Source organism: Pongo abelii, chromosome 7 (genome assembly GCF_028885655.2).
Source record: "Pongo abelii isolate AG06213 chromosome 7, NHGRI_mPonAbe1-v2.0_pri, whole genome shotgun sequence".
In the NCBI taxonomy this organism is placed as follows: Eukaryota; Metazoa; Chordata; class Mammalia; order Primates; family Hominidae; genus Pongo; species Pongo abelii.
In genome coordinates this window covers 137,642,843-137,714,931 of record NC_071992.2, presented here as the reverse complement: position 1 = coordinate 137,714,931, position 72,089 = coordinate 137,642,843, and the positions used below count along the sequence as shown (strand labels likewise).

At 37.5% G+C, this 72,089-nt stretch overlaps 1 pseudogene; it reads left to right on the top strand.

Annotated features, from left to right (window-relative positions):
- Nucleotides 1-37,244: 37,244 nt before the first annotated feature.
- LOC112134622 (large ribosomal subunit protein eL33-like) lies at nucleotides 37,245-65,329 on the top strand (annotated as a pseudogene).
- The last annotated feature ends 6,760 nt before the right edge of the window (nucleotides 65,330-72,089 follow it).

The window sequence follows — 72,089 nt, the reverse complement described above, 5'->3', positions numbered from 1 at the left end:
ACTAGTTATCTGCAAATATGCTTATCAACCCTATCCAAATGGGAATAGACATTTACAGCTATTCAAAACTAAGAGACTTATTGGCTCTGACTCTAGATATATAGAATAAACAAATCCTGCTCAAACCAGTTCCAACTCAATCTCAGCCCTGAGATTAAAGCCTAAACTACTGATGTATCCCTCTGTCTGAGTCACTAACAACTTATGTCAAAGTGTATGCAGATTTAAATTGTTAGGTGGAGGCAGGGAACCTGGAGGCTAAGGTTCTTTATACACTTCCAAGTATACTTTGCTTTCAAAGGGTATTTTATATACTTTCACATTAGACCAGCATCATTTGGCCCAATTGCAGACGGGTCTCTTTGTTGGTATAAATAGGCTGGTTTCTATATAGGAGGCTTTATTTAATACTATATGCACAAAATATTTAATAAAAAGAATGCAATTCTTCATTTATTTTGTATATTGTATATAAATTTAATTTAAAAATTTTAAGTAAGGTAATATTGATATTAATAGAACTTCATTTTATTTGCATCATTTACAAAAATTTAACTTCCAGTTCAACCAACTGTGAAAATTTATGTAATTTAAAGTCAGTAGATCAAGTGATATGCAAAGAAAATGGCCATTTTTAAATCAGGATTTGTTCTGCATTTTTTTCAGTTTGGGATATCACAATGTTTTCAGAAATATATCCCATTAATAGTAAGTGATGACTCTGAGTTTTGTATATTTGTTATTTTATTGTTTTATTTTGTTTTTCCAAAGAGACTTTGCCTACTACTTAGAAGCAAAATGAATATATTTCACAGTGCCTACTGAGCTCTCCACTGGATATTGAAATGTAAATGATTAAAGTTCTATACATTCAGCCCAACATTTTAATAGAAATTGCTTTTTATTCCATAGTAATCATCAGCATATATATATTTTAATAAAAATATGCGTAGTTTCTAAAACTTGATGGGTAGCAACATCTAAACATTTCCCTAGTTATAAAAAATTATAGGTAAAAACACATGGCTCTGCCCTGGTAAAAAGCATAGCACTTATCTTAACAGTGCTGCCAGGAAATTTTCATGAACCTCCGTGTGTTGGAAATAGAAAGATCAGTGGAAGGCTAAAGACACTGGGAAACTCAAGCATTTTTCGTCTCTCCTATAGCAGTTAGCCTGAAAAGCATTTAAAAGGACAAGTGGCTCGTGAGAAGGCAGATGTAATTTCACTCTTCACCTTGAATGTTTTACCTGTGTATGGATGGCTGCATTTGTCGTAGTGTATAAACTGCTACATCTCACATGCAATTAAACAAGGAAATTGGCCTCTGCTGTATTTAAAAAGAGATTTGTGGTTGCCTAACCCTGACTCATTGGCAGAATCTCCAAGGTGTCTACTCCCTGTTTATCCTATATGGGAATGAACTTGAAGCTCTATATATTGAAAACTGTATCTTAGATGTGAAGATTAAAAATTAGCAAGGCTAGTATTCTTTGAATTAAAAAAAATTTAATTGACAAATAATAATTTTATCTATGGGATACAATGTGGTATTTTTATATATGAATACAGTGTGAAATGATTAAATCAAGCTAATTAACATATCCATTACCTCACTTACCATGTTTATTAGTTATTTGAAATTTGCTCTCTTAGCAATTTTGAAATGCACAATATATTAACTATAGTCACCACGCTGTGTAATATAGATAGATATAAAAAACTTATTCCTTCTATCTAAAACTTTAGACTATTTGGCCTATAAGGCAGTATGAAGCAGCAATTAAGTGCATGGACTTTGGTATTACATATGTTTTGTGTTTAGTCCTGACCTTGTAACTTGTAGCTGTGTGACAATGTAAATTACTAACTTCTCTATGCTTCAGTTTTCTCAGCTATAAAATGAGGATAATAGTATTACTACCTCAAAGACATCTTGTTAGTGTTAAGTGTACAGGGCCTGGCAAATAGTAAACCTATAGGAAAAGGTAACTATGGTTATTAATGTTATTTGCTCTTTTTCTTTTCCTTTTTATCTGATAATTCAGTGAGTGCAAGGTGTCTCTCAAAAGAAATAGGAAAGTCACTGTAGTTGCCTGTTTATTGTTCTTATGCTACTTCTCAATCACTCACAGTAATCTTTACATATGATATAGTTTGGCTGTGTCTTCACCCAAATCTCATCTTGAATTGTAGTTCCTATATTCCCCACCTATCGTGGGAGGGATCAGGTGGAGATAATTGAATCATGGGGGTGGTTTCCCTCATCCGGTTCTCAGGATAGTGAGTTAGTTCCCATGGGAGCTGATGGTTTTATAAGGGGCTTTCCCATTCGCTGGGCACCCATTCTTTTCCTTCCTGCTGCCATGTGAAGGACGTATTTGCTTCCCCTTCCACAATGGTTGTAAGTTTCCTGAGGCCTCCCTAGCCCTGTGGAACAGTGAGCAATTAAACCTTTTTTCTTTATAAATTACCTAGTCTTGGGTAGTTCTTTATAGCAGCATGAGAATGGACTAATACAAGGTATACATCTAGACAAGTTCCCCTTTTTTTCTTCTAAATACTTTATCCAATTGGTGAATTATTCTAATTTTCAACATGTACAAGAGACAATGAATATTTTACAGAGAATAGGAATAGTAGCACTTCAGAATCATGTTTCTAACTGTAGGTCCCAAAGTGTAAACCACAGTTTTTGTTATGATTGGCTCCAAGATGGGAGCTGGAGAATTGGATAATAAAGGCTGGCTTTAGGATCACAATGTTTTATGTCCAGAGATGAGTAACCACTTCTAGAATTACTATCTCCAGAGCTATGCTATGTCTACTGCATTGCACAAGCAAAATGGGTGTCTTGCATCCTACTGCCTCTTTCCACACTAAATTCCACTTGGAATTCAATTCTATTGCCAATCACTGCTCTCAATTAGCAGAAAGAACTTAAGTCACATCTGGAACCCAGCTTTGTAGCCTCTGAGCCCAGAAGACACACCCAAAGGAGAATGGAAAGATATCAAGCAAGCCAATCTAAAGTTCGTGCAACTGCTTTAATAGAATCATTTCTCCTTTGCTTCAGCATTTTTTCACTGTTCATAGGAAGTATTACTTCATGTAAAATAATGTAGATGCTTATGAAATAAAAAGGAAAAATCCATAAGTTACTGAAATAAGATGTTTTATTTCCTGTTTATTTTCCTTTCAAGTTTCAGTGGCAGATAACAGATGAGGAGTTTTCAGTTTTGCAGAAGGGGGCCCCAGCAGCTGTGGTAGGCATAGAATAATAATAGATTTTTTTGCAGAGCTATCTTGACAGATTGATAACTTCTGTGTGTAGGGATTCTGCAAATAAGATAAACAAAGATGAAAGTGAGAGAAAGTTGGATGGTTTAAAGAGTAAACATTACTAACTCTCTTCAATGGTGTATCTGTCATATGAAAAGCAAGGGTGGTTTCTGCTCTAAATCCACAGTTCTCAAAACGTAGTGTGCATTACCTTATTCCAAGAAGCTTGTAACAATGCAAATCATTTGGCCCCATTGCAGATTTAGTAAATTGAAATATCCAAGAATTAGGGCCTAAGAATCTGCACTATAAAAGCACCTCAGATCTTTAATATAAAGTACCTGGGCACCAATTCAGATACTCCTCAGCTAGAGGTGATCGTTTACATTTTCAGAGAAGGAAATAATTGCTGCTGGTAGTGGGAAGAAGAATAGTATGCTAACACACTTTTTAATTTTTATTTTTCTCCAAAGAGGTGTGGGAGTAAATACAGCAAATGAAAACAGAATGTGAACAAATGGGAAGTGAGTTTATCTAGTGATTAGATGTTATTTAGGTTTTGTAACTTTAATCAAAAGTGGCACTCTCAAAGCTTTTCAGCTCAGTTTTTCTCCTCATTAACAGGATAAGGTCATTTCCTACATAGGGAGGGAAAAACAACATTTTCTAGACTCCCTTCTCTGTACGAGATCCTTTCAACATGCCATTTTTATTTGACTTAATTCTCACCCTCAAGGAGCCATGTGTTTGATTCTAAGACCTGAATGGCAGAAACTTCTTAGGCATCCCTTCTGGAAAAACTGAAGCATTCTTCCTGATTCTAATTGCAAACTCCCCTACACCAGATGCCTTAGAGACCTAAAATCCCAAGGAACAGGCAACTGAAATTGTGAGTCTAGAAAAAAGCAAGAGAGAAGACACAGAGATGGAAGTGGTTGCCCCAGAAAATGCAAAACTGACCAGGTCTCTCAATGGCGCTCAGCGCCTGGCTCATTACTGAGCTCTGGAGGTAGGACTGGCTGGCCCAAAACCAGTTTCCATCTCTCACCTACATGCCTCCTACAGGTAGCATGCTGCCCATGAAGAAATTGTCACTTTGACTTGGGCACCACTCCTGAATCTTCATGAACATCTCTTCTTAGTATCCCAAAGGCATCCAAGCTTAATATGTCCCAAACTTAATCGATGGCTTTTAAATACTCTTGAGCTTGTCCCTTATTCCGTCTCTGTATCTACCAAGAGTCCACTATAGAGCTAGTTGCATAAATCAGAAGCGTAAGAATCTTTTGACATCTCCCTGTCACTTTTCTGACATCAGCAGTCAGTCCATGCCAAGTCACTGGATTTTACATCTATATTTGCCTTTCCGCCTCTATGTCAAACAACAAAAAACTATTTTGAGCTACGATTTTCTTTCCCATAAGCTTCAGCAGCGGAATCTCAACTGGTTTCACTGCATCCTCTACTTGACCCTCTCCAACATTTTTTCTTAACCCAACAACAGCCAGAGTGACTTATTCAAGCATAAATCTGATTAACCCTATCCCTTGTCTTAAAGCTATGTTTAGTGTCTTCCCATTGCTCTCAGGATAATGGGAAGGATTTGTGTCTGGCTGAAACTGAAACAGCCATATATAGTTTGGTCAGTCACTACCTGCTTCTTGAGACTCACTGTCACCACTTTTCCAGTCGAAGAGCCTCTCTGGGCATAAAGACCTTCTTCAGTTTTACAGACTCCTCGTTCTCAGCCGTATCACAGGGTCTTAATGTATGCTGTTCTACCTGCCTGGAATCTTCTTCACTCCCACCTGACTCATTGCCTTTTACCTTCCTCAGATGTCAATTCCATTTCCTCAGAGAAGCCATGGCTGATTCACATTTTTACTAGGTGCATTCATAGCACCATGGTTCTCTCTGTGAAAGAACTTATCATAGCTGCAATTTTATATTTGTTTATGTTATAGTTTGACTAATAGCTGTGAAACCACTAGCAGATTCTCTCTCTCTCTTTTTTTTTTTTTTTTTTTGAGACGGAGTCTCGCTCTGTCGCCCAGTCTGGAGTGCAGTGGCTCCACCTCGGCTCACTGCAAGCTCCGCCTCCTGGGTTCACGCCATTCTCCTGCCTCAGCCTCCCGAGTAGCTGGGACTACAGGCGCCTGCCACCACGCCCGGCTAATTTTTTGTATTTTTAGTAGAGACGGGGTTTCACCGTGTTAGCCAGGATGGTCTCGAACTCCTGACCTCGTGATCCGCCTGATTCAGCCTCCGAAAGTGCTGGGATTACAGGTGTGAGCCACTGCGCCTGGCCATAGATTCTCTTTTTAAAGGCAAAGATTATGCTTTCCTTAGGGCTGGCAGTATCTTGGGCAGATGGCAGAATTAAATGAATTGTTTTGAATTAATAAATGTTAAAATGGGGTTCTGGAAATGTGGAAGGTTAAATTTTATATTTCTCCTGTCTCCCCAACTGTGCCTATTGAACAAGTAGTGCTGATCTAAAATGTGCTACGGAAAAGGAAGTAGATTCAAGTTTTTTCTTTTTTGGAGACAGAGTCTCACTCTGTCACCCAGGCTGGAGTGCAATGGCACGATCTCAGCTCACTGCAACCTCTGCTTCCTGGGTTCAAGCGATACTCCTGCCTCAGCCTCCCGAATAGCTGGGAATACAGGCACCCACCACCATGCCTGGCTAATTGTTTTCTTAAATTTTTAGTAGAGATGGGGTTTCATCATGTTGGCTAGACTAGCCTCAAACTTCTGACCTCAGGTAATCCGCGCACCTCAGCCTACCAACGTGTTGGGATTACAGGCTTGAGGCACCACGCCAGGCTGATTGAAGTACTTTTTATTATCAGTGGCCCCCTGTTCCAAGAGAATTAGAGGTATGGGATGACTGATCACAAAGCATATGCTATGATACAAGCAAATACTCCAACAGGTCTTTGGTTATGTCTCCAGTGCCAAATGTCTGCATAAAACATTAAAAATTAATTGTCCATATGGTTACACATTTTACAGTTGGCCATTATGGTGATATTTATGCCTGGGTCTTTGTAAATTACATGAGCCCAATATTTTCCAATTATCTTGAAAGTTTCTCTTGTCAAAAATTATTAATGACCCTGTAGCTACTGACTTTTCATTTGTCCAGTAATTCTGAGACTATAGATATACAACAATTTTTACATGCCAGATATTCATGTCAAATCTAATTCTCAAACAACAGCCCCAGCAAAATACTGTCCCTACTTTGCAAATGAAGAAACTGAGGTTCAGGATAATATAGGTTCATTGCAAGAGCAATGACTAGTATTACATTTAACTATATTTGATTCTAAGATTTATGTCAGTTTCTTCTCTTTAATACCACATATCACCTCTAACTTATTTTTTAAGGAAGAGAAAATTAGAGAAAACTAATAATTTAAGAGAATTATGTTTTCTTTCTCTCCCACCCTCTCTTCCTGCCTCCCTTATTCCCTCTCCCTCTCTCTGTTTAATTCAATTTTCCAGCTTATAGGATTCATGCAACATGTAAGTTCCATGAAGACAGGGAATCATCATTATCTTGAGCAAAAGGAGCCCTCACCAACACCAAGCATATCAGGGTATTTGCTTTGGAGTTAGTTGTGGATATATCTCAGAGCCTTCTCATTTGTTTTTAGAATTTCTCCTTCAAATTATTGGTATACAAGAAACAAATCTGTGAGAATCTTAGAAGTTTAGTGTACTCAGTTTCTTTTCTGAGTAGGATTAACTGAGGATTCCATTATTTTCCATGGGAAAGCATTCAATGGTCAAGTCAGGAAACTCAAGTTCTAATCACAGTATTGCAAAGCAGATTTGCTGAGAGGTCCTCAAATACTGTCTCTTCTAACTCTTTTAAATTACAAATGAGGAAAGTGAGAGGCAGAAAGGGAGGAGCCATTCTCAAGCTCACACAGCAAGTCCTACCATTCTCACCACCTGAGTCCTTTTTAGCACCAAAATATTCTTTTCAGAGAACAATTAGCAGGAAAAAAAAAATCCCTCGCTTTCTATTTAGTCACTACCATTCCTCAAGAAGCAGATTGCTGCAGTCCACACGATGCACTTCCTTTATTTTCAAATCCAAAGGTCTTTTTTCACGAAGCACTGAATTTATGATGGAGTATGAACTAATACAAGGCTTTGGGGCCATTAAAAAAAATAACAAGTGTTCAACAGGATGTGTCTATGTAACAGAGTCAATTCAACGAGGTCCAAGTTGACCCACTGGCAATTTTTATGACAAATGTCTCATTTTTCACCTCCCTCCAGACCTCAGAAAACATGTTTTAATAACATTTGCAAGTTCTGTCACACCAGGGGCCAAGAGAAGCTGCAGTTCTGGCTTGTTTGGCAGAGATCTCCCACCGAGATCTAGAGACCTACTTTCAGCTCCCTGAAGGGCCTTCTTTTTCCTGACTTTAATGTATTGGCCCCGTGTATACAACAGCTTGAAAGTATTACAGAGGCACGAAGCCAGGAAGGTGTCCCAAAGGTATTCTCTAGCTTTAGAAGACAGTCACTAAAGACCCTGAATGCCCCATGGAGACAATCACCTGCAAAATTCAACTTTTTTTTTTGAGACGGAGTTTTGCTCTTGTTGCCCAGGCTAGAGTGCAATGGCACCACCTCGGCTCACTGCAACCTGCACCTTCTGGGTTCAAGCGATTCTCCTGCCTCAACCTCCCGAGTAGCTGGGATTGCAAGCATGCGTCACCATGCCTGCCTAATTTTGTATTTTTAGTAGAGATGGGGTGTCTCCATGTTGGTCAGACTGGTCTCAAACTCCCGACCTCAGGTGATCTGCCCACCTCGGCCTCCCAAAGTGCTGGGCGTGAGCCACCGTGCCTGGCCAAAATTCTACTTTTTAAGTGGGAATACAAAGTTCAGGCTCTCCTGCATTATAGGAGTGGGGGGATTACAAAATTATGACTTCACAAGATCCCAGAATAGATAGGATTGTATTAGCTGTTTGTTGTGGTATAGTGCTGTGAACTCAGGTACATAGAGGTCAAAACTCTGTCTACATCTGCGGTGGTAGTTCTGTCTACCATAGTGGTTCTCAGCAGGGGTGATTTTACCCCCTTGAAAACATCCGGCAATGACCACAAATAGTTTCGGTTGTCACAGCTGGGAGTGAAGGTGCTACTGGCATTTCTTGGGAAGAGGCCAAGGATGCTGTTGATACGGAAGTGCTGGGAAGGGAAGAGCGTGGTCCCTTTAAATGATACGGAAGTGGGGAAGGAAGTGCTGGGTAAAGGAGGCCGTGGTTCCTGGCTAGGGCTCTACCCTCACGGACCTAGGTCAGGACAGGCACTTCTGCCTTCGTGCCCAAATGTTGCATTTTCCAAGACCACCCTGGCCCACCGTGCCCCCATCCTGGGCCTATTAAAAACCTGAGGCCCTAGCAAGGCAGGGACAGAAGCTGCTGGATGGTGAGAAGAGCACATCAGCCAAAGAAGACACAAGCAGCTGGACGGCGAGAGGACACGGAGGGAACACGCCGGTGGAAGAGCACAGACAGACAGACAGACACTGGCGCCCCGGCAGGCCATCAGCTGGCGGGACAAGGCGCAGTTTGGCGGGGCAGTCGGAGGAGAGCTGGGGCCACTGAGCAGCCCAACTCTAGGGGAAGACCATCACCCTTATGGCTCCTCGATCTGCTGAGAGCTACTTCCCCTCAATAAAACTTTAAACTCATTTTCCAAGCTCACGTGTGATCAGATTCTTCTGGTACACCAAGGCACGAACCCGGGATACCGAAAGCCTTCTGTCCTTGCGACAAGGTAGAGGGTCTAATTGAGCTGGTTAACACGAGCCGCCTATAGACGGCAAACTAAAAGAGCACCCTGTAACACACGCCCACTGGGGCTTCAGGAGCTGTAAACATTCACCCCTGGACACTGCCATGGGGTCAGAGCCCCACAGCCTGCCCGTCTGTGTGCTCCCCTAGAGGTTTGAGCAGTGGGGCATGGAAGAAGCAAGCCACACCCCCATCGCATCCCCTGCGAAGGGGACAAGGGAACCTTTCCCGTTTTACTGCCAAACATCCTACCAGGCACGGGACAGCCCCCACACGACAAAGAATTATCTGGTTCAAAATGTCAATACTGACAGTGTTGAGAAACCCTTATAGGGTTAACCAGATAGGCAATAGATTGAAAAGATAATTCAATAAATTTAATTCCAGACAGAAGGCCCATGTTAAAATCCCTGTTTGAGATGTATAAATGTGGATACTTTTGATTTTAACCTTTCTTCCTCATTTTCCTCATCTATTAATAGGAATAATAGTACACATAACATTCATAGCAAACAAAATGTTCTGTATAATAATGTTAGCAATCATAATTAGACCAGTACAAAATATTTGATCCCAACTCCTCGCTCCTGCTCTACTTTTATAGTCTCCTGGGCAATGAAAATAATTTATAATTTGATACCTTGATATATGCTAAGTTTTAGATGCATTGTCTCTTTATTACATAACAATTCTTTGAGTTAGATCTTATTATCTCCATTACATAGGAAAGGAAACTGAAGTACAAAGATAATAAATGACTTACCCAAATTTACAGTTAGTGAGTTGCATAGCCAGGGTTTGAATGTATTTATACATTAAAGCCATTATTCTGTCCACTCTGTGGTGTGGATAGACTCCACATTTCTTTGGTTTACTTCTACCAGAGACACTTTGCACTTGTTTGTATTTGCCTCTATCACTGGTCTGTGAGATGCTCGGGGCAGGGACAATGTCTCAGTCACATGCACGTTCTTGTGCTCTGTGTATCACACCTTGAGGTTTTGAGCCATCCTGGGACATGGTGGCCACACTTGGCAGCCAATGAAGGGCCTATCTTTTTTCTATCAGAGACAGAAAAAACAATCACATGATTAGATTTACTTATTTGAAAGTGTACTCTGCTAGCAATGAAGGGTTAATTGTGTTAAAAGGCAGAAAAGTCAGGCTGGAGCCCGTTAAAATTAATTATAGGACTGTCAAGCAGAAGAGGTACCTATGCCTTCAAAGGCCATTAAGCAAGGTGCCACTAAACCCTTATGACAATCACATGTGGATTAACATCACATGTTTTAGAAACACAGTTGTCATTTTACTTTATATTGTAAACAACTAAATTCGCTGCACTCCATTGTCCTGTTTTCTTAAAGGATTAGTTTCAACTCTTCTTTCCAAATTTTAGGAAAAGGTAAAGAAATGCCACAGACCAGAAGAAAAAATATTCGCAAATCACATATCTGATAAAGGATTATACCCAGTATATTTGAAGAGCTCCCCGAACTCAAAATTGAGAACAAATAATCCAATAAAAAATAGGTAAAACATTTGTACAGAAAGCTCACCCAAGATGTACTAATGGCAGTAAGCACCTTAAAGATGCTCAACATCATTGGTTATCAAAGAACTGGAAAGTTAAACCACAATGTGCTACCACTACACACCTACTAGAATAACTAAAATAAAAAGACTGACCATACTAAGTGTTGATGAGGATGTGCAAAACTTGAACACTTATACACTGTTTGTGGGAATGTAAAATGGTAGAGCCACTTTGGAAAGCAATTTGACAGTTTCTTAAAAACTCAAATAAACACCTCGCATATGATCCAGCCATTCCATTCCTAGGTATTTACTAAAATAAAAGTATTTGTTCATACAAAGACATTTGCATGAATATACCTAACAGTTTATTTTGTCATAGCCAGAAACTGGAAATGATTCAAATGTCCATCAACAGGTGAGTGGATAGCCAAATTGTACATATATGGAATGAATACTACTCAACAATAAAAAGAATGAACTCTTTACACATGTAACAACACGGGTATATCTCAATATGCTAGGAAAGAAACCAGGCCAAAAAAAGTCCATACTGTATAAAATTCTAGAAAATTTTGTATAAAATTCTAGAAAAATGCCGACTAATCTACAGTGACAGAAAGCAGATCAGTGGTTCCTGGGGAGGAGAAGGGCGAGGGACTATAAAGGATGACAAAGAAATTTTGGGGGTGATGGATATACTTATAATCTTGATTGTGGTGATGGAACACATGGGTATATGCATATGTCACAATTTTAAAAGTTGTACACTTCACATATGTGCACTTTAATGCATGCCACTTATACCTCAATAAAGCAGTTAAAACAAATCTGTACTTGCTAACTATTAAATTATAGCTTTTATATACACATATATGTATTTAGGGTAATACGTATCAACATATAGATTGTCTTTCTCTGATGTGTGGGAAGGTCTTTCTCTTTCCTTGAGTTCTTTAAAGGAAGAAACTTCTTTAAGACAATATTTTCATAGGAGGAACCTCTGTATCTTTTGCAATACTATTAGTAAAGATTGTTTTTCCACATTTGTTGGAGCTGATTTGGAATCTTGCTGAAATCTGTTGAAATCTGAGGGCGAATACAAAACTCTGATATTTGAAAATATCAGCTACCAAAACCCTAGAGGGCATGTCATGACATAGCTTCATGATCTGTTATCAGAAGTAGAAAGCAACAACATGAAACATCTGTGTGCCCCCATGGGTCAGTCGCTAGTATCCTCGCAGTGTCTCGATAGAATCACATGTATGCTAAGGTAAAAGATTCATTCTTTAAGAAAATGTTATCAGACAATCTTATTGCCATAATTATTGACATAATTATTGTCATATATTAATAATCAGATGGGATAAAAATTCTGGATTTGCAAAACCTAAAAATGTAACTAAGAAAAAAATACGTAAAATATACATAAATATACATAAAACTTCTCCAATTTTACTAGTATCAGCAATATAAACATTTAGTGGTATTTATTACTAATACATAAATATTAGTACATATATTACTACAAATATTTATAACACTAATATATTACTAATGCAAATTAGTAATATATATTACTAATTGGTAATATGTTAGCAATGTATATATAGTAATATATATTGCCATTAACTAAATATATATTAACTAAATGCTAATTAGTAATATATTAGTAACACCAATAATGGGTTATTATGTGTATATAACAATATAATTATATGATAAACAATTTATATCATTAATATATTAGTTATTTTATATATTGGCTACTAATATTACTGTTAAATACTACTAATATTGATAAGAGCAATAATAAGAAAAATAATAATAGCTACCATTTGATTATTACTATTTACAGAGTGTTATTATTCCTTTTGTTTTATAAATGAGTGGGAAAGTACGTCCAAAGAGGTTACACAACTGTCTCAAAAACACACAGCTAGTAAGTAGTGGATTTGGGATGCAAATTCAAGAAGTCTGATTCCAGATCCCAAGGTTTTAGCCTCATATTTGTCTGATGTGTCACTTGGGTCAATCAATCTGAATTTCTGGACAGTGAGAAAAACTAAATACAAAGTCAAACTTAAAAGCAACAAGGCATCCCAAATACCAAGTACTACGTTTTTACCTTGGTCAGAAGGAAAAAGTGAGTTTTGTTTTAGTCATATGAGGTCACACTAACTGTTGAACACACACTCTCATGCCTCAATACAATTATGCCTAATTTTTTCACTTACTTTTTGGACCAGAGCATGTTGGAGCCAGGGCAGCTGCCCCAGGCAGTCACTTAGAGGTACAAGCTCCTTGCACTGAGTAATTCCCTTATCTCCTATGTTCTCAGATTATCTTCTGCACGGTATACATCTGGCTGATAAATGAGAAAAGGTTGAGGGCATAGAGGATTGCTTGAGTCTTCTTATGGGCCTGGCCTGCGTGTGACATTGATCACTCCTGTCCAGAAATCAGTTCCATAGTTCAACTGATTTTAAGGCCAGAGGCAAATGTGGTCTGTGTTTCTAGAGGGAAAATAAAATAGGACTTGGTGACTACACAGTAATTCTCTGCCATAAGTTTCTGTAGTATTTTCACATAGAATTGGATAGAGGACAAGCAGCTGACATCTGGAAGGACAAGAGCAGTTGAGTTCCTAAATGTTCTATGAGAACTGCTGAATTAGAACCCCTGAGTGAGGGAAGGTAATGTGCCCTTTTAAACTAGCATGCTGTGTGATTCTGTACACACACTGAAGATTGGGAACTACTGGCCTAGAAGTTATCAGGGCCCAAGCCAACTAAGTGTAACTAGTTGAAGATGAAAATGTTCATGCTAATTCTGAACCTTTAGGCCCCCATGACTTATACCCAACCTGATCTATAGTCATAAAAGCAAGGTAGTACCTCTGCCTCTGCTGAGGGATACTACTTCAGAATCCAGGGTAGGATGAGGTGAATTAGGCAGCCAGGGTTGAAAATCTAAGGAGGGTTCCTCTTAAGTTCATTCAAGAGCAGACTTGGTATATGAAACATTACAAGAACCTTGCAGGAACTGAGAGTGAGTGTCTCCTTAAATTTTTTGTTCTAGGTAACACTTGCCTGTCTTCATATCCAATCCAGTCCTCCTGACTTTGCTCCCGAGAGTTATCTTCAGCTCATGATATCATTCATTCAAACATGAATTTATTAAACAGATTATCTACTTATTTATCTATCTATTTCCAAAAAAAATCAATAGCTAGTGTGATCTAGTAATAGAACACAAGTTTAAAGCTGTATCTGTGTGTTTCCTTTACACATTTCTATGGCTATATTTATAATACCATTTGATGGGAATGTATGAATATGTATTGAGAACTTTCTAGTTGCCATTAAATATCTATATTGTGCTGAAGAAGTCAGACAAAAGTGCAAGTAAATATATATTAATTAAATGATTATAAGTAGTGCCAAGTGATTGATGCTGGGAGAGAAAGTTGGGTATAGGGATTTACTTAGGTAGACTGGCCCTGTAAGACTTTCCTGAGAAAGGGACATTTAAGCAGAGATCTGAAGCATGAGAATGTTTAATAGATATCTTTTAATACTGATTGTCAATATTATATGATATAGGATCATGTGAACACATTGCTAGGGTCACTTACAGTGCCCTAGAGCACATCTGCCTCTGGGTAGGGGAGGGGACATTTGCTTCTTTTCTGCATAGAGGAGATGATTTTTCTAGCCCTGGAAGATTTAATGGAGCAAAATATCATTTTGGAATCTCAGGATGACACATCTTTGGGAGCACTGGGAAACTGTATTCTTGATATGGTAACCAGGCTTTCTCAGAAGTCACAAGCAACAAACAGTGTGACCTACCACCTTAAAGTGGTAACTGCATTGGCAGGGCATCTAGTGGAAGACGAGGGGCGTTTACCATGAAAGTGCATGAGTCATGAGAAGATTATAACAGAGATGAGGCACCCCCTTCCTCCAGGCTTTCCCAGAAATTACTGGGGGACAGGTCTTTGTCCTCAACTATGAAATATATTATTTCTGTTAATATCACTAAATTAATGCCTATGGGAAATTTGGGTAATGCTACTTTATTTTCAAATCCAAGAACCAATCTGCAGCTTGTACCAAATGAATATAGACAGTGACAAATGCCAGGAAGTTTCATTCACAACCCCATGTCAAACAGATGTTGTGCTCTGGATCCAATCATCTCCCAAAAGGCAGCCAGGCACCTGTCCAATGTTGGCCTTGGCCAAATATCGAACAAAGACCCAAACAAAGAATACGTAGTTGTGGCCTTATATATGACCAAGTTCTCATTCCTAAGTTCCTCAGCTACATGAAATGCTGCCTAAATTAGCAAAGTTTGCAGATATAGTACCCAAGAAGCAACTGTGAGGCCAAATGCATCCCATCTGAATCTCCTGGAAAAATAGTACGTATGTCTGGCCTTCATTCAGAAAGACCTGTCTTTCCTATCCTATTACTCACCAATAAAACGTGGTTCTGTTCTACTCTCTTTTCCTAAAAGGCAACACAAAATTTCTACTTTTATATACACAGAGGCATCCCTAGAAATACTAAGAGGATAAAGAGGCAAGTGAGGGTGAAGAAAAGCAAAATTGTAGCGAGAGATTTCTTTTTTCCTTCAGACAGAATTTTGATCTCATATTTTCCTTTCCACCAAATAGTCTAAGTTTTTCATCATCACAGTGCACCTACATTATCATTTGGTTAGCATCTACTGTAGGCCAGTCGTGTCACTTATATCATACCATTTGGTTTTCAGGACCATCTTGCTAAATAAATATAATTATTATAACCATTTCAGGAGGCCAAGGCGGACTGATCACTTGAGGTCAGCAGTTCGTGACCAGCCTGGCCAACATGATGAAACCACATCTCTACTAAAATACAAAAATTAGCTGGGCGTGGTGGCAGGCACCTGTAATCTCAGCTACTCAGGGGGCTGAGGCAGGAGAATTGCTTGAACCCTGAAGATGGAGGTTGCAGTGAGCTGTGATGGCACCACTGTACTCCAGCCGAGCCTGGGCGACAGAGTGAGACTCCATTTCAAAAATAAATAAATAAACAAATAAATAAATAAACAAAAAGGCATAAAGTAAGGCTCAGTGATTTTAAAAATTAAAAAAAAAACAACCTAGTAGGTTAGTAATGGTGGAGCTCCAGGGCTCTATACATACTGCAGCCTCTGGATTTTAATTCAGATAACAGCACTATCCAATGTTAGAATTGTTTGCTTTTTAATATTGGCCAAGGGCAGGAAAAACATTTTAAATAAATTTTAACAGAAAAGCAAGTATATAAATAAATAAGTTTCCTGCCTCATTCTGAGCCATATGCTGCCAGCACTAAGCTTCATTCTTTTTTATATTTCTTTAAAAAGGTCTTTCAAAAGCAGAAGAGGCATGTGCAATAATAGACGTTCTGTAAAAATATACAATTTTAAGCTACCATTTATTTCTAGAGGACTTACTGAGTAATCTGAGCAATTTAAATATACTTCCTTCTCACAATAGCCCTATGAAATAAATATGACCCATTGTATAGAAGAAGGAATTGAGGTTTAAAAAGATTAAGTATTTTGTGCAAAGTAGCAAGAAGAAGATTGAGAGAGTGAACTAATATTCGGGCCTGTCTGACCTGAAAATTTATTCACTGAAATATTACACTGAACTTCTTGCATTCATAAAATGACAGTCAGGTGTATCTTTCAAAGTTACTCTTTTTATGCTGGTTTAGAAGTTAAAACATTTCTCTCCTTTACTCACCTCCCAAGCACTACCTAGTGCAGTATAGTCTGAGTATGGTGTTTGGAGCCAGGATGTGTGAATTTAATTCCCAGCTACAGCATTTACTAAATGCGTGAACTCAAACAACTGAATTAACCCCTCTGTCTCGGTTTTCTCATCTGCAAAAGGGACATAGAACTAGTGTCTATGTCATAAGTTACTGTCAGGTTTTAATGACCTAGTATGTGGAAAGCACTAAGAAGAATGTATGACACATAGTAAGTACTATGTTAGTGTTTGTAGAGAAGAATTTATGATGCATATTATGTTAGTGTGTATATATAGAAAAATACATGATGCGGCTGGGCGCAGTGGCTCACATCTGTAATCCCAGCACTTTGGGAGGCCGAGGCAGGCGAATCACCTGAGGTTGGGAGTTCGAGACCAGCCTGACCAACATGGGGAAACCCTGTCTCTGCTAAAAATACAAAAATTAGCTGGGCATGGTGGCACATGCCTGTAATCCCAGCTACTTTGGGGGCTGAGGCAGGAGGATCGCTTGAACCTGGGAGGCGGAGGTTGTGGTGAGCAGAGATCATACCACTGCACTCCAGCATGGGTGACAGAGTGAGACTCCGTCTCAAAAAAAAAAAAAAAGTAGATGATGTATTTCTTTAGAAAAGGAACAATAATGTAAAAAACTCACTGAGGGCAAACACTAAAATAAAAAAAAAGAAAGAAAAATATATGTTGCATAATAACTACTATATTAGCGTTGTAAAGAATCTATCATACGTAGTAAGGTCTGACTTCTTTTGCTTCCCCTCATCTCTCTTGGCATGCCCTACTCCATCTGTTACCTCAGTATCAGGTTGGTTTAGGCGTAGTCTGACAGTACCCACCTCAGCTATGACATACATCTCTCACTTTCTGCCCTGGACATTCTCTGACATTGTGGGGTGGTTCCTCTACTGGTACCTACCAGGAATTGTATCTGGAAGTGTGAGTGAATTATCTCCCCACGTGGCAACACCTGGCCAATGAGAAATGGGAGCAGGTGAATAAATGCCTCCCCTCTTCATCTCTCAAGAGAGACTCATTTCACATTGGTCCTTGGGAGTTGAGGGGCATGGCAGTGGATAGAGCTCTTAGGATAATCAGTCCAAGCCTCTGGAACTTCATAAAGCGATATGCATTCCCATGCTTGCCCTGTGACGGTACTTTATTATTGATGCCAACATGCTTCTCATTCCATTTTGTGTATTATATGGAGCTAAGTAGAACAGAAAGGCACAGAAACTAACCCCATTGTATCACATATTATACGGATGGAATCTTGTTTGCTTTGGCCTAATAGGACCTAAGTAATTTGCCTTCAGTAAGAAGTCAGCTCAATTCAACAAATAAAATATGATGCATGAGAACTCAGCTGATGTGGGCTGTATTTCACATCTATGTTTAATTAGTTCTGAGACCCCAGGAAAGATACTAAATCACTTTAAGTCCCAAATATCTTATTACAAAAAAATTGGTAGATGTTTGTTGATTTTTAGATTCTTCTTAGATTAAAATTCTAACTATCAGTGCCTTTTCACAGCACTTCCTACACTGTACAAATGATTTGGAGCATATATAAAGAAAATAAATTCAAGATTATTAAAAATCTTATAGTCAATCTTATTTGAAATGGATTTGATAACACTTTTATTCATGTATTTGCAATTTTTTAAAAATTTAAAATAAATTTAACATAATTACAATATAAAAATAATCTAACCATTATCCATATGGTATACAGGCTATAGTTTGAAAATGCTTCTTATAACAGCATTCCTATAATTTGATTCTTATACACCTCATAGTATTAATACTATTCATAGTTCCTATTTGGGGAAAAAGAAACTAAATTCAAAGTGACCCTATGATTTTCTTGCAGCTACATGTTTAGTAACTAGTGGACACAGAGCTCTTTTCACTGAGAAACTTGTCTTTATAAAAACTGGTTTTCTACTAGAACCATAAAAAATAAACAAAAACAAACACTGAAAGCTAGGAATTTTAAATGTTTAACTAGACAGATAAAGATAAGATAAATATCAATATGGGAACCACTCTTATTTGTAGAAATATGCACGCTTCTTGCTTGTCTATTAAAATCTTTGAGGTCAGAAATAAGTGTCATATTTAATGTTTTGTGTTCTCACTTCTGACCTGCACACAGTAAGTGCTAAATAATTAACAACAAGATATATGAATAATTAAGAGATAAATTGAGAATATGAGAATGAGAATTAAGTGTGTTACCTTCAGGATTCCTTCTCTAACTCCCAAGCCCCAGTCAGGGCAAGGTGCTTCTCTGCTCTGACAATGCCGAGATCATGATGACGTTTATTGTGGGATACTGGAATGCTCTCTTCTATGGCCGTGTCTTGATAGTTTGAGAACTACATGAATGGAAGTATTGAGACTTAATTATCTATTTGTCCTGTGCCCCAAGCATGTGGTAAATACAAGAAATACGTGGCGAATCAACAAAGAAATGGACAAGAATAATTTGGAAGAGAGAGAACAATTTTGTAATTTGGGATTTATTAATATGTGATGTTATTTGAAGCTGGGGAGAGGAGTGGGATTAAAAACACAGGAACTAGACCTCAGGGAATGTTCAAAGTTAGTAGGAGAATGGAGAGGAGTCACTGTAGATAAATTGGGAGAACCACAAAACGTGGGATTATGCAAATATAGAAAAAGGTGGTAAACCATTCTCGTGGTCTTTCCATTATGATGCACTTCTTTTACCTTGGAAAAATTTATATTTGGCATGGATACTTAGAGTACCGCCTAAAGTTGTGATTTCATTTCATTTTGAGCTTGTATAGTCATAGCTGCCACCTCAGGGACGCTAAAGCAAGTGAGGCTCTGAAAATATGTAACTTTGAATCTGAAATTTCTAATCTTTGCTGTGTGGGCTGGAGCAAATGCTTAGCCTGAATATGCTTCAGTTTTGTTTGAGTAGTGAAAACATCACCATTTTCCCTCATTGGGCTGTTGTGTGCAGTCACTAATAAAACACTGTGATAAAGCCCTTTGCAAATATGAAGTGCTATTGAAATGTAGAGTAATACACTGGACATCTTTGTTTTCCATGAGACACATCCCACGAGACGCTTCCTTCCTTCCAGAACATGTACACTCAATGAAGTGTCCATCTGGCAAGTAAGACTCTGCCAAAAGTGGAAAGGCAAATTATTGTAAGGTAAACAGCTGAGTGCTAGTGTGCAAAGGTGGTAAAAGACTTGTAGTCCTGCCTGTATAACGGTTAGGATAGGGATTAGGATGCACCAGAATGTACAATATACTCAGTATTTTCCCCAGGGAGAATGAAGGCAGGGAAAATTTCTGGCTACCTGGGCCCCTTTGCCTTCCCTCTAAAAACATTACACTTGGCTAATGGAGCTGTAACTTTGTTTTGATTTCCTGAGTGGTCTTGAGTTACCTAATATCTGGCCTGCTTCCCTAGATGCATGCCTCTTAGATCTCTACAGTAAAATCATACTTAAACCATTTTCATTAGGAACGGAATACTACACGATCATAAAGTACCCCATGGAATGCCTTGATTAGTAGAGATCAAAGGCCGAGCTTCATTAGTTTTGCTTTCTTTCCCCTCCTACTTTGCCTCTGTGTTAAACTGCATTAACCTGACTAAGCCAAGCTCTCCCAAGTTTGTACAATCTGGAAAAGATAACTTCTCCTGAGAAGTCTGGCTTTTCTTTGGAGCACATGGCTTGCAGGTTTTGTGTGGCTCAGGGTACAGTCAACAAGCTGTCTATTTGATGGAGGGAACCAGCCCCTACTCCAAAAGTCGGATGGCTGTGGTTTCTTCTGTAATACCTTCTCTGGTTCAAAAAGACTAGGATTAACACTATGGCCAAAGGTTAGGAGTCTATGAACCTGGCTTTCCTCACCAAATTGAGTCATTTCAAATGCAATCAAGGGCCAAATCCCTTAACAAAACTGTTCACCACACTGTGGCGGTAAAGGGTGCTCTCTTTGCTAAGGCAGACTTGAGTTTAAATTCTGGCTCCTTCACTTATCTCAGCTTCAGGTTTCTCATATGTAAATTGGGATATCAGTGCTGACTTCACAGGATTGTTGTAAAGACTAAGGGAGATAATGATTACAAAACACGGAGCACAGTGCCTAGCATACGAAAAGCACTCAAGAAATGGTGACTGTATATACCCACCAAGTCAATGCACCCTTACAGTTCTAGAGAGAAGAGCTGATGCAAACACTGTGACACACTATTTTTTGGAAAGTGTTTCCAATTGCTCAGCTCCAGCAGCCTCCAAATTTCTTTTGGATAAATATCCAAAAGTGAGGAATGGAAGACGTTTCCTTGGATTAGCTATTTGGAGCCAGGCAAACCTCAAACTTTCCCACAAGCACATGGAAAAGGATGTGTACTCTTGGTCTAAGTGCAAGAGACACAGTGGAAAATCTGGCTTTCTGCACTGTGGGGCTGAGACACACAGCATAGAGGCATGGTAAGCTTTTTCTTTTTACTCCATTTTTTAAATTGACAAATAAAAATTGCATATGTTTGTTGTGTACAACATGGTATTTTGAAATATGTATAAGGATAAGGTTTTTTTTCTACATAAATCTAAAGTAGAATTTGGCCATTTCACAATGGAAAAGTGGAACCTCTTCCTGACATGTTGGTTGAAGTCTCATTTAACAGTATCAGTTCTTTCCCCTATCTCTGTAGTAGTCATAAATTTTCTATATTATGATAATAGTACAATAAAATAAAAGCAGCTGCTCTTATTATATTACCCAAATTTACTCTCATGCACTTTGTTTACTCTCTGGAGTACTTACTGCCCTGTACTATTGAAGTGGGCATTTTCATTTTATTATTTGAAAAGATGAACTAAATGTGTCTACTACCTTCACTTCCCATTCCTACTGCCCTAGATACTTGTGGAGAAACTGAAGTGAAATCTTATCCTTATGCCTCCAATTCTCCCTCTCCCAGGAGGTAATTAACAACATATCCAGTGGGACATCATTGAAGAGACACACCTGTGGGATACACTCTACGGGAGACTACAACAGAGGGAACCAAAGCTCCCAGAAGTTAACTAGTGCTTTTGTCCCTGGACTTCAAGACTTCACCTATAAAAATATAGCACAAGTTTGGCTTCCATTTATAAAGTGTAAGACCCTCATATTTTAAGCATATAAAACACTTAAGGTTTCAATTATTAAGGATGATAGACTGCTTTCTGAGAATTTTTTTATATTATATTATAGATAACAGTTGTTTATCCATCAGTGCCCCAATAGACTTTGAACTTTTGAGGACCAGATGATATTTATCTTTGAATATTCAGCTTGCTATAGTGCCTAGCATATGAAAGGCAGTAAAATGTGTCCTGATTTACTGGCTGAATGAATACATGAATGAATGTAATCAGTGTATAACTCAGCTACCTAAAGGTTTACTGTGAGGGTGAATTTTATGTGTCAACTTGACTGACCAACTGAGTGCCCAGATAATTTGGTTTAAACATTACCTCTGGATGTGTCTGTGAGGCCGTTTCTAAATGAGATTAACACTGGAGTCAATAGGCTGAGTAAAGTAGATTGCTCTCTCCAAATGAGTGGTCTCCATCCAAGGCACTGAAGGCTTGAATAGAAGAAAAGACTGAGTTTAAACAAAGTCCTTCTTTGTACTGACTGTCTTTGACCTGGGACATAGGTCATCTCTTGCCTCAGACTCAGACTTGAACTTTGACTGAAACTTATACTGTCGGCTCTCCTGGTTCACAGGTCTTCAAACCAGGGCTACAAATATACCATTAGTTCTTTTGGGTCTGGGCTTTGTAGCTTCAATAACTATGTGAGCCATTTTTTAATAATATCTAGTAGAAGAGATTATAATATTATATAAAAAATTAATAACATATATAAATAACATAATGTTATCATATTAATAATATATAATATGTTATGATAATGTATTATATATCACATATAATTATTATATATGATATAATATATAATTCTATAATATATAATTCTATATAATACATTATTTTAGATTAATATTACTGACTATATATTACTCTATTTATAGGACTATATATTACTACTATATATAGTCCTATATAGAGAGTATATAGTCCTATATAAAGAGTAAGTCAGTAATATTAATACTAATTAGCAATATATAGTACTAAATATTACTAATATATAGTCAATAATGTTAATCTATATATAGAATTTATAATAAATTATTATTAACATTCTTTTTGTTAGGCTAAAATAAATTTTTATTAAATGTTAGATTTATACACAGTTCACAAATTCTTTACAAAGAATTGCCAATCCTTGTCCAATTTGGTAGTAGTCTCTCTACAGATTTGGAAATTCTGCTGTGAAATAGGGTTTATAAGATATTCCTTTTAGAAAGCATCACAATGCTAATTTTAGGCAAAACAGTGTTTAAAACTGAAGTCTGCATAGAAGTGGAGTCAAACACCATTAGCCTTTATCCCAGTGACAAAATAATATAAAATAAACCTTAAGCTGACTTACTAAGAAAACAATGAATAAATATTCTGTAAACTTCTCAAATTCACCTACAATTTTTGATTACTTTTAGAAGCAGTACTACTGCAAGATATCAACAACCACACTATGTACCCAAATAAAATCAGTGTTAAGAATAAAATATTATATAATTCTTTAATAGAATTATATAAGGTGTATATAAGTCCTGTTGTTTCTGATTCTCTGAAGAATTCTAATACTGTAACTTTATTGATTTGTTTATAAATAGAATCATCCATAAGCTTATGTAATAAATTCATAACATTGTTTATTATTATATTGTGACTAATATTACAAACTCAGATATTAGAGTTGATGGCAATTTAATTGGAATTGCAGATTGAAGTCTTCATTTTTGGTTTCCTAGAAATTTGCTTTCTTACAAGTCACTGATTCAAGCCAATGTTTCTGAATCCTGTGGTGCTGCTGTGGTGGTTGCTCAGACACGCAGACCACTCACTTTCACTAAAACATACAGGAAGGAAGAAAGTCACAGTCCTTATCAACAAGAGGGCTACACCTCTATAAGACAGACTGAAACAAATCTGAGTAAGCAAGTGAGCTTCTGTTGTTTAAGAGAGTAGTGCATGGTTTGCTTTGAAATTAATGATCCTCCCGCTTGGGGCAGGCTCGCTAGCACAACGGGCAGTGGTAGTGGTGTTAGCTGCCTCTAAGCTTACCCCATTATGCAGAGAGGGTTGGGAAGAAGAAAAATAAAGTTCTTGGAAGGTAATGTGTGAGGCAACTCTTACGCACCAGGTTCTATATAAAGCATTTGAACACACACAAATTTATGTAAGCCTTCTGATAACTTGAGTTGTTTGTCTTTTTTTTGCAAATTAGAAAAGTGAGATTGAGAGAGATTAATTATGTAATCTCATGGATCTGAGAAGAGAACAAGCCAGATTCAAACTCAAGGTTGATACCAAAAGACAGATTCTTTCCACATCACCATTAAAGGGAGACAGGCAAGTGAAAGGGCCAAAGTACAACATTTAGAGTCAAAGACACCGAGGTTTAAATCCTGGCTCAACCAGTTACTACCCAATGTACCTTTAGATAAGTTCTTGAGACACATCTTCTTCATCTGAAAATGCAAATAATGCTGTAAGTCATAGATCTGTTGGCAGAAAATAAGATATTTTCAAAGCACCATAAATGCCAAATGATTTTGGCTTTAAAAGCGACTGCAGACTCAGCAATGACCTCAGCTGGACTGCTTTTCCCAGGTAAAGAGTATGCTGCCATGGACTGACCTCGTGCCTGATGCTCCAGCAAAGGCTGGTTGTGACAGAGTCGGTTTCTACACACCCCATGGTGTGTCAATAGCGCTGCTGTTGAAAGGAACATATTTGCAGGGGAATCTTGCCAAGAAGCAAACATTACAGTTTGTGCTCCTTGAAAACTGTAAAAATAAGATTAGATTAAAAGGACTCCAGGGGTTGTTTGGACCTCAGGAGGGAATGGAAGTTTGTAACTATTTGAATGACTTAGTACATGTTCCACTATTGTCTTCTAAGACCTCTAAGGCTCCCTTTACCCCCATTGTCTTGATATCTTTTAGGATATCATAATAGGTGACCTACTTATTCATAAGTAATAATTTTTTTGTGTGTAAATACAAAACTCTCTCCTCCAAAATTTATACGTGTTAAGAAGTATCAAGGGAAATCTGAGGGAGGGAAAAGGAAACAACAGAGAAATTATAGAAAATTTTTACTAGTTTGCGGATATTTAAAGAATGGGCACATTCTTTGTCTTCTTTCATGTATCTTCATAGTGACTGATTCTTGAATTTTAAAATTATGACTAACAATGATTGATAAATATCCCTTTGAACATGATTGAATTTTATTGGCTGCAGCTTCAAGCTACAATTCAGTAAACTGTTTAGGTAGCCAAGACTTCTTATTCCTGGAGGTGTCACTTCTAGGAAATATAAACGGGAAAACCAAGCCTCATAAAGAAAAAAGAAAAGAAAATACTAAAATATAAACTGCTTAAACATTAGATGCAATGAGAAGAAATCTTCCAGAAACTATCTCTTCTTTCACTGAATACTGATGGAACTAATGTCTGTCTTACTCAATTACCAAAATATTTCAATTTAAATCCTCCGTTATATTCAGAAAAAATATTCACATTGGTTATTCATGTAATCCTCACAACACCGTGAGAAGCTTTTATTAACTCCCTTCTATGGATGGGGAATATGGATGAGGTTCAGAGATTTTTAAAGATTTACCAAATCTACACTGGCAATAAACGTAAGGTTACAAACATGCTTGTCAGTTTCCTAATTGCAAGTTCCCTTTCTTATTCCATGCCACCACCATTCTGTTATAGGATCTGTCTTATTTGTGTTTGTTTCATTTCCTTATTTACATTCTAAGCTCTCAGAAAGTAGGCCAAGTCTTCACTTTTGTTGTATCCTCCCAATTGTTCAGTGATTGGTTCATGAGTATCTGTTGATTATCTGTTTGATAAAAAAAAGTCTTGCTATTTTCATGGTACAGACACATGTTTTGTTAGATTTGTACCTAAGTATTTAATTTCCTTTAGAACAGTTGTAACTGGTTTTGTGTGTTTAATTTCAGTTCCACGTGTTCATTTTTATTATAAAGAAATACAATTGAATTTTATGTTTTGATCTTGTATCTTATGACCCTGTTGAATTCGCGTAGCTCTGGGAGGTTTATTTTCAGGGGAGTAGATTCCTCGGGATTTTCTATGTAAAAAATCATGTTATCCACCAGTAGTGACAGTTTTATTTCTCCCTTTCCCATCTGTATGCATTTTATTTCTTTGCCTTCCCTATTCCAATGGCTAGAACTTTCAGCACTTTTTTGAATAAAAGTGATGACAGCACATATCATTGCCTTGTTCCTTATCTTCAAGGACAGCTTCCTATTTTTCACCATTAAGATCGATGTTAGCTGTAGGAATTTTGCAGATTCTCTTCATAAATTTTAGGAAGTTCCCTTCAATTCCTAGTTTGTTATTTATTTATTTATTATTATTATTTTTTTACCATGAAATGGTATTAGATTCTCCCAAATCCTTTTTCTGCATCAATTAATATTATATTATTTTTCTTTTTAGCCTATTAATATGGCAGTATACATTGATAGATTTGTGAATGTTGATGGAGGCTTCATATTTAGAGAAAATCCCACTTAGTCATGGTGCATAATTCTTTTCATGCATTGCTGTATTTGGTTTGCTAATATTTTAAAGCATTTTGGGTCTAAGTGTATGAGATGTTGGTTGGTAGTTTTCGTTTCTTTTTTGAACATCTTTGTCTGCTTTTGATAATACTAGCCTTATTAAATGAAATGAGAAGTATTCCTACAGTTGATGATTTGTTGATTTGTATTCCCCTTCTCCTTCTCTCTCTCTCTCAGTCTTATCGGATGTTAATCAATGCTGTTTTTTTCAAGAACCAGATTTTTCCTTCGTTGCTTTATTATTTTCATGTTTTCAACATCATTGGTTTCTGTTCTTATTTTTATTTCCTTCCGTTTCTTTTGGGTTTATTGTGCTCTTCCTTTTTTTCTTCTTCTTTTTTTTTTTTTGTCAGGTAGGAACTTAGATTATTTATTTGAGATATCTCCTCATTCTAAGGTAAGGATTTAGTATTATAAAATTGCCATTCAACATTGTTTTACCTGCATCCCACATGTTTTGATAGTTGCACTTTTACTTTCATTCAGTGCTATGTGTTAACTGTTAATAGTTCCATTGAGATTTCTTTTTTGGTTATTTAGAACTGTGTCATTTAATTTATAAGTATATAGAGATTTTCCTGTAATCTTTCTGTTACTGATTTCTAGTTTGATTCCATCATGGTCAGATAATATACTGAGTGTGGTTCAATTATTTTAAATATATTGAGGCTTGTTTTATGACTCAAGATATTGTCTATCCTGATGAACATTCCATTGGAGTGTAGAAAAAAAGTGTATTCTGTTTTTGTTGGATGGAGTATTCTATATATGCTAAGTAATTGATGTTGACTGATTTTTTTTTCACATCTTATATATTCATGCTAATTGTCTGTCTAATAATTCTATAAGTTGTGGAGCAAGAGGTGTTGAGGTCCACCAGCTACTATTGTAGACTTTTCTGTATTTCTTTTCAGCTCCATCAATTACTGCTTCATGTACTTTTGAGGCTCCATTGTTTAGTGCATACACATTTAGGATCATTATGTTTTCCCAGTGGATTATTTCTGTTATCACTGTGTGATGATTGTCTTTGTCTATAACATTTTTTTTTGTTCTGAGTCTACTTCATCTGATATATTTGTAGCCACTCCTGCTTTTTTTGATGAATGTTTGCATGATATATCTTTTTTCATCCATCCTTTGTCTTCAACCTACATATGTCATTGAATTTGAAGTGAGAACCTTTTAAACAGAATATAGTTTGGGGTCAAGTTTTTTTTAAGCCACTCTCCTTTATCCACTTTCCTTTACCCTGTAATTGGCATATGTAGACTATTTACATTTACATTGATGTATTAGGGCTCAAGTCTGCGATTTTACTATTTGCTTTCTTTCTGTTTCTTATTCCTTTATTCCTGCCTTGTCTTTTGTTGCTCAGAAATTCCTGTAAATGACCAAAATATTTTTTGAATCTCACTTAATCTGTTTAGCTTATTTTTTAGTGTATTGCTTTGTAGTTGATTTTCTTGGTAGTTGCTCTGGGTATTACAATATGCCTATGTGACTTTGAGTAAAGTATGAAAACTTTACATCTATTCAGGTACTTTTATCCTCCCATTTTAAAATATCACTGTTTTGAGTGTTACATGGTGCTATAATGTTTGTTTCAATCATCACATATGATCTGGAAAATTCATGAGAGAAAGGGTAGTCTATTGTGCCTACTCATATTTCTCAACTTTCTGTTATTCTTTCTTCATTCTAGATGCTCCAAATTATTTTTTTTATCATTTTTTTGTTTGAAGAATTTTCTTTTGTCATTTTTTAAGGGTAGGTCTGCTAGTGACAATTTTTTTTTTTTAGTTTTTATTCATCTGAGAATAATTTCATTTACTCTTCATTGTTGAAGGATATGTTTTCTTGGATACAAAATTCTCAGTTCACAGGAGTTTTGTGTTTGTTTTTTTCAGAAGTGGAAAAATATTGTGTCAATGCCTGCTGGCCTCTATCAGTTCAGAGGAGAAATCTGCTGTCACTTGAATTGGTGTTCCCTTATAGAAAATATGTTGTTTTTTTCTGGTTACTTTTAATTTTATTTCATTGCTTTTAGTTTTCAGAAATTTAATTATGATATGTCTTGATGCTTCTTCAGATTTATCCTCTTTGGAGCTGTTTTTAGTCTTACCATTTCCATTTCATTCTTTATTATAATATAAATATTTGCTGAGATTTTATTACTCTTTTATGTGTTTAAGAGAATTAGTAACTGCTTGTTGAAACATTTTCATAAGGGGTGCTTTGAAATCCAAGTCAGATAATTTCAACATCTGATTTTTCTATTAAATGTTATTTTTTTGTGTTTTCTTATTAGGATTAGATTTTCCTGGTGCTTGACGTAGTGAGTAATGTCTTGGAACAGTTAAGCTACTATATATGTTAGGGGACTCTGTTAAAATTTTCATTTAGCAGTTAGTCACCCTGTTTTGGTTTAGCACATAAGCCCTGTTCTACTTTGTGAGCTATGGTTTCACGACAGCCTAATTTTCAGAGTCTTCTTGGTGCTATTTTGGTCTGCTTGTTTTATCTGGTGCCACTGTGGCTCCTACTGGTCCTTACTGCTTTAGGAGAAGTTACTGGAAGTTACTGCTGGTTGGGCTACCTGATGCCTCTAGGTTGGGGAAGGGAGTTTCTGTCCTGCAGGAACAAAGAGCCATTCCTAAGTGGGGTACTTGTTTTTGCTGACTCCCCATACTTGTGGGAGAAGAAAAATGTGTTTCCCAAGCTAGGGACATTTGTTGTGGCATAATTCCCATTGCTGATGCCCCTGGCTACAGAGTTCCTCTGGTTTGGGGAAGAGGTGTCAGGTCCAGGAGGAAGAAGTGTGCTTCCCAATGGCTGCTTATTGTCAGTGGAGCTTCCCATTCAATCTCCTTGCCAGTTCTGCTAGATTCACCTGGTGTAGTTGGCAGAACTTGTATTCAGTAGGGGAAGAAACAGGCCTACCTCAACCACCTTGTGTTGCTATGTCAGTGGTTGTGAAATATCCTGCCTGGATCACCTTCTGATATCGTTTGGACAATTGCCCAAATTTCATGTTGAAATGTAATCCCTAAAGTGGAAAGTGGGGCCTTGTCAAAGGTGTTTGGAAAATGGGGAAGATCCCTCATGACTAGCTTGGGCCATCCCCTTGGTGGTAAGTGAGCTCTCGCTCTAAATTCATATGGAGTTTGATCATTTAAAAGTGTGTAGCATCTCCCCCCGAACTCTCTCTCTTACTTGCTCCAGTTCTCACCTATGATGTACCTGCTACCCCTTTGCCTTCTGCCATGAATGGAAGCTTCCTGAGGCCTCCTCGGAAACAGATGCCACTATGCTTCCTGTAAAGTCTGCAGAGCCTTGAGCCAATTAAACCTATTTTCTTATAAATTACCCAGCCTCAGGTATTTCTGAGGCTGGTTATAGGACAGTCTTCTGTGGAGCTGTTCTTCTCGTGCTGGGATCCCTACCCAGACTGTGCTCTCCTTTCCACCTTTGAAAATTCTCCTTTGGTGTCTCTTGCATTATTTTCTGGATTTAGGTTTGTACTTAATGGGGAAAAGCAGAAAGAGACAAGTCTATGCTATCTTAACATATAGCTTTATCTATGCTATATGTTAAGACTGGAAGTCTCACCTTCATTTTTAAAAACTTATTTTCACTGATGATGCACATTTAGAATTTTATTGATTCTGACCAGAAGTCTGCTGCCATTCTTTTCTTTGTCCTCTGTATGTTTAGCATCTCTTTTTTCCTCTGACTAATTTAAGATGGGTTGTTTATAACGAATTTTTAAGTAACTTGATAATGATGTGCTTTGGTGTCGTTTTCTTCATGTTTCTTGTGATTGGAATTCATTGAATTTCTTGGATCTGTGGATTTCTACTTTCCATCGAATTTTGAGAAATTGTGGCCCCCTATTTATTTAAATAAATTTTCTGGTCTCCTCCATAGTCTCTTTTCTTTTGGGAACTACAATTACATTTTTGAGAGCCTGCTTGCAATTGTCCCACATTTCACTAATGGTTTGTATTTTTGTTTGTGTTTCAGTCTCTACTTCTCTTTGTGTTTCATTTTTGATAGTCTATACTGTTGTATCTTTACATTCATTAATCTTTTCCTTATGGTGTCTAAATACTTAATTCCATCCTGTATATCGTTCATCTTAGTCGCTGTACATTTTATGTGTAGAATCTCTATTTGAGTCTTTTATATCATTCATATATCTCCTTAACATGTTCATAATTTTCTCTGTTTTCTTAAACATATGAAATATATTCGGCTGGGCGCGGTGGCTCACGCCTGTAATCCCAGCACTTTGGGAGGCCGAGGCGGGCGGATCATGAGGTCAGGAGATTGAGACCATTCTGGGCAACACAGTGAAACCCCGTCTCTACTAAAAATACAAAAAAAAAATTAGCTGGGCGTGGTGGCAGGCACCTGTAGTCCCAGTTACTTGGGAGGCTGAGGCAGGAGAATGGCGTGAACCTGGGGAGGAGGAGCTTGCAGTGAGCCCAGATCGGGCCACTGCACTCCAGCCTGGGTGACACAGCAAGACTCTGTCTCAAAAAAAAAAAAAAAAAAAAAAAAAAAAAATATATATATATATATATATATATATTCACAATAACTGTTTCAATCTCCTTATGCACTAATTTTATCATCTGTATAATTTTGGGGTATGTTTCTATTGATTGAACTTTTCTCCTTGCTATGGGTTCTAATTTTTTTTTTCTGCTTCTGTGGATATCTTGTCATTTTTACTGACACATTTTACTTTGCTGGAAACTAAGTTTCGCACGAGCTTCTATCTTTTTGATCTTTGTTCTGGGACACAGTTAAGTTACTTAAAATATTTTATTTCTTTGTTAGGTTTCTAGAAACAGAGCAGCCTTAGGTCCATGGCTAATTTTGTCCCAACTACTGAGACCACATTTCTGAGTACCCTACGTGATGCCTATTAATTATAAATGACTTTTCCACATTACCTACAGAAAACTTGAAATATCCTTGATCCCATTTGGGCTCCAGGGACTGTTTCTTTTAATTTTACCTGTGGTTCTTTCCCCAGTTGTTGGTAGTTTCCTCACACTTAAGCAATGATCAGCACTAAACTGAAGACTCAAATAACTGCAAATTTCTGAATCTCTCTCTATCTCTCTGCAACTCTCTCTTTACTGGTACTCTGCCCTGTGAATTTTAGGTACTTTATCCTGTGCTCTGAACTGTATTTAACCCAAGAAGACTTAATTCCAGTGCCTGTTTGGACACCCTTTCTTCCTGCACTCGCTGGAAACTCTCCCATACATTAGACAGGTAAGTTAGAGATGGTGGTCGTAGCCTCCCTTAAAGAGGAACAGGAAACTTGCCAAATAAATGGAGTGAACAAACTGCTCGACCTTGCACAAATCGCATTGAGGACTTGTGGTTAAATTATCCCACAACAGAGAGGAAGAAGAGCAGAAGGGAAAATACCCAAACTCATGCAAGTGGAGAAACTCATGATTAGGTTGACCTCTGTTTATTGTGATAGTAGAAGATACACCACTGGGTGGGAAGTTGAGATGCTAACGAGTCACATGATATATGTGCTAACATGTACAGTCATTGCATATGTGCACTCAGGAGACCACCCACAACATGCTTAACAGCAGTGCCCATCGTCACCCTCTTATGAATAATCATATAAGCTTCCCATAAAGGAAATTTCCCCAGTGTCAGACGTGGCTGTCTCATTCTCCAGCAGCCTGCTCTGACCCACCTATCAGAGTATATTTTTGCTTTGCAATAAGCTCTTTCCCCTACTCTTACTTTGGACTCTCAAATTGTTTTTTGCAGCAAAGTCGAGAACCTGGACCAGCCTAAGGTACAAGATTAGGGCAATCAGCAGTCACCTTGTTTGTTTCCCTTTTTACAGGGATCATTGTTCTGTGCAGCCTGCTGTAGGTCTGAAAATCATTCTTTTGTCTATCTTGACTATTTTCATAGTTGTTTAAGATAGAGGAAAACTATAGTTTCAGGTTTTTTTCATCCTGGTTGGATCTGGAAGTCCATTACTCTATACATGAATGGCATTGTGATGTTAAAAGTTGCATTCTGGTTATTATTTAATTGCTAAAAGTAGTTGGTTTCCTTTATTAATAAAATTAACAATATATTTTCTCTTTAACAGTGCTTTTAATGATGAAATAAGATACTCTTGGAAATTGCTAATCGTTGTATCTGATGTTTCAGTAAGAAGTAGACTTCATTCTGACACCAATAGGGACTATCTTTGTAATTTATTGTACACTTAAAAACAACTAAAGTATAATTGGAATGTTTGTAACACAAAGAAATGATCCATGTTTGGCCGGGCACAGTGGCTCACGCCTGTAGTCCCAGCACTTTGGGAGGCCAAGGCGGGCAGATCACAAGGTCAGGAGATCGAGACCATCCCGGCTAACGGTGAAACCCCGTCTCTACTAAAAATACAAATAATTAGCTGGGCATGGTGGCGGGTGCCTGTAGTCCCAGCTACTCGGGAGGCTGAGGCAGGAGAATGGCGTGAACCCAGGAGGTGGAGCTTGCAGTGAGCAGAGATCGCGCCACTGGACTCCAGCCGGGGCGGCAGTGCGAGACTCCTTCTCAAAAAAAAAAAAAAAAAAAGAAATGATCCATGTTTGAGGTGATGAACACCCCAGCCTTGCCTCAAACATGCTTCCACCTGTGTGCTTCCATCACTTTGAAGAGGGGCAATCACGGATACTTGTATTGCCATCGGGGAAGAATTCAGAAAGCAACCTGGGGAAGCTGCATGTGAAGTAAGTATATAAAGATCTATAAGAAATTATGGTGGATGTTTGAAAGTCCACATAATCAAGTGGTTAAGACTGAACTCTGTTCAAGCAACCCAATAAGAAAATGCTAACTAATGTCAATGTTTTTCAGTGTCTGATTATAAATGGGAAAAACATCTGAATAGATGTTTCTCAATAGAAGACATACAAATGGCAAACAGGTATATGAAAAGGTGCTCAACATCATGGATCATCAGAGAAAGGCAAATCAAAATTAAAATGAGATAACATCTCACCCCAATAAAAATGACCTTTATCTAAAAGACAGACAATAATGAATGCTAGAGAGGATCTTGAGAAAAGGGAACCTTCATATACTGTTGGTAGGAATGTAAATTAGTGTAGCCACTAGAGAGAACAGTATGAATGTTTCTCAAAAAACTAAAAATAAAACTACCGTATGATCCAGTAATCCCACTGCTAGGTATAGACCCAAAAGAAAGGAAACAGTATATCAAAGAGATATCTGTAGTGCCCTGTCTATTGCAGCACTGTTCAGAATAGCCAAGACCTAGAAGCAACGTAAGTGCACATCAACAGATGAATGGGGCGGGGTGTGGTGGCTCACACCTGTAATCCCAGCACTTTGGGAGGCCGAGGCAGATGGATCACGAGGTCAGGAGATCGAGACCATCCTGGCTAACACGGTGAAACCCCGTCTCTACTAAAAATACAAAAAATTAGCCGGGTGTGGTGGCGGGCGCCTGTCGTCCCAGCTACTCAGGAGGCTGAGGCAGGAGAATGGCGTGAACCCGGAAGGCAGAGCTTGCAGTGAGCCGAGATCGTGCCACTACACTCCAGCCTGGGCAACACAGCGAGACTCCGTCAAAAAAACAAAACAAAACAGATAAATGGATATGTAGTACATATATACGTAACGGAGTACCAATCAGCCATTAAAAGTGAGATCCAGGCCAGGTGCGGTGGTTCACACCTGTAATCCCAGCACTTTGGGAGGCCGAGAAGGGTGGATCATGAGGTCAGAAGTTCGAGACCAGCCTGACCAACATGGTGAAACCCTGTCTCTACTAAAAATACAAAAATTAGCCGGGCGCGGTGGCGTGCGCCTGTAATCCCAGCTACTTGGGAGGCTGAGGCAGAAGAATCGCTTGAACCTGGGAGGCGGAGGTTGCAGTGAGCCGAGATCACGCCATTGCACTCCAGCCTGGCGACACAGTGAGATTCTTATCTAAAAAAAAAAGTGAGATCCTGTCATGTACAACAACATGGAGGACACTGGATGACATTGTGCTCTGTGAGATAAACCAGGAACAGAAAGACAAACTTTGCATGTTCTCACTCATTTGTGGGAGCTAAACATTAAAACAGTTGAACTCATCATGATAGAGAGTACAAGGATGGTTACCAGAGGCTGGGAAGGGTAGTGGGGGGAAGGAGTGGGGATGGTTAATGGGCATAAAAATATAGTTAGATAAAATGGGTAAGATCTAGTCTTTGATAGCACAACAGGGTGACTACCTTCAACAATAATTTTTTTGTACATTTTAAAATAACTAAATGAGTGTAATTGGAATGTTTGTAACACAAAGAAATGATACATATTTGAGGTAATGAATACCCCATTTGCCCTGAGTGATTATTATGCATTGTATGCCTGTAACAAAATATCTTATGTACATCATAAATATATGTACCTACTATGTACCCATAATTTTTCTTTTAAAGATTGAGCTCTGGAGTCAGATTATGTAGGTCTGTGTTTTACTAGTTGTGTGACTTTGTACAAATTGCTTGATTTCTGTCTCAGTTTTCTCACCTGTAAATAAAAATAGCATTAGTTTCCATTTCATAGGATTGTTTTAACAGTAAGAATTATTATAGTTTCTGTACCTTGAACATTTCTTACACGTAGGAAGAGATGAATAAGACGAGACACCCAAGGCTTAGAAAAGTCAAGCAACTCGCCCATGATAACACACTCAGGGAGAGGAGGAAGTAGGCCTTGCACCCAGTTCTATTTGATTCCAAAGCCTGTGTTCTTTTTTATTATTTTAGCAATTTTCAAAGCTGAGTAATTAACAGATACCTTTTAAAAGAAACAAAAGTTATGTTTAATACCTGTGTTGCCTTAAATGATTTTTATTAGCATGTTGCTAAAATATGTGCAAATCAAAACCTACTTATAACTCCTTATGCATGTAAATGACTTAAGCTATAACGTTCAAACACATTTACTAATTAAATGCAGATGAAAGATGCAACACAGTAAAATTCAGTTTTCTAACATTTATTTAACTTGATGGATGTTGTTGTTCTCTTGAAACTAAAAACCACTCACAAATGAACATCATACTCACAGTTAAGGTTCAAGTTCTCTTGCGGTCATCATACCCATACATCTGTGTGCCATGAGATCTGTCAATTTTTCCACTACTTTCCTCTGTTCCAACTACTGCAAAACCCTAACATGATGTCATTTGACCCTCACTTAGCAGAAATTCACCATTTACACAGTAATTCTTCCTCCATTTTTTTTTCACTTAAGCCAATGATAAAGTAGAACTACTTGGGTATAACATACTCGAAAAAAAAAAAAAAAACCACTATTAAGATTCCCCCGTATAAGGGCAATGATTGATTTTGAGATTGCCATCGGGTGGTCAAAAATGTGCTTATGTAAATAGTTTTAGTTTACCATCGATATGAAATTCCTAAATTGAAAAATCTCATGAATCTTTGGGAATACGCCTGGGGATCCCCAGAGAACCAAAGATCCTAGTTTAGGAAATTCTGAGTTGTTCTATCTTGGCCTAACTGCTGTCTCCTTCTGCCTGGAAGAAGCTTTAGCTTATTCCACACATGAATTATTAATAAAATAATGCTTGTGTCATGATGCTAAAGTGGAACTGGCTAGAAGGAGGTAAGAAGCAAGACTGAATTACCTTCTCAAACTTTTATTTTTATTTATTTATTTTTTTGAGATGGAGTCCCCCTCTGTTGCCCAGGCTGGAGTGCAGTGGCACAATCTCGACTCACTGCAACTTCCACCTCCTGGGTTCAAGTGATTCTCCTGCCTCAGCCTCCTGAGTAGCTGGGATTACAGGCGCGCACCACCACACCTGACTAATTTTTGCATTTTTAGTAGAGAAGGGGTTTCACCATGTTGGCCAGGATGGTCTCAAGCTCCTGACCTCAACTGATCCACCTGCCTGGGCCTCGTGAAGTGCTGGGATTACAGGCATCAGCCACCATAACTGGCCTCAAACTTTTATATGACAGAAGGTGACAATGTTATTTCTGAAAACGTAGAGTTAATGAAAGAGTTAGAAAGGAATTATTTTCATTTATGGTTTGAGAAAAAGGTAGTCATGAACATGGATGACTCATTATTTCACTCACTTCAAGGAGACAATCAATAACTAATGCTTATCTAGCATATTTTCATTTGCAGAGAGCTTTGCCTCACTTGATTATCTTCCGTCTTTAGCCACACACAGAGGAAGACCCTTCTCAAAGCAATAACCATAACCTGGGGGTTGCTGTTTAAATTATGTGTTCTAAATTCTAAGTTCTCTACTTTCTGCTGTACACCAAACCATCTTCCACAAAGAATATTGCTGCATGAACTCTCACCTGAGCACAAACAGGAGAAAATGCACCGTATACTCTACATCATCCTGAGTTTCTCCCTTAAACTAAAAATATTCTTTATTCAGAGGCAAGGATGCCTGCATTTTCACAAAAGTTGTAACAAAATGATAGGAGCAGGGGGCTGTGGAATTACATTCCATGTTCATCATTTAACCAGCTCTGTGATGGTGGGAAAGCAATGTAAACTCTCTATACTGCAGTATCCTCCTCTGTAAAATAAGGATGATAGTGACCTTCTCATGGATTTATTTTAAAGATTAAATGTGTGCGTGAGGCATGAAATCCTAGGTTACAATCCAAGTATCCAAGTGATGGATACATTAAAAGCCCACACTTCCCTCCGATGCAAATATCTGTGTAACACAACTGCACTCATCCCACTAAATATAATTTAAAAATTAAAAAATTAAAAATGTATTCACACCCTCTCCCCACAAAGAGTTTGCTATCATATCTCTATGTAGCATTAATATGTTTACTCTTTGTCAGATACTGTCTTTCAAATGTTTTACACATTAAAGCAATTAATCCTCATCTTTGCATTAATCTTTTTTTTCCCCATTTGACAGATGGGGAAACTAAGGGACAGAGTAATTAAGCGGGTTATCTATACTCACACAGCAGGTAAGTAATGGAGGTGGAATTTGAACCTTGACCCAAAGCCTGTGTTCCAGACTCTGTGCTTATTGGAAGGCTGTATACTCTCTCCATGATGGTAAGCTTTTATTATTGTAAGGAGAGCAAGAAATTCTCTTTAGTCTTCACATCTTGCCATATTTTCTCAACCGCTGTGGCCACGTTTTCAGAGCTTCATCAGTTCTTTTTTTGAATACTGCACTATCACTCAAACTTCTTACTCTGCCTGTAGGTTGAGACCCATTTGATGCATTCTCCGCATTTTTAGTCAGCATGATATATATTAATAGTATATAATCACTCATTTTCCTCATAACAATGTTTCTGAGATTAATCATCATTTTCAAAATACTGCGATGATCTGAGCCCTGCTTTCCTTTCCAACCTCATCCCCTTCCAATTCCTTTCAGTTTAGACGTTTTGGAAATCCAAAATATTTGAAATTTCCTAAGTATACCATGCAGTTTTTTTTTATACTTTGAAGTATTTTTTTCTGTTGATTTGATCATGTTTTTATGCATGGCTAAATCCTTTATACCCTTTAAACTCATTGTAAGCGTCCTCTTCTACAGAATGTTTTCTGGTATCTTCACTTGTACCTCCTGGATTCTAGATGTGATTATATTCATAATTACTAAACAAGAATGGTATAGAAAGTATTCTGATTAAAAAAAACTGCAGCCAAAGTCATATCAGTTACTATGCAGAACTGTCCTAGGGGGTCATGATACAAATTTGCTTTGGGCAAGTATTAAAGAGCAACTGAACCAAGTATGGTCAGAATTCCTGCTGGAGTAATAGCAGTGCTGAGTGACCCCAGCTGTAGTTGCATTCATGTATTAAGAAATTTTTGTATAACACTTTGTGATCAGCAAAACTCAGTAGATGTTTTCCTGAGACCTCCCCACCATTTTCTTCTCCCTCCCAACCCCTATTTCTTGTTATTAAGCTCATGTTTGTCAAGAAAAATTTGGCCTCTGTGTATCTGATTCACTTACACTTGACTCATCAAAATATTTTGTAAGAGAGGTTTGAAGTCCAAGAAGCCTCTTGAGCCTCCTTTGTGGATCTTTAAGACATTCTTTTCTGAGAACCAAGAGGTTGTTTCTGGCCAAATCCAAGTAAATGGAAACTCCAAATGACTTAGAACTGTTAAAGGGGTCAAAATATATGCATGAACATGCTCCCCTGTCCTTAGGTGATGTGTCCACGCACGAAGAAGGTTTTCAATTTCCCCTGAAGGTAAAGTTGAGGAAGTAAGTAGTTGCATAACATGACCCAAGAAACCCTGCTTAAAATATTACATATTTCCCTGTGTCCTACTGGGATTTCCTTGTCCTTGGTGTCTCTGACATTTCAAAATCAGAAGGCACCACCTGCCAGACAACAGCTAATCTGAATTAAGGATTTCTGTCAGAATGACACTTGGCTTACTGCCAGCTAAGGTAGATCAGAGTCTTTCCTGCCAAGCCACCTGGATTCCTGTTTCCCGGCTGTACCAAGTAGACAGGCCCAGTGTATGCAGGAGCAAGCAAGCCTTAGAAAAGATAATGCAATCCATGTGTCCCACCATAAATATCTCTGTTTTTACTACATGGCCGCAAGTCATTTATTCAAAGATTGCAAATTTTATTTTAAAAGTACAACAAATAGTTCATTGTACAACTGACTTGGGCCCTTAATTAGAAACTGCAGTACTTCACTCATTGTATAGAATATTATAATGGCCCTTTTCTTCCATTATCCAAATGTTGTAGCTAATTTATCTTATAAGATTGCTTATGCAGTACACTCAGAAGTACCGTGACTGTACAACTGACTGAATATAGACAATTATAGTCTCACTTGAGAAAAGAGTTTTCAAGAGCATTTCATTAATAGTTCTTCTTGGCCACGTCCTCTAATCCGTACCAAACCACAGGATGTCCTAATTTGAAAACCTACCACAGCAAGAACAAAGCCCCTGTCTGGTAACTAAATGCTCTTGGAGGCTTCTTTTTTGGAAACTCAATATCAGTTCTCTGCCGTTGCAAGTCACTAGAGGAAAATTATCTCATTGTTTCAAAGCCAAAGAAATGGAATCCTCACCTCTTTATATGTGTTGACACCACAACATCCTGATTTACCAGCTCTCAGCCTTATTACTTTCTTGTACCATTTACTAACCCTTAAAAGAGAAAGATATGGCCACATATTCTCTGCCCTTAAATATCTGGAGGAGAACTAGAAACTCAGTCACCTAATGCCAAACAGCTGCATTTGTGATGTTTCCCTTCTTTATTTCATTTTCAGCCAGATGTTTGGAATCACATACACAATAAGACAATACTTAATATTTCCAAAAAGAGTCTCAAAAATATCATGACTCTTCAGATTGGGACCATGAGAAGACAAAGACATAGAAAGATATAATTGGAGCTTATACAATCATGAAGGGTCTAAATAAGTTGAATATAAACTTATTCATAACTTTTCAGAATACCAGAAACATTGTCTGAAATTTGAGAGGGACTTCAAGCTACAAACAAAAGGACAACTCAGTTGAGAACAAACATATGGAACTTGTTACCCCCGAGGTACAAAATGAAGATACACATGCTAATTCGAAAATATTCATGTATGTTCACAGATGATTGACGGAGATATTAAAGGTAATGAAAATATTTTGGATACATTGCTAACTTTCTAACTTCGGTGTCAGAGAGGACAGTTCTGACTTTTAGCACGCTTTCTGTATCCATACACAGTTTGTATCCATATGCCGGGTTGGTTGAAATCAGTGTGGCAATTGCTACTTGCATAGTATCTGCTTATAATTATTTGTTAAATGAATACTAATATTTAAAGTACATAAACTCTTGCATATGCGTCCTTATTTTATCCTTTTTGTAATCCTTTGATATTGAAAATGAAGAAGATTCCCAAGAAAACTGAAATGGAGGTAGTATGTGTAGTGAGGGACAATGGGAGAATAATTACAAATTCAAACTCTGGAGTCAGATCTGTTCAGAATCCCAGCTCTACAAATCACAAGGTTTAGCACTTTACACAAGTAAACTAAACCCTCCAAACCTTAGTTTCTTGATATGTAAAGTGAGACTAATGATAAAGTCTACATCTAAGGGTGTCTGTGAGAATTAATGAGATAGCTTATATAAAGTTTACTTACCAGTGCCCAGCACATAGCAAATGTTCAACAATTGCTATTTAGAGTTAAGAAAAAAATTTATTTGTCAATGTATTATGTTGTCTAATTATCCTACAATACATAGCTGGTTCATTCCAGTACTGAGAATCAAACAGCATTCTTCTGACTAAGCCTTATGTTCTTTCCATGTGCAGGGTGAATGCTATTTGGTCAAAGACAAGTAGACTAAGTAGACTAAGAGTAGACTAAGAAGAAAGAAGCCTGGCATTTGGTGTCTGAATGAATTGTCCCATACAATCACAAATATAAAGTCTATAACTCATTAAGTATTGCGTATTTTAAATGGGCTTTTGTTTTCTTTATGATAAACATGGCCAATTTACTTTTGATTGATGGAAATCAGCTATGTTTGAATTTACGAGCTCACCACAATTTTCTTGGCAATGCCTGCCATTTATTAAATAGAGTCTGTCCACAGTTATTAGTAATAACAAATATTTGCATTTATATTAGATGTTTTATGGTTAGAAGAGGATTAGACCAAATGATCTGGAGGAAGCATAATAGAAATGTTCCTTAATATCTATTTTTTAATGAGGCTTACATTGCCAAACAAGTTTAGCATGGGAAGTAATTAAGGTTCTTTCCAAGAAGTTTTACAAAATAAGCTAAGCAGTATGTTTAAATAATAGAAGAAAAGATCTTCAATAACATTCTCTTCAGTAAAAAGCCGTCACCAAGAAATATTTTATCTACAACATAAATATTTGCTATTAAGTGTAGACTGTGTTTAGCCACAATTGATTTAATATTTCCTTCCCTCTCAATACAAAGTAAATAAGTTGATTGCGTAGTGCTGGGCAACTTGATCCCAATTGCTTGTCTTATCTTCACTACTACCACCTCCTTCTCTGCCACAACCATAGCACAGAACATGTATCCAGTGGTATAAAGCAAAAGAGACTATTATAGGGAAATCAAAAGTGGCAACTGTGTCAGTTAATTCTTGCTGTGTCACCATCACCCCAAAACATTTTGTCTTAAACAACAAAATATGTTATTTTTGATAATTCTGAGTCAGCTGAGCAGTTCTAGTCTGGGCCCACTTAACTGCTCAGCTGGGTCAAAATGTCATTACTCCTAGGTCTGGTGGTTGATTCCATATCAGTGGTAAAAGGCCATATGTCTCCCATTATCTCACAGCGTTGCCCAATCTTGTTCACTTGGTGTTGGTTGCAGTATTCCCAAGAGCAACAACCAGACAATTTCTGACAAACAAGTGATTTTCAAGGCTTTATTTGTATCATACTGTTCATTGTCCTGTTGGTCAAACAGGTCATAAAAGCAAGGTCAGATTTGAGAAGTGGTTAAATAAACTTCAACTCGTAGTGAGTTGCAAGGCCTCAATGCAAAGAATGGGATATTGAGAGGTGTGAAGAGTTGAAGTGATGTTTCCTTCCTACCACAGATAATCTATGACACTGTGCTATGAGAATTCTCTACCAGAGGTTGTCCTATACTTTATGAAGAAACTCCAAAATCTTTCTTTATTTCATTCTTTAAAAAATTCTCTGAGGAAGGTTAGCAATGAAGACATGCATTTAAATTCTAACCCTTACACAAATTAGTTCCATGACTTTGGTCCAGTCGTTTAACATTTCATAATAGGTCGAATTAAATTATAACAGCTTCTATGTCATGGCACTGCTAAGAGAATTAAATTAGATAAAGTCATGTAAATTATTTATTAAAAATTCAAAATATTAGTTTTAAGCTTTAATTTATTCATTTAAAAATAATATTTGAGCACTTATTACATTCCTAGTAATATAGGATATTTCTAAGAAGCAGTTAAGAGAACCATACTGAGCCAAATTATCTGCACCTTATTCTACCTTTTATTTTGGAGTAAGTTACTTACTGTTTTGAACACTCTGATTTTTCCACACCTGTGAAATAAGCATAAAAATAATTTTATCTACCTCATAAAATTGCTGGGAGAATTACATACAAATGCCTAGATAAATGTCTGGCACATCATCAATGTCCCACAAATGGTAACAATTATTATTATGTAACAGCACTGGAGTAGACATTAGATATATTAAAAATTCACTAAATATGTCCTCATGTATATTACAGTGTATTGGAGGAGTAAGACACTGAAAAGGGAATAGGTCTATAAGTAAAAAGTACAAATTGTGATTAGTGCAATGAATGAAAATAATACAGTGACAAGGTAACATAGAAATGAACTTGTGATCAAGTGGTAGCAGCAGTTCTCTCTGTAGAAATGATATACAAACTGGAAATTTAAGAATTCAAGAAATTTGAGATTTTTCAGAAAAGAAAAATTATGGTCAGAGGGGTAAAGCAACTTGCTCCAGGTTGTACAGGGGAGATGTCAACAGCCCGGAAAGATTCTAAGCAATAGTACAGCTTCTGCAAACCTTCCTGGCCCATGAGGACAGAAGTTGCTGAAGTGAGTGAGCCTGACAGTCTCTCAGGATGCAAACTCCACTCCTCTGTGTGTTGCCCTCCTAGTCAACTAATCCTGTTTAGGAAATCTTTAACCTGATGGCCAAACACAACAAAACAAAACAAAAAAACAAAACAACCGAAAAAAAGAAAAAAACCAACTCATTGATTCTGGCTTTTGAAATTAAAAGCCAGTAATTCTGTGTTTTGTTTTGGTTCACAATTCTACCATGTTAAATTTAAAAATATTCTTCAGACAAACATCACAGGCCAGGATAGCTTTTGATTGCCTTTTTAATTACAAATGCAATATTCTGTGATGTTTGCCTGAAGAATATTTTTAAATTTTGTAATTTTGTAATATCCTGTGGGATCGATGTTTTTTCTTTTTTTTTGAGACAGAGTCTAGGTCTCCTCACCCAGGCTGGAGTGCAGTGGCGTGATCTCGGCTCACTTCCACTGCCTCCTGGGTTCAAACAATTCTCCTGCCTCCGCCTCCTGAGTAGCTAGGATTACAGGCACGTGCCCTCACGCCTGGCTAATTTTTGTATTTTTAGTAGAGACACATCTAACTTTTTGTATTTTTAGTACAGGAGAGGTTTCACCATGTTGGCCAGGCTGGTCTCGAACTCCTGGCCTCAAGTGATTGCCCACCTGGGCCTCCCAAAGTGCTGGGATTACAGGCGAGAGCCACTGCACCCAGCCCGGTGGGATCCTGGAACAAAAAAATAACATTAGAGAAAAACTAAGGAAACTTGAATAAAAGATTAACTTTAGCTAATAATAATGTATTGATAATCGTTCAATACTTGTAGCAAATTTACCTATTAACATAGATGTTAATATTAGGGAAAATTGGCTGTGAGTTATATAACTCTCTGTACTATCATCTTAATTTTTCTATAAATCAAAATGTTCCCGAAATAAAAAAATTATTTTTGAAAAACAAGAAAGTATTTTTTAACCAAACAATAGTGAAAACACACATCAAAATTTTGGGGCCTGGAGTGGTGGCTCACACCTATAATCCCAGCACTTTGGAAGGCTGAGGTGGCTGGATGACTTGAGGTCAGGAGTTCGAGACCAGCCTAGCCAACATAGTGAAACCGTGTCTCTACTAAAAATACAAAAATTAGCTGGACATGGTAGTGCTCACCTGTAATTTGGAGGGTGAGGCAGGAGAATCACTTGAACCCAACAGGCGGAGGTTGCAGTGAGCCGAGATCACATCACTGCACTTCAGCCTGGATGACAGAGTGAGACTCCCGCTCAAAAAAAAAAAAAAAAAAAAAATTGTGAAATGTAGCTAGCTAAAGCAGTATTTAAAAGGAAGGAACCATATAGCTTTACAAACTTTTAAAAATAGAAAGATCTAAAATCAAAGACTTAAGATTCCACCCTAAGAAGCTAGAATTTAAAAAAAAGGAGAATAACTCAAGACAAGTAGAAGGAAGAAACTTATAAAGACAACAGCAAAAATCAATGAAAAAGAAAAGTCAGGACAAGTACGGGGGCTCATGCTTGTAATCCCAGCACTTTGGGAGGCTAAGGTGGGCGAATCACCTGAGGTCAGGAGTTCGAGATGAGCCTGGCCAAAATGGCGAAACCCCATCTCTACTAAAACTACAAAAATTAGCCTGGCATGGTGGTGGGCGCCTATAATCCCAGCTACTCGGGAGGCTGAGGCAGGAGAATTGTTTGCACCTGGGACATAGAGGTTGCAGTGAGCCGAGATAGTGCTACTGCACTCCAGCCTGGGCGACAGAGTGAGACTCTGTCTCGGGAAGAAAAAAAAAAGAAAAAGAAAAAAGGAAAAAAAAAGAAAAGAAAATTCATATAATAGAGAAAATGAGAAAATTAACAAACTCGGCTGAACTCTCCTATCTTGTTTGTGGAAATACAAAATGAAACAACCTCTTTGGGAAAGGATCTGGCTATTTTTAATTGTGTTAAGTATACACCTACCCTATAACTAAAACATTTTACTCCTAAATAGTTCCTCAAAAAATGCGAAATATATTTTCACAAAAAGGATTTGTAAAAAAGTGTTCATTTCAATTTTATCATAGCCAAAAACTAGAAATGGCCTAAGTGCCAATCAATAGGTTAATGAATATAATGAATTGTCATAGGTAATGAGAAAGAATGGACTCAGGATACACACAATCTATGTTTCCATGTATTATCTCCTTCAATCTTCATAACAACTCTATGATGTATTATTATACCCTGCTATTTGAGATATGAGGAACAGAACCACAGAGTTGTTTAACTTGGTGAGCTAGCTAGTGAGGGGTACCAGGACTCAAATAACTGGTGGTGTAGTGCAAAATGCTTGCTGTTAAGCAATATATTATACTTTCTTATGTTCACCTAAAACAATCAAATGCATGGAGTGGGTGTAGTACGAAATGGGTATCTTGGAAAACTGTGTTATAAAATTTCCATCTACACATTGCTCCCAAGCAATCATAAACGCAGGGTGAAGACAATTCTGTAGAACAGAACTTTTTTACTTGCTCATAAATGCACAGACCTATTCAGCCAAGGAAATGCTTAAGAAAGATTGAAATACTGTCAGTTGTTTTAACTTTGCTGCTACAACTACCAGAAAAAGACTGCAGGAAGAAGATGTGCTGGCAAATTGGTGGATTAGATATCACAAGCCCAAGTTCTTATACCAGCATTGTGACAAGGTATCCAAGAAAGAGAAGACATATCACCTCTCTGGACTGCATCAATTGATTAAGGAGGCTGGACCTAATGAGCTTAAACTGTGCATTAAGTTAGATTCTATGCCTGTCTTCCTAATAGATGGAATCCTACTTAAATTTTTAAAAAATTGTTATTGCCCATCTTTAATAACTCATTCATAATAAACTATCATCTATGAAAACATAGTTTACATAGAATACGAAGAGTTATTTACAATTCAATATCCAAGAGGTCTTTCCTCTATTGAGAGGTATTTGTTGCCAGGAGGTGATAAAAATAAGGACTAGCTTGGGAATCAGATATACATGGTTCAGATCCCAGTTCTGAACTGCCTAGTCATGTGAACCTGAGCAATGCACTTCCTCACTGTAACTCAGTATCCTCATCTGTAAAATGGTAATATATAAATGCATATCTCGATGACCTGTTTCTCACTCTGCCTAGGCAGCCATTGCCAAAGTCTTTCTCTGACCCATGCTTTCCCAAAGTAACTCCCACTTGCTGCCAGGAAATTGCCCTTACTGTATCTTTAGTCCAGGTCCCAACGCCTTCTATCTGCTTTAAGTTAGAAGGGTTCTAAGTGAGATGTAAAAGAACTTTATTAATAGTGTGTATAAAACCAAGTAGGCATATTGAAAGCAGGGAGATACACTGCAAACCCAGCAGGTGCAATCTTATTTGTAGCATCACATCTTTAAGAGTTAATGAATAATTTTAATTTAAAAATTAAAGAAATAAGAAATGGAAAACTTGTGTGTCCCACTACTGTTTCAAAATTGGGTAGAAAATTATTGTATTGCTACCTATAAAACAGGTACTATATATTATATATTACCTATGAAATAGGTAGCTATAAATTAGGTTCAAGAAAAGAATCCTAGCTTTCAAATGCTTAAACGATTTAGCTCATATCTCCTCCTCTTCTGTTGCAATTTGTTTCTTCTGCTGTTATAATGCTTATCTCTGTGGAAGTCATTTGGGATCCCTCTCCCTCCCTATTTCTCTCTGCCTGACTCTCCCCGCCCTCCCTCTCCTGCTCTTGATCTCTCTCTCTTTCTCTCTTTTTCTTCTTTCTCTACAACTGCAGTTTGAGCCTTTAAAAGGCTGATCCAATATTTGGTTCCTTGTTTTGTGTCCCACAAATGAGCACAGACTCAGTCATATAATAGGTGTTCAATCACTGTCTGCTCATTTAAATTAATCATTATAAACAAACTTGCCACTGATATGGACCAAAGCCTTTTCCATCCAGAAGTTCCTTCTGAGAAACCCAGAGCATGGGGAAATGAGGACAGAGTAAGTAATCTAACCTAAAAGATTGTGAGGCTTCATGACACGCCCAGAATGCAACAGTCCAAATATGAATTCAGTCCTTTGTTTGTTTTTCTTTCTTTTTTTTTTTTAAATTGGCTTCAAAACTGACCATGAGTCATAGGCCAGACTGTCATACAAAGAGGACAATTTTTCATTCTCATATTTTCTTTTTACATTCTACACTGAAATCCAGAATGTCTTATCAATGGCTCACTGGAAAAAAATCACGCTAGAATATTATGGTAAAAAATCAAAATAAATAAATACATAAAAACATAAACATAAATGATGTTACTTAAAAAGTAAAACACTCCAGGGTCTTAGCAGAACCTTCCAACATCTTAACTGAGACCATACCCTTACACTCAGATTTGTATAGTACAAGAGAGACAACAGATATCATTTGGGTTAGATAGAGATTGCAGCATGAATGGCCTAAGAAGGAATCAAGACACTTAATTTTTTGAATAGAATAAAATTTGTGAATCTATCTATATGTATCTATGTATTTATGTATATTTTTATACACTATTCAGTAGTACTAGTCATTAATAGCAATAATATAAGTAATATATTAGGTATACATTGTATGCAGGCATTGTACTCAGCCTTGCATATTATATTATTTAACCCTCAAAATGAATCTATGAACTAGAAAATTGAATCTAAAGAACACTAAATAAATTGTAAAAACTGTGCGCTTACAAAATAGGAAGGCAGTATTCAAACCTATAAATTCCAACTTCAGGGCCCCCGGTCTTAATCACTACAATATATTTAATAGATACAATAACATTTTACCCAAAGTATTGTAAAATCCAGATGCAAGTTTAGGAAATTCACTGTGTACATTAATACTATGAACATGGTTACTTCTTTTTTAACATCAAGCTGGATGGACAATACAGCACAGCACAAGACCGCACTTTTTTTTTTTCTACAAAATTTGCCCGTGAATGGGCAGTCAAAAGCTGAAGCAACCTTGATTTTGATATCTGGGCAGAAAATAGCCTTACTGGCCGACAACTGCCCCATGCTTTATCCCTTATGTTTCTTCTCACTCCCTCCCTTAAACTTGTCATTAAAGAGATAATTCACCTAGGCTAATATCTAGGGCCATATTAGGACTTGAGGATACTTAAATTCTGAAAGAGTTATGGTACACCATGTAGTGAAAATAATATCAAACTGAAAAAATAATATTTACACATAGGCGACAACAAACAGTTTGGTTTATTTTTCAAGCATTTCTGCGTAAAATTTTTGGGATTAATCCATTGTAACATCTTTTATCCTTTCAGAGAGGTACCCATCTGCTGGTTCCTAAAGCTGAGTCCTCAACTGTGGGGGGTACATACTTAGAGAATGTTCAAGATGCCCCATTGAGTTAAAGGAAGAAAATGTTAGAACTTCTACTTGTATTTATTTGTAATTATAAGTCAATTATTTTATACACATTTAAAATATAGATGGACATGGAAGATCTCATCCAGGCCCCGTATCAGATGGTCACATATTATTCACTCAACATCTGGAGGGAAGAGTGGGATGTCCAAAATGTCTAGGGATTGGAAGTGGAATTTTCACTCATTTTTCTCTTTTTCAGTGTATAGCAATCATTTGTAGTTTACTTGTATTCACCTAAGTGAATTTATAAATTATATTATCTAGTTTTAAACAATTTAATGACAATAAAATGTGTAAGTGGTTTAAAATGTTTCTATTAAGAAATTGCCAATTGAAGATAACATTAATGCAAGCCTGACAAAACTGAGAACATAGAGAATCTAACCATTTTAACAGAACAAGCTGTCTATTAGCCTTGCTGCAAAGTAAAAATAAGACGTTAACCTGAAAGCATTTAAAATTATTGGGGAGACTATTCAATCTATGGACTTATGTTTATTCTAATTAATTATGAACCTCTTCCTAAGGACATATTGTGCCTTGATGGTTTCTAAGTAAATAATAGTATGATGCCATCATGACTAAGAGGAAATTATTTGATTTCTCTAATAATTGTTTTTTGTTTTATTTATTTATTTATTTATTTTTTCTTTTATTATTATTATTATTATTATTATACTTTAGGTTTTATGGTACATGTGCCCAATGTGCAGGTAAGTTACATATGTATACATGTGCCATGCTGGTGCGCTGCACCCACCAACTCGTCATCTAGCATTAGGTATATCTCCCAATGCTATCCCTCCCCCCTCCCCCCACCCCACAACAGTCCCCGAAGTGTGATGTTCCCAATTGTTTTAAGATATAGTACTAAAACAAGTACTTTTCAAAATTTCCCTCAAGGTAAAATAAATGCTTAGGAATCACTTTTGAAACTCCTTAATCTCAATTAGAGAAATACTTATTTTGCCTGCTGCCTACAAAAATATGGTCAGAAGCTAAAATACACTCCTTGGTTGGACAAAAGAGTTTTAAGGCCCATAAAGCATAAAAAATATAGTTTTCAAATTATCTTCCCCCATTTGAATCTACATATCTTCATAAAGTAAATTTTTCAATAATCACAGCTTTTAAAGCCACTTTTGAAATAAATAGAATTTAAACCCCGATCTTGGAATTTCTGTAATATAGTATATTAAACCAATATTTTTTAAAACCTTAAGCTTATTAATTTTTTTGCTCACACTGTTAATAAAAACATGTTAATAATATAGTAATAATATTTTCAAACTGATGGTGTTTGTCTTATTATCTCTTTTTCTTGGACACATAAGACATCATTTTTCAGCCTCATTTGCTGTAAGATCTGGATTATCTGACTGAATTCTGGGTATTGAAATGTAAGCTGAAAAGTGGTGTATCATTTCTGAGCCTAGCTATTAAACCTTCATGTGCAATATTTCAGATTTTATTTTCCTTTTTTAAAGTGACTTTGGAGGCAAATGTGGCAACATTATAAGATAAACTCATCTTGGAATCACACGAGAGAAAATAACCTACGGAAGCACAACCCACCTTGGACTCTAATGTGAACAAGAAATAAACTTTACCATGATAAGCTAGTGAGAGCTCAGTATTGTTACCACAAGTGAGGCAATTCTACACAGACTAATGCAATTATTAATAGCATATTGAGACCCAATTTTTTTGTACCATTAAATATAATAAAAGTATTTACGTAATATTGTTTATTTCATCTTTTTGTCACAATTTTAAATTTCCATTTTCCATGTCTTATAATATATGTCATGTATTTCTACAGTAGTGTAACTATACATCTGTTTGGATTGCATGCTAAAGGTACTTTTTCTTGATAACCAAATAATAGAAAACATTTGGAGATAACTAACTTAAATATATGCTTTATAAACAAATTTTCATCACCAACTACTTAAATAGCCATAGGATACCTTTAGACTTATTCTCACAAAACTATATAATATATTTAAGCTCTAAGCAACAAGAAATGAATGTCAGTTACATCTTACATCCACACACCTCTCCTAATCTTTAGTTGATATGTGTCACCACACCCCAAACCAATGATTTACTAAAAGTAGAAAGTATTAGTACCAAGGAATTAAACCAGTTACTCTTTGTAGCTGAAGAGAGTATTCTTTAAAGCAATATGTCTGAGAAATACAATGATTAAATTTCATAAGGAAAAAAGTTAAAAACAAGTAAACCCAAATTTTTATCTAGGATATATCTATGCATACACACACACACATCTATATAGATAGATAGATGTGCACGTACACAAATGTGTGTATATGCTTAACGTACATATATACATACAGTGGGTATTTATTTTTTAGAATCACACAAACTTTTTTTAATCTTAGAGCCTATTTGACTGTCCAGACTGAAAGTAACTAGAAGTGAAATTAAAATAAACATTAACTACAGAACAAAATAAAGATCTTGGGTCTCATTTTGTTGAATTAAATCAAGATCACATGTTTGTTTCATTGTTTCAATAGAAATTTTCTGTTCTTAGGTACCAAAGCTAGACAGTTCATTTTCTAGTTCTTAACACCTATACACATTGCAGATGTAGCTGGCAAGCTCAAAAAGAATGTCTTCTTGTGGGCTGTCTTCAAAAGGTACTAATTTTGAGAAGTTTGTGACTCCTAAAAGTAGGATTAAAAGCAGTAAGAGGCGTGGCCTTTGAAATATTTGAAACTGTTGACAGCTATGAGCTCTGTGGGACCTCATGGCCATAATATCTCCTGTGTGTGCTGTTGGCAACATATCATAGCATCTCTCACTCTATCATTCAATCAAAAATTAAGTCTTTCAGATCACTTTGTGAGAGTTTCAAATGCCTTTTAGAAAGCCAAGGCCAACATTTCAACACCACAAAACCTCCACGAAAGTGGGGGAAGTGATGGCTCCCTCTCAACTCCAAGGAAAACCCTTCAAAATAGCTCTTTTACTCATTATTTGTCAAAACAGTCATGCAATGGACAGTGTTTATGTTCCCCCCAAATTTGTATGTGATCCCTAATCCCTAATGTAATGGTATTTGGATATAGGGCCTTTGGGAGGCAATTAGGTCATAAGGGTAGAAACCTCATGAATTGGGATTAGTGCTCTCATAAGAAGAGATATGAGAGAGATGATCTCTTTCTCCACCATGTGAAGATACAGCAAGTAGGTGATAGTCTGCAAACCAGGAAGAGGGCCCTCCCAGAAACCTCATTGACCAGCACTTTGATCTTAGACTTCCTAGTCTCCAGAACTGTGAGAAATAAATGTTTGCTGCTTAAGGTACACAGTCTATGGTATTCAGCTATAGCAGCCTGAACTAGACAAATGGTGATTAAGCAACCCAACTCTTTTAACCCAGCAAGCTACATGGATATGAAATTTATGTTGTAAATGTCCTAGGCCAATAGCACCGTGTTATGAAATCTATTTTGTAACTCTGCCATCATTACTTCTTGGGGGTAATTCAGTCCACGTCAATACTTCTGGCAAGGTGAACTCTAAATCTCCCCTTCAACTCTCTTGGTCAGTGGAGTTGCCTATTGATTAGAGAGATGACATTTAGGGATGTCATGTATTATTAGTCAATGTAGGAATCTTTGTAATGCATAATGTAACTCAGGTCAAGGAAGGGATAAATGCTCTCTTGGAATAATAAGGTCATGGCTAATCATTCATAAGAACAAGTAACAAGTTTTCACACTAGAGTGCATGTGAATTTTTTATATCCTAGATTATTAGGGAAGATGTATGCTGTTTCAGAAAGAAGTGGCAAGATGTGCTTGATTTTAGGTACTCTATAAAATATCAATTGTAGCCCCAAGTGACTCTTCACCTCATTTCACACTTGCCCCTGTATACAGGAATAGGATTCACAAATCACTGAGTTCAGCATGCTTCTCTGGCACTTACAGAACTGTGATGATTAAGCCAGGAAGGAATAGTCAAGAAAGCCACTGAGGCTGTGGCATTCTCAAAACAGGAAAATGTGTGTTAACATGGACTGAGATGTTATTATTTGTATAAAAAAGAGGCATGGTCCTTAGGATTTGTCCTCCACACACCCCACACTTTGCCCCACTCCACATTCACACAACAGGTACAAGAGGAAGATTTAGTCAAAGGGAAAGAGAATTTCTGAACATGAGAATGATCCAGATAAACCTCTCAGACATATTTCCCACTCACACCAATCTCTCTAAGGTGGGGATTGGCGGAATAAAGATATTCTCAGGGAACAGGAAAAGAAAGGAAGGTCAGATGGCTACACAGTGCAATAGATCTCTCCTACTTTAAAGGATTGACTGCTGAAGAAAAATAAAAAGATATATTGGCCTACACAAACTGCTATAGCAGATTTCCACAGGCTGGGTGGTTTAAACAATGGAGATTTATTATCTCACAGTTCTGTAGGCTGGAATTCCACAACCAAGGTGCCAGCAGGCAGGATTGGTTTCTAGTGGGGTATTTTTTCTTTTCTTTCCTTTATTTTTTTAAAAAATTTTACTTTAAGCTCTGGGATACATGTGCAGAACGTGCAGGTTTGTTGCATAGGTGTACATGAGCCATGGTGGTTTGCTGCACCTATCAACCTGTCATCTGGGTTTCAAGCCCCACATGCATTAGGTATTTGTCCTAATACTCTCACTCTCTTTGCCTCCTACTCCCTGACTGGCCCCAGTGTGTGATATTCCCCTCCCTGTGTCCATGTGTTCTCATTGTTCAACTCCCACTTATGTGTGAGAACATGTGGTGTTTGGTTTTCTGTTCCTGTGTTAGTTTGCTGAGAATGATGGTTTCCAGCTTCATCCATGTTCCTACAAAGGACATGAACTCATTCTTTTTTATGGCTGCATAGTATTTCATGGTGTATATGTGCCACATTTTCTTTATCCAGTCTATCATTGATGGGCATCTGGGTTGGTTCCAAGTCTTTGCTGTTGTGAGTAGTGCTGCAATAAACGTGTGCATGTGTCTTTATAGTAGAATGATTTATAATCCTTTGGGTATATACCCAGTAATGGGATTGCTGGGTCAAATGGCATTTCTGGTTGTAGATCTTTGAGGAATCGCCAGTGTCTTCCTCATGGTTGAACTAATTTACACTCCCTGGTGGGGTAGTTTTTGTTGGCTTTCAGGGCACTGCCTTCTTGCTGTGTCCTCACATTGCCTTTCCTCTGTGTGAGGGCAGAGAGAGACAGAAAGATCTGTGGTGTCTGTTTGTCTTCTTACAAGGGCATCAGCCCTATTGGATTAGCGCCCCACCCTATGACATCATTTACATTGAATTAGCCCTTTAGAGACTCTGTCTCCAAATACAGTCACTTTGCTGGGTTAGGACTTTAACATATACATTTTGAGGGGACACAATTCTGTCCATAACAGGAGATATCATATGTAAAGAACCTAAAACCTTATAGAATAAAAGGGCAAAATAGTGAATGAAGCCAGGGATTAAGTTATGCAAATACATGTATCTTGTAAAGTTCTGACCAAACTTACATTGGCTCAACTTTAATTCTGAACCCAATGGACAAGGCCAAGAGGTAAACACCATCAGTTATAGAGCCCACCATGTCAATAAACTCTTATTTGCTGCTCAGGAGAAACAAAGTTTTTCTTAGAGCCAAAGCCTGAAAGGTATTTTCTGTATTTCAATTATACCTTTAGAGTTAAAGTAAAGCCTGGCTTAATAACATTGTGTCTAATTATATTTCTTATTAGAAGCTTAGAGAATAAATGCAAATCAATTATTTAGTAAAAGTGATTCTATGAAACATAACGTAGGCCAATCACATTTAATAAAACTTTCAATCAGTTAAACTTGACAATTTTTGTTTTTTTTTGTTTTTTGTTTTTTTTTTTGTTTTTTTGAGATGGAGTCTCGCTCTGTCGCCCGGGCTGGAGTGCAGTGGCAACCTGCACTGGGTTCAAGCGATTCTCCTGCCTCAGGCTCCGGAGTAGCTGGGACTACAGGTGTGCACCACTACGCTCAGCTAAGTTTTGTATTTTTAGTAGAGACGGAGTTTCACCATGTTGGTTGGCCAGGATGGTCTTGATCTCTTGACCCCATGATCTGCCTGCCTCGGCCTCCCAAAGTGCTGGGATTACAAGCGTGAGCCACCGTTCCTGGCCGACAATTGTTATTTTGTAGCTCTAAAATAAGTAAATAGTATGAAATTGATTTTTCATTTTCTAACGTTTGCATATTAGAAAGGTACACTACCATGCATTTAACCAAAAGAAAATGCCAACATTTTCAGATAATATGGTTACAAAGAGGCTTTTTCTTCCTATGTCTGTTTGCTATCCAAATGCTTAATTTTGTTTTTATTTACACATTTTAAAAGGTAGTTTGAGGACTTCAGAGCAACAACTGACTTACTTAAACCATATCTGAAATTCTTAGAGTTGTGTAAAAGGGTAAAGAAATAAATATACAGGTAAAATAATTTATCACAAACAGACTTCATCATAAGAAGGGATGACTGTATGGCCCACTAGTCCTGTTTGTAAATTAAAGCTTCTGAACTCAAGGATTGGCTACTGAAAAGAAAATGACTATTTCTGTGTTAGTTTAATAAACTCCAAATTAAAATGTTATGTCAGTTGACATGTGTGCTGAAAACTTCAGTAACCAATAGGTATTAGTATAAAGGGTGATGTTATGCACAAAATAGGCTTCTGAATATAACCCAGGGACCTCAGGAGGGTCCCTTTAACATCAACCTTTTACCATCTCTTTTTCAAAGGTACTCATCTCAACATTTTACCACCTCTTTTTCAAAGGTACTCATCTTCCCTGCCTATGAATGCTTTTATCAGTGAGTACATGGCTTCCTAGTCTTTTAACATTTAATTTCTATTTATTCAGCTAACAACTATCATCTTAAGATGCAGGGAAGTCAGCTGGGCATGGTGATGCCTGCCTGTAATCCCAGCACTTACGGAGGCCAAGGCAGGCAGATCACGAGGTCAAGAGGTCAAGACCATCCTGGCCAACATGGTGAAACCCCGACTCTACCAAAAATACAAAAATTAGCTGGGCGTGGTGGCGGGTGCCTGTAGTCCCAGCTACTCAGGAGGCCGAGGCAGAAGGATTGCTTGAACCCGGGAGGCAGAGGTTGCCATGAGTTGAGATCATGCCACTGTACTCCAGCCTGGCGACAGAGCTAGACTCCGTCAAAAAAAAAAAAAAAAAAAAAAAAAAATGCGGGGAAATCCTTGACTGTAAGACGTGCAATGGAGAATATGCACAGACAGTTCCAAAGTAAGTAAGCATGTCCCAAGTCGGCAGGATACACCCATCAGAAAATTCAGACCCGAAGTGATGGATCAAAGCTTTCTTCAGTCCAGTCCCAAACTCTCTCTTCTCTCTGTTCTCTTTAAGTGAAATATCAGTTAGGAATTAACCTATTTGAATTTTCACCACCAGAACATATATTAAATATTTTCCAGTCAGAATTTTCTTTGAAATTTTGATGTTAAAGACACTTCTACTGCTTTGTTACATTTTAGACTATTTCAATATTTCATTGTTATTTAATCAATATGTGTTTACGTCTTGTCTCCTGAATGAGAATGAAACTCCTTCAGGGAAGTCATCTAGCTCACACATCTTTTAACTTGCTGTAAAAACTAAGAATGTTGTCTTGTACATAGAGAAACAACATGGCAGACAGGAGTAGGCTTGGGTGTTGGGATAGATTCTAATCCTCAGTCTGTTAGTCCAATCTCTAGCTATATGATTTCTGGCCACTGATTTAACTCTCTTGAGACATAATTATTATTCTAAGGACACACTGGGGTGTGTGGGAGAGTAGAGGTAGCTGACTGGCTACTTGTGAGAAACAGGTTCAGAGCAAACAGCTGATCCCATTTACATGGGTTTAAGGTTTTAGTGTTCTTGGCCTTGTTTGCAGAAACCTTTCTTCAGAGAACTTCAGCTTTCAATACCTTTAAGAAAATGCATTGAGAAGATCAAGGGAAGGATCACTATTAAGCTGAGTGCAAAACCCAAAGCTCACTTAGATATCCCCAGCTTATTTCACTATTCGATAGACTTATTATGTTCTTGGGCAAACACAATTGTTTTTCCTGGCTCTCCCTCTCAAATATGCAGACAAATCCTCGATGGCAGTAACAGCTAGAGGAGAGTTTATAGCCAACACTGTTAAAGGGAAGTCAGCAATATGAGTCCTGTTTACTGGTGCCAAACTGCACAGTCAGTCCAATATTAGGAAAAAAATAGTTCAGCATTCAAGGCTTGCTGTTGGTCACCATGAGTGGTTTTATTCTTTTATGAATTGAACTTGTTTGTTGCAATGGTTAGGGTAGGGTTTGTCCAAAGTAATTTTGAAAAAAATAATGAATAGACGTTGTTTTGTTTGTTTGTTTTAAAACCTGCTTGTGTAAAGACAGCATTATAGCTACTAACACACAAGAAGAGATTCTGTTAGGTATACTGGCAGGGCTGCTGGAAAAGATGCAGACATTAAAAATGAAAACAAAGTATAGAAGAAGAGGTAGAATATGCTATACAATGGTACATTTTATATTGAACCGGCATAAATAACCAATAATAAATGGCAATTCTGTGAAAAGTCTTTATTTTTGTCTTCTGGACCCATACTGTTTCAGCCCTGGTCTTAAAAATTCTCCCTTCCCTCACCATCATTTCAGCTGTTGTTGCTTGTTATGAGAGATCTGCAATTATAAGTTAAATATGTTATGGTAGTTTAAGATTGGATTTTTTTCTTTCTGTAACTATTATGTTGTCATAGCAAAAGTCTTGTGTAATATGAGAACCATAATTTCAATTTCACAAAGAAAATAATGACTCTTCAAGCTGACTTAAAAACAATTTAAATGAAGAGCAAAGAACCCCTACTTAGGTATGGAATATACCTGGAATATACTTGATTTTTATACATCTAAGGAAGTATGGATAAATTGTCATTAATCAATGCCCTATGATATAATATAACCTCATCAGCCTCAGCATTTGTGATGAAAGCATTTATCATTTCATATCATTAGATCTTTTAACAATATGGAGATTGTTTTATTAGGAAGTTCAGAACTTTCTCCAGGATTCATAGAAAAATGCATTTCTTAATGCCTTGGTTTTAAAATTTCTTACGGAATTGGTATCAGTGGAATTTTCATAGCTGAAGCAACTGTCGTAAAAGAAATATAGTATACTCCTTGATAATCAATTCACTTTGTGTTCTAGAGGAATGAAAAATTAATGACTTTAGTGACAAATTATCGTATTTGGAATTTATGGATATTTTGCCAAAAGTACTAACTATAGATGTAAAATAAAATAAAGCAAACATTGCTTTTATTATGCACAGGATAACAAGTTTCAAATAATTTTTTGCCTCCCATTTGTTTGGGGTACACAGACTGCAAAGAGATCTATTCTTTGAAGAACAATTTATTTTTTCTCACAACTCTGTGAGCTGAAGGATGGTTCTCCTGGTCCTGCTTGGAATCACTAGAGTAGTTGCTGTCAGATGGCAGCTGTATGGACTGGGCTGAGAGGTGCAAGGTGGCTTTATTCATATGTCTGGTAGTTAATGCTCTCTGTCAGCTGAGGTACCTTAGGTCTTCTTATCTGGACTCCATCTGAAAGATCTCACTAGACAGTTGTCCTTCTTCCAATATCCTCTTCTTCTACATTATTTGGAGTCTCTTATTCCTCAGGCTGCTTGGGATATTTTGTAACTTCTCTAGTCTATTTCTTATCTAAAGGATGTAGATACCTCATCCTTTAAAAATTCTTTTCCTCTAGCACTATGCTAGAACCATTCTGTTTTTTTTAGCTTCGTTTTTGCCACTTATTTTTATAGCTTCTATCATCTTTGTGACCAGTTTGTATTTCTGGTTTGTGTATATTCATACTTTGGAGTTAATCTGCAAAACAGAGTAACAGCAAATTCTCCATAACAAAGTGTTTAATTTACTTAGTCCTGAATTATGCACTGCGATTCTTTGCAGATGACCTTTTTACTTCTGTGCCCTATAACGGACTCTCTTTTATTTTGTTTGTTTCTTTTTAAATGTCAAATACATCTGTCTATTTTATTTTTAAATGTATACTTCTTGATATCAACTAAAAACATCCTAGAGTTTTACTGTCTTCCTTATATATTTTTTCCTCTTTTAATAGAGAAATATGATCCAATGATCCAACTCCAGAAAAACTCACTGGATCCAGGTGAACACAGCCTCTTTAAAGCTCTTGCCAATGAACTGCTGGTCACTTTGCTGCTTGTCATTGAAGCACTTTGACACGGACCTGAAGCTATTATCACAAGTGCCTATTCCACACTTCATTAAACTTTTGGGAGTCTACCAATGGTGTCCAAGACTGAATGTAATCAATATCCCAAGAAGCAAAAGAGATGCACCTAGCAGAAACATCTTGAAGGTGTACTATATCTATCACCAAGAAGTCTGCATTCCCATTTTTTTTTTTTTTTTTGGCTTAGGAAAGTAACTGCAAAAGTTTTTTGTTTTTTTTTAAAGATCATGTTTCTAACTAGCAAGTATCATGAAAACCTCAAATTATTGAATAACAATAGAATTGTTAAACACTATAAGAGAAGTCCTGTTAAGTAATATTTCCCCTAATCACAATTAAAGACAATAAATAAATGGAAATTACTTCTTCGAATTAATTGTAGTGAGATGTGGTTTATATGACCATCTTATCTGAACTTTATTGTTGCTATTTATCTTTAAATTTCCTTGAATGAACTCTGTCCATTTTCTCTTGAGTATAATTCATTTCTCAATTCTCAATGAAAAATTTGGTTTAATTTATGATTAAAATACCATGGATAATTAAATATAGGCCTTTCATCTAGGGTCAAAATAGGTTGAGGAACAGTAAAATGGAGAAATTTTAAAACTTGACTTAGTTTTGGTCTATTGCTTGGAAACTGCAAAACAACTTTATCTGGGGAACTTACCAAGTATTTATTATTATTTATGTTTGTTTTTTTTCCGAGTGACTTTTTTGAAGAGGAACACAAAGATCTTACAACAATTTTCATATTTCCTTTTTTTTTTTTTTTTTTGAGGCAGAGTCTTACTCTGTCGCCCAGGCTGGAATGCAATGGCAAGATCACGGCTCACTGCAAGCTCCACCTCCCGGGTTCGTGCCATTCTCCTGCCTCAGCCCCCCGAGTAGCTGGGACTACAGGCACCCGCCACCACGCCTGGCTAATTTTTTTGTATTTTTAGTAGAGACGGGGTTTCACCGTGTTAGCCAGGATGGTCTCGATCTCCTGACCTTGTGATCCGTCCCCCTTGGCCTCCCAAAGTGCTGGGATTACAGGCGTGAGCCAGCGCACCCGGCCACCAATTTTCATATTTTCTTGGTGAAAAAATATTAAATATGCTAGTGTCTTTGGTTTGTGCTGCTATAACAAAATACCACAAACTGGATAATTTATGAACGATAAAATTTGATTTGACACATAATTCTGGAGGCTGGGAAGTTTAAGATAAAGGCGCTGCATCTGGTGAGAGCTTTCTTGCTATGTCATAACATGGTGGAAGACATCACAATGGCAAAAGACAGTGTACAGGAGCGGAATTCATTTTTATAACAAACTCCCACCATAATGTCATTAATCCATTCATGAGCACACAGCCCTCATGAACTAATCACCTCTTTAACAGTTCACACTGTTGCATTGGGGGTTTAGTTCTAACACAAGAACTTTGTGGGACACATTCAAACCGTAGCAGTTAGGACAAGGAAACTGATAGAAGGAGACATTAAGAGTATAGGAGAAAAACAAAACCAAACAAAACGTTGGCAGGACAAAGAAGAGAGTTTGAAATTCAGTGGTGATTGAGGTTGAATGCTGCCCTAAGAATGAACAAAGCTCTCAGAGTGGATGGCCTCTCAGAGGTCACTTAGTCTCCAAATTGAGAACAGAACAAGACCTTGGTTTCCTGAGGGATAATTGAACCGTTTCCACATCAGACTACACTGCCTCCTTGGAAGTTATATGACACTTTCATGCTAAGCACTGGCACACTTCTGAAGTCTAGGGTTGCCTTCAGGTCCTTAACTTTGGTGGGTGGTCAGTATTATTTTACAGAAAGAGAAACAGAAGCTCCAAAGGGGTTAAGTGACTTGCAAAATGTCAAGCGATACTTCAGAGGGCTGATTCTGAAACTCAGGGTTAATCTGCTTATTCAGATGTTCTTTAGAAAAAATAATTTTATTTATTTTCAAGAAAAAAAGTTTTCTTATTTTCAAGAAATATTGTTAAGAAAAATAAATGTGAAAGAGTTAAGTTCTCTGTTTACAAGGGATTACAAAACAGAGCAATGATGACTTCGCACATAACTTCTCTAATTTAAAACGTGTGGGGGTTGCACATTTTAAAAAGCCAAATTAATAGTTTTCTCAAGTTTTTGAGGAATGATGTACTTACGTGAAGAAATTTACCTATGACAATGATCATTCCTATGACATTTGTTCTGGCCTGCAGAGCTGGAGAGTGGAGAAGACACATTACTTATTATCCTACAAGAAAGTTGGAAATATCTTAGCTTTGAGTTCTAATATTTCCAGATGGTAGAAATCGAAAGCAGGCTTCCTCTCCTTGCCTGCTCCTCCAAAGTTTTATGCAGCAGTAAATAAACTCTTATTTGCTTGTGCTACATTTTATTGCAGAGTACAGAAGGATTGAGGCAACGTATTTCTCAGGGAATGATTCTTTGCTGTGTGTACTTTTAACATTGAGTTCTCTTTCTGTCTTAAAAAGGAAACACATAGCTCACAATTTTAGCCTCAAGAATACTACAGAATTGTGTTGATTATTTGGTTGTATTAACTTTTCCAATAAGACATTTCTAAAACTTGCAGAAAATGCTCTCAATTTCTATTTCCACAGAATATGGTAGAAAAGCACAATGATATTTCTTCCCCATAATCTTCAAATATTAAAATTGCAGTCATGTAAGTAAAAACTTAGTACATTAATTTTTCTTGCATATTGAGTAATGAATCTCGTGGTAATTTTGGGAAACATCATTGGAAATCTAAATTAACTCCAAAAAATGCTGATTTCTAGTTGGGAATATGATCATAAAGGAAACAAAATTGACAAATGAATTGGGGAGAAGTTTACTTTGTTTACAAATATTTAATTTCAACTCATTTTCCCACCTGTAATTTCTATCACATGTATCAGTAGAAACTGTTTTTCAGCAGTGGTCTTTACTGGATAGTGTTCCTGGGCCTTTCTTAATATACTGAGAAGAGACTATGTCCTGTTTATTCAGAGGAGCTGAAAAGAATCTGCTTATTAAACACCCAGAATGTATGTAAAACCTGGTTCTAGAATATGACAAAATATAATAAAATTGTTTCCTGCTGCATTATGGGTTCAACTCCTCCAACCTATCTCTGACATAAAAAATAGAAGGCAATATTGTACAGAATCATTTCAATGCTTTTTCCTTTTACCACTGTGCCTGCTGAAAGTAAAAAATTGTTTTCTGTATCTCCAAATGTGTGGATAATAAGTATTATAAAGAGCAAGAATATTCCCAGACCTGTGGGCTTGAGGTGCCTAATCTGGGGTGAAGCAAGAGTCAGTGTTTACCTGAGAATGGTACTTGGAAAAAATATTGATTATATTCATTAAGATATAGCTATAAATATCCTCCTTCAGTAGGCAAGTGGGAGAGAAATGGGATAGGGACTACTGACTTGGGAGAGATGATAGAATCTGCTAACTTCTCTGGTTTGTTTCTGCAAACATATGCTGAGTGTTAATTGCATTCTAGGTATTGCCCTTGGCACCTCCATGCAGTGATGAAAATAACACAAAGACACAATACTTGATCAAGGAATGAAAACCCCAATGTCGTTTGCTTTTAGTCCTTCTTAACTTGTGTCAGGGTCGTCCTCCTAGAAGCAGTGATTCTTGAAAAGTAAACATCAGACAGGAGATGAAGGGTGGAAAGGGGTTCAAGTAGAGAGGGCAACCTGCACAAAGGCACAGAAGTAGGAACATGGTGTATGCATAGAAGAGTAGTGCCTACGGGGAATTCTAATTAATGTGGCATAAAATCCAGAAGCAAAGAATACGGGAAGTAACTGAAGAGGGAAGTAGAAGCCAATTACCAGGGAGCTTAGATTGACCCTTATGAGTGATGGCACAGGGGCGTGGGAGACTTTAAGCAAGATCATCAAATGGTCAGATTTGCTTTTGGATGGGTCAGACTGCATTTTGTGCTCAACGGATTGGAATGGAACAATACTAGAGGCAGGCAGATCAATGAAGAGGTTGTTACAGAAGTCTAGGCACAAGATGATAGTGGCATTTGCCTTCATAGCACTTGTCACTGTCAAATAATTATTTTCTCATTCTGTACATATGCATTCAATGTTGTCTTCCTTATGGAAATAATAAGCACCACTGTGGTAGTGAATGTGACTTCTTCACTGTGATGCCCTCCAACATCTCACACATGCCTGATAGTGACTGATTACTGAATAATTGTTTACTAATGTAGGAGCTAGTGACCTGAATGAACACAATGGGACTAAGTTCAGAGCAAAGGTTAGGTTTTTTAAATATTCAAGAGGTAAATGTGCTAGGACTTGCCAACCAAAGTTGACAATGACATCTGGGTGCCTATATTTTTAAATTATTTATTTATTTATTTATGTATTTTTGAGACAGGGTCTCGCTCTGTCACCCAGGCTGGAGTGCAGTGGCACAATCTTGGCTCACTGCAACCTCCACCTCCTGGTTCAAGTGATTCTTCCACCTCAGCCTCCTGAGTAGCTGGGATTACAGGCGTGCACCACCACGCCCAGCTAATTTTTGATTTTTGGTGGAGATGGGGTTTCACCATGTGTGTCAGCCTGGTCTCCAACTCCTGACCTCAAGTGATCTGCCTGCCTTGACCTCCCAAAGTGTTGGGATTACAGGCGTGAGCCACCACGCCTGGCCCTGGGTGCCTGTATTAATTAGACTGCATGAATCTCCAGAGCCACGCATAGCATAGTGTTAAAAATATTAACTATGAACTTCCTTTAGTTCAAATCCAAGCACTCTGACTCCCTAGGCATGTGTCCCTGAGTCAATGATTTAATCCGTTTTGGCATTCAATGTTCTTCAGTTGGCTCAAATGCAAAATGAGAATGACTATAGTACCTGCTTCATCATGTCGTTCTGAAAATCACAGGAGTTAATGTGTGTAAAGCACTTAGAACAAAGCCTGACAGACAGCATATGCTCAATGAAAAGCTCAGATTAAATTCTCATGAAGTTATTAGTCACTAGTGACGGTTTCATTGCAGGGAGGTGATTTTGCTTTTAAATCTCAACCATACCGCTTCATTTGATCTGCACTCCTCCCTGAAAGGTTTTACTGTCTTTATTTAACAAACGGCAAGTCAGAAGCTCCAAATGAAGTGGTGTAATAAAGTTCACACAGATTGTCATCGCCCAAACTAGCCTCAGAGCAGGGAGGCTTTGATCCTCCAATAGCGCTTTCTACTGAATATCTCCAAGGGAGAACTTACTGCTGGCTGTGCAGTTGTAAAGAGCTTAAAAGTTAACTTTTACCTATCTATAAAAACAAGATTGATAAATCATGTCACACCTAAGACCCATTTAACTAGTATAGACATGCCTAGTTACCCGATTAAAATACTAAAGCTTTAGGAAAGTTCTTCAGACATGGGATTTTTGTTATAGTCCATTAAAGATCTCTCTTCCACAAATTTTAGTGAAAATGTTTTATATCCAAAGTTAATTTTTAGGTAATTAATTTTGTTAACTATGAGTTCCTCCTTTACTTAAGATTCTAGTTTATAGAGGTTTTCATCAGTTTACATCTTCAACTGGGAGAGTTTTGTGTTCACTAGGTACTAATTTTTATGTTGCTTTTCTTGTAGAGCATTAGAAAAAAATGAGAATAAAATATTGGAGAGATAAAAATGGAGAGAAAGACAATAGAAGAGTGGGGGTAACAGTTTTACATTTCAACTTTGGGAAAAATAAAGGAAATTAAATAAAAATTGTCCTGAGTCCTAGAAATGCCATTGAGAGCCTGTCTGGGAAGATGAACTGAGTATGAATGGAGGGAGCCTGATAGGGCTGCGATGTGTGCTCTGTGGCTTTCCAAAATACGCTGGTCAGCAGAGTCAAAATGCGGGAAAGCATTTACCAACTAAATTCCAGCTATTGGTTTAAATCAAGGTCATCCAAAGCTTTATCTATCACAAGTTACTTTGATTTTCTAGGATGAATAAAGAAAGGATTTAAACAGGGTCCCAAAAGTGACAGTCGAAACTTCATAGAAAGTCTAAAAGGAATGGAATATATGGACAAGGAATCAAGCTCTGGAAGATGCCTATGCTCTGTGGATCAGAACTGATATCTAAAGGTTTGTTATCTGTCTGCTGGAGGAGAATAGACATTGAGAATAAGCTTTAAGAACATTAATAGCTCGTCTTCCTCTTTCTGCCATTTTGGATCCTGTGGAGGCCTGCTGGGAACAGGACTTCTAAAAGGAAATATTGTCTGGAAGCTTGTGGCCCAAGGCCGTTTTTGCTGTCTATAAGTGGGGTCTCCAGAATCAAAGGGCACACACATCTCTTCTTAAAATTGAAGGTGTTTATGCCTGAGATGAAACAGAATTCTATTTGGGTAAGAGATGTACTATGTATACAAAGCAAAGAACAACACAGTGACTCCTGGTGGCAAACCAAACAAAACCAGAGTAATTTGGGGAAAGGTAACTCGGGCCCATGGAAACAGTGGCATGGTTCGTGCCACATTCCGAAGCAATCTTCCTGCTTAGGCTATTGGATACAGAATCCAAGTGACGCTGTATCCCTCAAGGATTTAAACTAGTGAAAAGTCAATAAATAAAAGTGGATTTGTGCTCTTGTAAAAAGAAAGAAAAAATATATATATAACAGTTAGTTTCTTTTGATTATAAAACATATTGACATAATTTGCATGTTCTTTTCTTTGTTGTTTTGTACCTTTTATATTTTACATTTCTAGTGATTTGTTCTTTTGTTTTACAAAAATATTGGTTAAGGATGGATTTGTGGACAAAAATGACCTTTTCCACAAATAGTTTGAGAAGTACTGAATGTTTTTTTCCCCTACAAAATGTACCAAATTTACAACCATCTCATTAAAACAGTAGGAGAAGGAAATAGAAAAGTTTCTTCAAAGTAAAGCATAATATATGAAAATAAATTTTATATTGTCCAACATTCCTAATTTAAGATGGGCAAAATGTCATTAGCAATTTTATTAGGTAATGTGTTGAAAACGTATCCTTTTTATTTTGACATACATGAAATATATAAGGGCTTTCTTTGATGGTTGCGATTATGTTTCTATTTACTAATCATTGCTTTATCTTAAAATTATATAATTTTTAACAGCAATTTGTTTTGCAACAATATGTTTGGGAATATAGTCCCTCAGCTGAGAGGAATATATAGCATTTTGTATTATCAAACTGTACCCTTGGGATAAGAGGTCCCATATATTAATTACCTACAAAGTAGTAGCGCACTAATTCATTTGGATTTTTTCTGAACTTACTGGCTTTAAAAAGTATAGTAATGTTCATATTAAAGAAGACATTTCCTTCATTTTCTCCAGTGTTTTCAATGTCTGTAAACACTGCCGTTTTGTTTCTTATTAGGAGCTGTGAGGGAACTAGTCTTGGTGCTCAGCGATTTATTTCAAAAGAAAGATATATATATGAAAAATGTTCACCTCAGCTTTGAGGAAAGAACCTAAAACACTTTCCAATATTAGTAGTATTGAAATTAGACTTGGGCAAGTAGGATCCCTGTTCTTGGCTACCTCCAGGCGATGTGGTCACCCAGGGGACACACAACACACACACACACACACACACACACACACACACACACACACACACACACTCTTTTAGATCCTGCTCTGGGAATGAGGGACCCTGGGGTTCCCTGCCCCAAAGGCCAGAGCCTGCTTCTAGGCCTGTGTGGCCACCGTCCCTGAGTCTGTCATCTAACAGGCAACTGGGTCACCAGGATGAGCACCATAGTCCTGGCGGGGAGGCCAGGGAGCATCTGTGAGGCAATGGAAGTTGTGAATAGGGATTTGAAGAGCTAGAGGTAAAGGACTTGATTAGTGGGTGGGAGAAAGTTTCTGACCCTATAATATTTAGCACAGAACTGCCTGTAGGATTGAAAAAGATCAAAAAGTGTTGTTACTGGTTGAAGGCTCAACCAAAATATGTTACCAGTTGAAGGTGTCCAGGTTCTTGGCATCTTGAACAAAGAACTGGACAAAATGCACAAAAAAAGCAAGGAAAGAATGAAGCAACAAAAGCAGAGATTTATTGAAAATGAAAGTACACTCCATAGGGTGGGAGCAGGCCTCAGCATAGGGGCTCACGAGCCCGGTTACAGAATTTCCTGGGGTCTAAATACCCTCTAGAGGTTTCCATGGGTTACTTGGTGTATGCCCTATGTAAATGAAAAGGATGAAGTAAAGTTACCAAGTCATTTACTCGGTGTACACCCTGTGTAAATGGAGAGGATATTTCCTGTCATAGCTGAAGTGTTTCCATTTGATTTAGTTCTAGTAAATCAGCAAGAATTGGCCTTATTTTCCCTGCCCACAGACCCTATTCTCCTGCTCAGTGTCACATAAGGGTTGAAAAAGATGACTGAAAACAAGCCTTCTCCAGCATTCATGGTAAACTATACATTGGCACAGCCTCTCTTAAGGGACACGTGGCAATACCAGGAAATGTTTTAAATTCACATTCCCGCTTATAGGGCTTTATCCCACAGGTATACTCTAAATAATATATAAGAATGCCTTTCTTCATTGATTCATTTATTCAAAAAACTAACTTAATATATCCTATATCCCAGACACTATTTGGATTTCCAGAAATATAGCAATGACAGGAAAATAAGGTTCCTGCCTTTAAGGAGATTATAGTTTAGTGGAGAAAGCAGAGCATCAATAAATGAGTTAAGAAATAAATAGGGTGGGCACGGTGGTTCACACCTGTAATCCCAGCACTTTAAGAGACCCAGGAGGGAGGATTGCTTGAGCCCAGGAGTTTGAGACCAACCTAGGCAATGTAGTGAGACCCCATTTTGAAAAAGAAAAAAAATAAAAATAAAAATTAGCTGGGCATGGTGGCATGCACGTGTCGTCCCAGCTACTCAGGAGGCTGAGGTGGAGAGCTGCTTGAGCCTGGGAGGTCGAAGCTGCAGTGAGCCATGATGGTGCCACTGCACTCTAGCGTGGGCGACAGAAAAAGATGCTGTCTCAAAAAAAAAAAAAAAAAAAAAAGAACTAAATGTAATTACATAAGCGTATAATATAAAGGGAATAGAGAGAAAGGAAATGGAAACACTGGAGACATTATATGTATATACATATATACACACACTATATATATATAAAATATATTTACTAAAATAATGATATCATAGCAAAAAAGCAACAAACAACTTAAATATCCATTAACACGGGACCTATTGAAAAAACTAGGGTACAGCTAGGTAAATAATGCTCTTTAGATGGCGTTAAAAAAATGAGGTAGAGCTTTCTGCATATGCTAATAAGATAATAGCTCCAACACAGAGAAAAAAACACAAAATAGTGTATATTGTGTATAATGTGCTTCATGTATTTAAAATAAAAGAATATACATGAATGTGTATATATGTGTACACACACAAACACAATACCCGTATGAGCAGGGAGAGCAGAAACAGTTCAAAGTGGCTTCTTTGGCCAAATGGAGTGAGAAGTATGCTATTCATTAAAACCCCTTTGTCTGGTTTTAACTTTTTGCCGTATTTATCTGCTGCTTTTTAAACAAATGGTTGCTTTAAAGCCTCAGATTAGGTTAAAAAAGGAAGTGCTGAAACGCAGACCAAGTGGAATGAAACTCCAATCTGGGCACGTGAGTTGGTTACAGAAAATAAAATGCTTTCTCTGGGTGAGGGAAGTGTGAGTGAGGGAGAGAACCCTAGGAGGTTGATAGCAATGAAACTCAGTGAATGTATTTCCAGAGATACACCTGAAGTATGGAGAAGCAGCTAAGCTAGTTTTAAAATAAGGATACTTGGTTTAGGATCCAATTAGAGTAAATTAAAATCACCCAAGGAGTCAGGCTGGCGAAGTAGGACAGCTGTAGTGAAAGCCTGTGGTATGGTGCTGAGAATGGTTGGCATGGTCAAGGGCTGTTCACCATCTTCTCAACAAGCTGTGAGCCCAGAAAATAAGAATTGGACAGAAGCTCTGTTTCTAAGTTGCTGGGCTACGTAGGCTGAGTGAGGCGGCAGAGGAGAGACGTAAGCCTTAGGATCAAGAGCCAAGGAGTCCTTTTGCAGGCAGCATCCAGAGACAGTCCCTCTGAAGAGGCAGGAGAAGGAAGCCAGGTAGAGAGAATAAGGGATGCCAAGCAGAGCCCCAGGTTCAGAATGATGGGTAAAAGGCAGACATGGAGTGGACCCCTGGGCCTCTGGGAACCTAAAGACCTGCTTGTGGGAAGAGTGAGATATCCGGGTACCACGCTGGTGCAGACAAAAGCATATGTTAGGAGGCTATGATTCAGCACCTGAACAGGGGCTCAAGTACCTTTCACTTTCTGCAACTCAAGGTTGTGCCACGTTCTAAGCGTGTTATCCAGGGTTAGGCCAAAAGCAGAACAGCTGTAGGATGCCACTTGACAGAGGATTCAGGGTACCTGTAAAAGGAAAAACCTATAGTGTGTGATAAAACACATGGAGGCTGAAGTCAGTCTTCTAGAGATCCAGCATCACTTCCCAGGTTCAGACCTCGGGCGAGCTATTTAACCTGTGTAATTCTTAGCATCTTCATCTGTAAAATGAGATAGTCATACTACCTACCTCATAGCGTGCTTTTGTCAACATTGAGATAATGTCCACAACATGTCTGGCATGTGGTAGGTGGTCAACAAATGTGATGGGAAGAAGAAGAACGAGGGGTATGAGGGAGGAGGTTAGGAAGGGGCAGAGAAGGAGGATGAGGAATAGCTGCATTGTATAAGCCAGACAATATGTGCATGATATCACTTGTTTAATGCTAGCATCAACATGAAAGTGAAAGGTATTGGTCTCAATTCCTCAGTCATCTGACAGAAGCAGAAAGTACTAGAACTGTGAGTGAGTGTCAAGAAGAGGAAGCCAGCTGGAGTTCTTGCACTCTAGCCATCTAGCCAGTAGAAAGAAGCCACAAAATTATTATTCCTAGCTCTTTTTGCCCCACCCCACCCTCTACAGTCTTGTAACCCCTGGCTGGGAAACACCTGTTATGTAATAATTCTCATGAGTGTGGGAATATAGCTGTAGTTTTATGCATTGTATCCTTATTATCGATGACTATACAGAGCAGAAAACTAGCTGTGAGTTATCATGATTAATCTTGCTAATTAGATTTTCTGTTTCCTTTGATTGATTCCTGCTTTCCATTCCTTCAGAACTGACACTGGGAAGTTTAGACCAGGAAATCGCAGCTGTATTCACATGCTATTATGCTTCGGGTACAGAGAGGCCTTCTATGCCCCATGAGTTCAGAAACCTAATTTCCATGTATATTAATCCTTACTTTGTACTGGAGGAAACTCAAGCTTTCTGCCTGTCTGTGTGTTCAGTGAGTACTCTGTTGCTTGTTGTGGTTTGAAGACACTGAGATAGGGTATTTTCTCATGGTACTCACTTGTCAAGACAAATTTCCTAGGGAATTATTCAATTGTAGGTTAGTTTTCTTTTGCGGCTGTAACAAATAACCACAAACTCATAAGTTTAAAAGAATGCAAATTTATTATTTCAGTTTCTGGAGGTCAAAATTTGGGTATAGTATGGGTTAGCTGGTTCATTCCCTTAGAGTCTCACAAGGCTGATTTCAAGGTATCAGCAGGGCTGTGATCCTTTCTGGAAACTCTGTAGATAAGTCCACTTCCAAATTAATTCACCATGTTGGCAGAATACACATAGTTGTAGAACTGAGAGGTTCCCATGATCTTGATAATTGTCAGCTGGGGACCATTCTCTTCTTTTAGGGGCGACACACACTCTTTGGCTTCTGGCCCCTTACCACCATCTTCAAAGTCAGCAACGGCAAATCAGGTTAAGCTTCAGGTCTTCTAACCTCTCTCTCTGCCTCATTCCTCCTGCCTTCTTCTGTCACATCTTCCTGCCCAGCCTTCAGTTCCACAGCTCAAAAATTTTAATTTTGCCATTTCTCCGTACATTTAAGATCCAACAAATTAACAAGAGACTAAAACAGGTATGCAACTAGTTTCATCTTCAACTCAGTGCTACAGGTCACTTAGCATGCTGTGTACAGAAAGATACAAGTCTACAATGAGATTCAAGTCTACAGTGAGATGTAACCCACTAGGAGTATGTAGTAATGCTGTCTATGTGTACTTGGGTGGAGCTAGAGTAGGTAGGTGAAGAAGGAGGTCTCAGCATGTGTGTCATGCATTTGCAGCACAGCACCTAACATACAACTATAATGTCCACAAATATCTCTGGAAACAGACCCAAATGTTTATGTTCATAAAGTTCTGAATTCTCTTCTATGTTGGAGATTCTCAGAAAATTAAATCAAAATAAGAAGGTTTCTCTAGTGATGCTGAGCAGGTATCTAGCTTTTCTCTTGTATCTCACTGTTAGATTGTTTAGGTTGACACATTTTTTTTTATCATTGTCTGTGCTATAGTTATATGATGCAGATATAACCAGCTCACTAAACTACATTATGGCATCTTGATTGCAACTTTGGTATTCCCAGATCCCATTCTTAGAGTCACACTTGCATTTTACCCTTTTCTTCTGTGTACCCAACCAAAAGGTCTTCAGTTTTATTGTTCAGCCATCTATAATATATTTTACCCACATTTCCATCTGCTGTAATTCTTTAAGAGTTCATCTCAGTGTCACCTTTTCAGGGAAGCTAGATGCAAATAATGATAATAGTTACTATTTTTAAAATAAAGGGTAGGTCAGACACTAGTACCTTTACATGATGCATAGAATTTACTTTTTAATTAAGTTTATAAGGTATTATCATACCCATTTTTTTTTTTTTTTTTTTTTCAGACAGAGTCTCGCTCTGTCACCCAGGCTGCAGTGCAGTGGCTTGCCCAGGCTGGAGTGCAGTGGCGTGATCTCGGCTCACTGCAAGCTCTGCCTCTCGGGTTCACGCCATTCTCCTGCCTCAGCCTCCTGAGTAGGTGGGACTACAGGCGGGCGCCACCATGCCCGGCTAATTTTTTTTGTATTTTTAGTAGAGCCGGGGTTTCACTGTGTTAGCCAGGATGGACTTGATCTCCTGACCTCGTGATCCACCCTTCTCGGCCTCCCAAAGTGCTGGGATTATGGGCGTGAGCCACTGAGCCCGGACTATTATACCCATTTTAAAGTGAAGAAACAGACTCAATATGATTAACTCGTTTCTTAGAGAGCAAAGTTTGCAAATCCATGTTGGTTCAAACACAAATCCCTTGTTCTAAATTACGTTGCAATGATAAATTTCTCCGTTACTGTGGCTTCTTAGGTTTAAATCCATTCATTTCTTCATGACCTGTCTCAAGGTCACTT